This window comes from Silurus aristotelis (assembly GCF_946808225.1).
Source record: "Silurus aristotelis genome assembly, chromosome: 13".
NCBI classification, from domain to species: Eukaryota; Metazoa; Chordata; class Actinopteri; order Siluriformes; family Siluridae; genus Silurus; species Silurus aristotelis.
In genome coordinates, this window is record NC_139586.1 from 24501758 (window position 1) to 24573846 (window position 72089).

Sequence of the window (72089 nt, forward strand, 5' to 3'; positions counted from 1 at the left end):
TTTTAACCATTTCTTTATCACAACTTTATCACAGTAAACCATCAAACATAAAAGATCTCAAAGTGATTCTTATGGATATCACCACCAACAGAGTTCATGTAAAATACTGTACAGAAAAATTACTTTCTGTCAAAAATATTCAAGCCAATTTTAACCTCTTAATTTTTAACATTTTAGGTCACTGATCTGGAAAAAATATTAGATTCAACTTTGATAATTTTGTTCACACACAACAGTCCCAGACTGTTTACAATGAATGTAAATACATGGCCTCATAATGTCATTTCTGTCAACTGCTCTTTTAAATCCTGTGTGAAAATGAACAGTCTTTATAAAGGTCAATGATATTTTTACACTACATCCTCGAGACCATGCTACCCTTTTGCAAAAGTTGCTGAGGCATTGCATTACTTCTTTTTACTTGCATGAGCAAGTAGACGTTATAAAAGCACTACATGAAAGCAGACTGGGCCCAGCGAGGACCCACATTCTCAACACTCCTACTACAATGCAGGAGTAAATGCACAATGAAGGTCATCTGATCTTCGCCATACAGAGACTGAATGATTTAGCATAAAGCTCAAGAGCCTCATGGGCATGGTCAGTATCCTCTTGGCTAATAAACCTAGCAAAATGCTCACACTGTCCACAAGTAAAGCCCAGTGGTAAAGATACTTGTTTGGAAGGACAAACTGTAATACGGCAAACCCCCATAGAGAATTCCACTTCATGTAGAGTTTGGACGTTAGACTACTTTGAGCGTTTAAAGGCTCTGGCAAGGAGGAGTTGGTGTTGGTGTTGGATCTATGATGATCTAAAATGTTGAGCTATTTTATGAGTTGCTTATTAGCTCCTGGTTCCACAACGTCATCTGACTGAATAAGACTGTAGAAAGGACATCACTCATAATCACACGCTCTGGTACTCATGGTATTTTTCACTCTCCAGTGTTTTGTATTGTTTTAATGATTGATAATCACACTCTTGATGTCACCCAAATGAGGATGGGTTCCCCTTTTGAGTCTGGTTCCTCTTAAGGTTTCTTCCTCATAACGTCTAAGGTGTTTTTCCTTCCCACAATCGCCCCCAGCTGCTCATCAGGGATAAATACACACCATTTCCTTTAATTCTTAAGTTCTGTAAAGCTGCTTTGAGACATTGTCCATTGTGAAAAGCGCTATAGAAATAAACTTGGACTTGAGCTTATTTAAAAAGCAGTCTTGACTGCTAAAAGATTTCCATCCACTCTTGCAGTGTTCAAACCAATATACTATGGGAGACTGTAGCTTTTGGAATCAAACCATAAAGTGGCTATTTGCTAGCAAACCCCCAGCAACACACAATGCATGTAATCAGGGACCACACCATTGATCAGGTAAAATTGGGCAAGTCCACAATTGGAGAAGCCCTTTTATGCCCAAAAGGCTCTGTTCATTGTTTTTGGCAGTCTCACGTATTTGTACAGTTGTGTTGTGATCTCTAAGGTCTGGCATTTCCTCCAAACAAGGATACACTCACACAGTCCCATTGTCTCTTCTCACTTCAGCTACCAAATCAGACTTCAGGAGGATACAGCGGATGGTCAGGACTGCTGAGAGGATTATTGGTGCCACACTGCCCAACCTCCAAGATCTTCACTACTCCAGAGTGGAGAAAAGGGCTTAAAAACCCGGCCCAATCTCTCTTTGAACTGTTGCCTTTTGGTCAATGAACAATTAAAATACTCATAACTACACATTGTCCATCATATCTGACACATTTATACATAGAATCCGAATAGTACATTTGTAAACTGCACACTTATGAATATCATCTGTACATTAATTTGAATGATATTTTTACTTCTGTATGAAGTGAATTATTTAATTGTCTGTGTTACTTATATTTTGTTATATTATATCTGTAATTTCTCCTGCACTGGAAGCGCCTGTCACCAAGTCAACTTCCTTGTGTGTGTAAACAGACTTGGTAATAAAGCTATTTCTGATTCTGATTCTGATGAAGACAGCCCACACCCATGCTCTCCATTTAACTGTGTGAAAATTTGTAGTAAAGGTCATGCAACAGCATCACATATACTGTAGCACATAATGCATAGATCTTTGTGGTTTTGATTGAGTGATCTACTGGATCCTGCCTTTGAAGTCCCATTTGCCCAAGAATTCTGCAAGGTTTGAGGAAGCTAGTCAAGTCAAGTTAAATCTGTCATCTATCTATCTATCTATCTATCTATCTATCTATCTATCTATCTATCTATCTATCTATCTATCTATCTATCTATCTATCTATCTATCTGTCTGTCTGTCTGTCTGTCTGTCTGTCTGTCTGTCTGTCTGTCTGTCTGTCTGTCTGTCCTCGATCTATCGATCTATCGATCTATCTATCTATCTATCTATCTATCTATCTATCTATCTATCTATCTATCTATCTATCTATCTATCTATCTATCTATCTGTCTGTCTGTCTGTCCTCGATCTATCGATCTATCGATCTATCGATCTGTCTATCTGTCTGTCTGTCTGTCTGTCTGTCTGTCTGTCTGTCTGTCTGTCTGTCTGTCATCTGTCTGTCTGTCTGTCTGTCTGTCTGTCTGTCTGTCTGTCTGTCTGTCTGTCTGTCTGTCTGTCTGTCATCTCTCTATCTCTCTCTCTCTCTCTCTCTCTCTATCTATCTATCTATCTATCTATCTATCTATCTATCTATCTATCTATCTATCTATCTATCTATCTATCTATCTATCTATCTATCTATCTATCTATCTAGGGTTATCTAATTTTTTTATATTATTTATCTATATTTTACCTTTTTTCCCACCTGGTCCGTGTACTATGAGGAATCTTTTTTCTTCTTCTTGACAAATGTAAAAGCAATATGCTTTTCATTTCATTTCATTCTTAATGTTTTGTGTATATTTTTTGCTGAACACTTACATGTAAAAAGAGAATATGAAATACACCGATTGGTAGATGTCTGAACTGCTTGTTGGGATCCAATGAAAACCAGATCATTTGTTTATTTGGACGAGCAGCTGAGATCAGTAATCATACAGGATGTGCACACAGCTCTGGGTTTACAGATCGAAAGGCGACGATTTCTTCAGTAACATCACCAGGAGCCTCAGTTAGGAAGAACTTTCACTTGGTTTAATAATTACTCAGGCGCCGGTGTTGATCCAGATTTGTGCATTTACAGATTAATAAGTATTTGGTTTGTTTGAATTTGTTAATGCTAACATCAGACAACAGCTGCCAGAGTTAATTTGCTAACAGCTAGTGGCCGGAGCCTTAGTCATGAATTCTCTGCAACAACTTGACATGTATTTAGCAGGATTCATTTATTTTTTGTTTATGTTCTATTGTTCATACCAATAACATTATGCTACTTTTATTTAAAAAATTATATTGATTGTACTTATCTTCCACAAACTTTGCAGCTAACTTGCATGCAGGTGACATTTATTTAAACTAGCATAATGTCTGCATTATTATGTCAATCAAACTCACAAGACACCATGTTAATAATGAAACAGCCTTAAATGCTAAAATCTAAATTGACTAAAAGCAATACCCTCTTTTTATTCCCAAGGTGTGATGAGAAGTTTCTCAGTGGGACAGTGGGGAGGATTCTGGGATGTATAGCGAAGTGAAAACCGATGCCATACGTAAATATGATGGCACCAAGATGGATGACGATGGAGACCCACAAACTGATTATTCAGCTGCTGTGGAGTGGGAAAAAGCCAAAACATGGCTGATCAGTGTACATGTCCTCTATTAGGTTTGTGAGCAGAAAGTGGACCCAATCTAATTCACTTTTTTGTACAGAGTCAGTTCCATTAAATAATGTGAAGTTGTGGTGATGTATAATGTGATGGCAGTTGTGTAACTACTATCGACAATAATATGCACAATTTTAATTACATGCAGCAAATTAAAAAACATTTTATTTAGCAAATTTTAAATATTCTTTACTGTGAAGTGCCTTAATCTGTGCTCTCCTCCCACTTTGAACTACTTTTCAGACAACCGATTTCATACTAATGCTGAGGTGGAGTTGGAGTCTAATAAAAGGGAACAAGCCACTGCGTAAGAAAAGCCTCAGTCCTGCCATCGAGTCATACAGATTCAGATGAGACTAATGTGAAGAATACACTGCTAAATCTGTTTGTGTTCAACTGACACTGAATGAATTTCATGCACGTAATCAAACACCATATACCTAAGTACCGAGCTGAAGTGTTTGCAGACTCACAAAAGAGATCTCTGGTATTTTTAGACATTGGTCCTATTGTTAGTTAAAACAGTAAAACTGAGTGACAAAGGAAATGTGCAAGGCAAGACTTATTATATATGTGCTTGTTTTTGCACTTGCCTCTGTCCAAAATGTGAATGACATTGAGATCCTTTTTGAGATCTGCCTCCCTGCCCTTCAGATTCTCTCACATCTTATACTGTAAAGACATTTTATGTCCATCTGTTCACATTTATAGAGGTACAAAGACATAAACACTATACTTCCAAAAGTTTTGGGTCATAATTTTGGTATGAGATTTTTGAGCATTGCGTTCCACATTTAGTTCCAATTTGCTCTTATAATTTATAACGGAAGATGTTCCACTAAATTTTGGAGTGTTCTTATGGATATTTGTGTTCATCAGAAACAAGAGTATTACAAAAGGCAGGTACTAATGTAGAGTGAAGAGACCTGGAGTGCAGTCAGCATTCCAATTCATCCCAAAGGTGTTCAGTAGGGATGAGATCAGGCCACTTAAGATCTTCCTCTCAAAAACATGTAAACCAGATCTTCATGGAGCTCACTTTGTGCACAGGGGCATCGCCATTCTGGAACAGGTTTGGGTTTTCCAATTACAAGTGAATACAACATTTGTATTAAAGCGCATCTAAAAACGTCCTGTACAATTAAATGCCTCCAGATTTGTGGTAACAGTTTGGAAAAGAACCACATATAGCAGGAAATGAATCATCTCCATATCATCTCCAGGGTCATACACTTTTAATAGTATTTCTTAAAAACTGAGGTTTGAGTACAAAAGTAAGTGTCACTGTGATGATGCATCTTGACTGGTAGCTGGATATACCACATTGGTATGATGGATTTCGCCATTGGTGTTTAGTTTAGTTTTAGTAAAGAGCTCTTCAGATTTCACAAACACATTAGGAACTCTAGACCTGGAAAAGATTTTTATCCACTTGCACTGGATTCATGTTAGGTCAAGAAATCCTACACCTGTTTCTTGTTCCTTGACAGAAACAAAGAGAAAGGACAGTGATTCCCAAACCCCAAAGAAATGTTGCTTAAATGATTGTTGATGAGAGTCGAGCCACAACCTTGACAGACACACAGAAGAAGCTGAAAGATTGGAGGAGGAAAATGAAGAGCAATGACCATTAAAGGCATATATTGCACTTATTTTACACTAAAAATAAATAAATAAATAAAATAAAGTGCATTAAGTCTCTAGCACTGAATAAATCGACACTGGTACAAACTTCACCCTTCGCTTGAAGATAGCCAGTGACTCCGCTCTTCGGACATTTAGGGGACGTTTGTTCCACCACCTCGGTACCAGAATAGAGAAGAGCCTTGAGGTAAACTCACCTCTTACCCTGAGAGAAGGTGATACCAGTCCAGCAGTGCTGGAGGATCCCAGGCAGCATGGTGCAGTGTGAGGAGTGATGAGGTCTCTGAGGTAAGCTGGTGCTGGTCCATTTTTGTCTTTGCGGGCAAGGATCAGTGTTTTTAACTAAAAGACAGGAGGTGGAGCTGGAGGTAGCAGAGCTGAAGATGTTGAGGTTTTTCGTTGGGAGTGACGACGATGGACAGGATTAGAAATGAGTTTATTAGAGGGACAGGGCATTTAGGACGTTTTGGAGACAAGGTGAGGGAGGTGAGATTGAGATGGTTTGGATATGTGCAGAGGAGGGGCACAGGGTATATTGGTAGGAGAATGCTGAGGATGGAGCCGCCAGGAAGGAGGAAAAGAGGAAGGTCAATGGATGTGGTGAGGGAAGACATGCAGGCGGTTGGGTTGAAAGAGGCAGATGTAGAGGACAAGGGGGTATGGAGACAGATCATCCGCTGTGGCGACTCCTAATGGGAGCAGCCGAAAGAAGAAGAAGAAGGCAAAGATCAGTGTTTTGAATCGGATGCGTGCAGCTACCGGAAGCCAGTGGAGGGAGCGCAGCAGTGGGGTGGTGTGGAAGAACTTGGGCAGGTTGAACACAAGTCACGCAGCTGCAATTCGGATCATTTGCAGTGGACGAATAGTGTCCAGAGGACGACCAGCAGAGAGTTGCAGTCTTGAAATGACAAGCGACTGAACAAGCACCTGAGCGAGGTTTACATTGTTTTTACTGTTTTTGCACTTCATACTTTTGCATTATTATTGTCATTTTTTTTCAATAATATTATTTAAGAAAAGATAAGATATACCTTTATTCGTCCCACAGGGGGGAAAGCTCACTGTTACAGCAGCAAAGAAAAAGAAATGTGCAAATATGAACCCTAATACAGTATACTGTATAGTATATACACAACACAATGTATAAATACAAAAGAAGAAGAAAAACCCACGAGTAAGTAGTTACGCTATTGTACATATTGCACGGTTTTGAATTATTGTTATTGCACACTTGTTGCTTGAAAAACCGTTGTTGTTGTTATTATTGCACAGTTAAACATTAATAACAGTGTATATTTTGGTTCACTGGGAGCAGCTCTGATTGTACAGTCGAATAGCAGCCGGGAGGAAAGACCTAACGCTCCTTCAGACACTTAGGATATAACAGTGTGTCACTGAAGAAGCTGCTTAAAGATTAAACTGTTTTATACATGGGGTGAGAATCGTTCTTCAGCAATGATCATAGTTTTGCTAACATCCTCCTTTTATCCCACCTCCTGTACAATGTCCAAGGGACTCCCCAGGACTGAGCTGGACTTCCTGATCAGCTTGTCCAGTCTCTTCCTGTCTGCAGTAGAGATGCTGCTTCACCAGCAGACCACACAATAGAAGATGAGCTGAGGCCACCACAGAGTCAAAAAAGGTCTTCAGAAGCTCTTGCTGCACTCCAAAAGACCTCAGTCTCCTCAGCAGAAAGAGTCTGCTCTGTCCCTTCTTATAATATGTCCCTTACCTTGGTATGTAAAGTAGAACGAATTTACTAATTAGTAATGATATTAATTATTTGTAATTGCATTTTTATCAAGTATATGACAAGAAACCTGAAACCAGATATCCAACCAATGGCTTTGTAAAATGCACCACTGACATTGAATTCATCAGCTTGCATGACCAGATGTACACATAGGAGGTAGTTGAGTAGGTAAATTGGAATAGTAGTCTGATTAATGATGTAAAGATGGCCCTGAAGTCTCAGTGTTCATCTAATTCATCAGGCAGCTCTGTCTCCATTTTAGTAGTTTCAGCGATCTCCTTAGATGTTTAATTTGCTTGATGCATGCCAATAATGTGACTCTTCTGAAACAGATTAACATCTTTTCCACGACCACAGGACGCGTCTTCCGACATGAGAAGCTACTCACTGCATCAGTTAGGGATCAATAACTTGTTGCCAGCTGCAACATAATCACCCATGCAGTAATTATCCCAATAGACTCTTACTTATTTGCTCAGTTAAATCCAGGTGGTGACTTTTTTTTGTTTTTGTTTTTAGGATGGGCAGATTATATTGCACTGTTTCACTCTTATAATACGTTTATTGTTATTTGTATATTTATTTTAGAATTATTTATATACATTGCTATTTGCACTTATAGATAGACACTAACTGCATTTCATTGGCTCTGTACTTTTACTCTGCAAAATGGCAAAGTTGAATCGAATCGAATTCGAATCATTGATAACTTTGTCCTGAGAACATCACAGCGTGTATAAACGTGTGTGTGTGTGTGTGTGTGTGTGTGTGTGTGTGTGTGTGTGTGTGTGTGTGTGTGTGTGTGTGTGTGTGTGTGTGTGTGTGTGTGTGTGTGTGTGTGTGTGTGTGTGTGTGTGTGTGTGTGTGTGTGTGTGTGTACTGTCCGCTAACACCATCAACTCATCCACACCGTTTAAAACCTGGAAGTCGTCTAGTTCATTTATGTATACCGTTAAACCCCGCCTACTGCATTTTGATTGGTTCAATGGGCAGTCATTTAAGATGATTGCATGTGTTCAGCCAATCGTAATTCAAGAGCTCTGAATTAGACCCTTCTGTCCAATCCCCAAGCAGGAGGCGGGAGTTGTCGGAATGCCGCACTCAGCCCCCGCCGTTCCCGGAGCAACAGGGAAAATGGCAGCCCTCACCACCCTCACTCAGGTAAACCTCCTCTCCGAAAATATACTATTTCCTGGCGCTGAAAACGTGTTTAATGGACGCGCGTTGAGTTCGAGGGGCGAATAGTTGGTCTGTGAGCGAATATCCTGCGCGGGTTTGGGGTATTTTCTTACATTTCCGTTGGACCTTATTTATCCGGGCTAACGGTTAATTCGCTAGCATTAGCCGGCTAATCGTCAGGCGGATACGGGAACATGATTCCAGCCTGCGGTCGCTTCTTCAGGCTTTCAGCAGCTTCCACAATACACGCTTGTTCCAAATTATAATAGTTATATAAAACTGCTATAACGCACATTTATGTACTGCATTCACCATTAAACCCTAAACCCCACAACATTAGTTTATTTATTTATTTATTTTAAATACACGCCACATTTAACACTAAATAAATTCATTTATTGGCATAAAATACTGTTTCTTTCCCCCCTAACCATTAATTACACTGTCCCTCATCTTCAATTTACTGTTTCAGATTGATTCCAGACACAAATTGGATCATATACTAAAATATATTCATGTTTTATACCACAATATAATTATTTTTGCAGGGAAAAAAAAAAACAATGACTCATCTTGTACTGGGTTCAGGTTCGTCCAATGAAACACCTGGTACCACACATGTCCCGCCCACTAGGGCTCGGGCTCGCTCTACAGCAGGGACCCCAAACACCGGACTGTGGATCTTTTGGTACCGGGAGTCGAAACGTTTTTATATATATATATATATATATATATATATATATATATATATATATATATATATATATATATATAAAGGGCTGCAGCTAACGATTATTTTGATAATCAATTAATCGGACCCCCTTCCATTAATTGGATTAAAACTAAATTTTGACGTAAAACGTTTTGACTCCCGGTACTAAAATATCCACAGCCCGGTGTTTGGGGGCCCTGCTGTAGAGCGAGACCGAGCCCTAGTGGGCGGGACATGTGTGGTACCAGGTGTTTCATTGGACGAACCTGAACCCAGTACAGGATGAGTCATTGTTTTTTTATATGTGTATATAAAACAATTGTATATATGTATGTGTGTGTATTTATATTTGTGTTTGTGTTTGTGTGTGTGTGTGTGTGTGTGTGTGTGTGTGTGTGTGTGTGTGTATTTACCGTAATTTCCGGACTATTAAGCGCACCCAAATATAAGCCGCACCCACTGAATTTGACAAAGATTTTTATTTTGAACATAAATAAGCCGCAGGTGTCGACACTGAAACTAATGAAATTTACACAGGCTTTAATGAAAGACAGTGGCTGTTACACGGTGTAACGGGTGAAATACGTTGTGGCTCCTTTAAGAGCAGAGCGGTATTTTGGGAAAAGCCTGCCGCTGCATGTTTCCAGTATTACTGCATGTGTGCAAGACCGAGGAATATGTCCTTATTATTTTCTGATGCTGATTTCTAAGTTTCTTTGACTAACCCGTAACTCTGTTGCCAAGAAAAATAAAAAAGCACGAGTTTTGGAAATCTGTCTGTGCTTATATGATTTCTGTTGCAACTGGAGTTAGCGAGCTCTCCCTTCACCCAGACTCAATGCGTTACAACGGTAGCTTTTAACAGTAGCCAAACAAGAAAGTCATTGTTCACTGTCTTCCTCCTTCCTTTCACAACTATTTCTCTCGGGAGTTTATCTTTTGGCATCGTCGTGCGTTTAAAAAATCACCATCGGTGAATCTTTTCTCACGATGCCGTGCAGCTCAGAACACAGGTGAGGTGCGTTTTTTTCGTTTCCGTTCGGAAATTTCATTGGTCTAATGTTTTGTCGCTCAGTTTTTTGGCTTGAAGTTTGTGAAATCGGGAAAAACCCAGGAAATTAATAAATTAATAAATTAGTTGCTTTGTTGTTTAAGCTGCGGTGTTCAAAACGTGGGAAAAAAGTAGCGGCTTATAGTCCGAAAAATACGGTATGTAAAACCCGTGTACAAGTTTTACTAGTAAAATGCTTTGTAGGAGTACGAGAGTATTTCGGAAAGACGAGCATTTCTTTTATCGCGTTTGGTTCCAGTCACGCGTTCTGCTCGTCACCTTCGTCCCCACGCTTCATGCTCCGTCGCTTTATTGGCATTGTTCTGAGTGCGTTCTTGTCGTTCTCTTGTGTCAACATTGTGCTTTTTGTCTGGTTTTATAGTGTTTTTGTTTAATTTCACTATAAATTTAGAATCATGAGTCCCAAGAAGTGTAGTGATGGTGCTGAAGAGAAGGTTTTAAAAAGACTAACTATTAAAATAAAGCAAGAAATTGTAGAAAAAGACGAACGTGGCACACGAACACGAACGTACGCACACGAGATCTTCGTCTACAGTATGGACTGTCTGGTTCAACAGGAGGTACAATCATAAAGAACAAAAAGTTTCTTTGTGTATAATTTATTACTTTGTATGTTTATATTTTGAGCATACGGGAACACGAGCGGTTTTCAGGAATGTATTAATCTCCTACACCGGGGTTCCACTTTATATGGAATAAAACATATGCATATGATTTAAATTTATTTATTTATTTATTTATTTTTTAAATCAATACCCGTTTTTTTCTACTACTTTTCTAAATTGTGGCTTTTTGGAGATTAAAACACTGGTGTGTATTTGGACGTTGTTATTCAGAGGACGGTTTTTGAGGTGTTTCTCCATCATGACAGTATGTGTCACTCTTTTTTTATTTTTCCAAATATAAAGTGGTATAATGTATACCTGTGCTACTCAGGTGTGCCCCGACGTTTCCTGATACTGGCCTTGGTGCTCTAGTGATGCCTGATGGCAGCTCAAACACGTAGAGCATAGCTCTAGAAACCTCGCATGGACAGGAGACATTTAAACAATTTTTAAGACCCCTTTTGTTGAATGGTTTGTGTTGAATGGGCTGTCAAAATTTGTATAATGATTTAAATATGCAGAACTAAAGTGAACATTTAATTCAAATCATTCTTCGGTGTGACCATCCTTTGGCTTTCAATTCTCACACTTTGTACACCTGCACATGGATTTTGTAGGATCAGGAGTGCGCAATTAACCAGTTATACCAAGCAGGTGCTAATGATCAGCAATTTCATATGTAGGTTGAAACTCAATTATTAACTGGGACAAAAATTGCTGTGTAGAAGACAAGTTCATAAACCATGGCAAGCTTGAACACAGCAACAAGACACAGGGTAGTTCTCCTGCATCAGATTTCCAAGCAGACTGTTTCAAGTCGATTCAAGTCAAGTCAAGAAGCTTTTATTGTCATTTCAACCATATATAGCTGACGCAGTACACAGTGAAATGAAACAACGTTCCTCCTGAACCCTGGTGCTACATACAAACAACAATCACAGAAACAGAAAACACAGGGCGAAGGACTAGTAAGTGTCCTCGCCACATAAAGTGCATCGTGTGCAACCTGGTGCAAACAGTGCAAAGACAACACAGGACAGTGCAAAGACAACACAGGACAGTGCAAAGACAACACAGGACAGTGCAAAGACAACACAGGACAGTGCAGGACAAAACAAAAAATAGTTCCGCCAGTAAAACTTTAGTAACGTGACAGAGTAAACAGTAGCCAAAATGTAAACAAAATGTTGTGCAAAAGAGCAACATAGCAGCAGTATGAAAGAAAAAACGGCATGTAAACAGTTTATGGTAATGAAGTGATGTAATGTGAGTGGTACTGAAGACATGGGTGTGCAAAGTGAGTACGAGTGTGTGTTGAGTCCGGGTTGTACAGATCAGTCACCGCTTTCCTGATGGCAGGAGGCTGAAGAGTGTGTGATGGGTGTGTGTGAGACGGGTGTGTGTGGTCGTCCACAATGCTGTTGGCTTTGCGGATGCAGCGTGTGGTGTAAATGTTCATGATAGAGGGGAGAGAGACTCTGATGATCTTCTCAGCCGTCCTCACTATCCTCTGTAGGGTCTTGCAATCCGAGACGGTGCAGTTCCCAAACCAGGCAGTGATGCAGCTGCTCAGGATGCTCTCAATGGTCCCTCTGTAGAACGTGGTCAGGATGGGGGGAGGGAGATGGGCTTTCCTCAGCTTTCTCAGGAAGTAGAGACGCTGCTGGGTTTTTTTGGTGATGGAGCTGGTGTTGAGTGACCAGGTGAGGTTATCCGCTAAATGAACACCAAGGAATTTGGTGCTTTTGATGATCTCCACGGAGGATCCATCGATGATCAGTGGAGAATGGTCACTCTGTGTTCTCCTGAAGTCTCTTTAGTTTTGTCGACGTTCAGAGACAGGTTGTTCGCTCCACACCAGGCTGTTAACCGTTGCACCTCCTCTGTATGCTGACTCATCGTTCTTGCAGATGAGATCCACCACGGTCATGTCATCCGTGAACTTAATGATGGGATTTGAGCTGTGCATTGCTACACAGTCGTAAATCAGCAGAGTGAACAGCAGTGGACTAAGCACACAGCCCTGAAGTGCCCCAGTGCTTAGTGTGGTGGTGCTGGAGATGCTGCTTCAGATCCGGACTGACTGAGGTCTCCCAGTCAGGAAGGCCAGCATCCAGTTACAGAGAGAGGTGTTCAGGCCCAGTAGGTTCAGCTTCTCAATCAGGTGCTGAGGGATGATCGTGTTGAATGATGAGCTGAAGTCTAGGAACAGCATCTGTACATAAGAGTCCTTGTTGTGTAGGTGGGTGAGGGCCAGATGAAGGGTCGTGGAGATCAGCCCTCAAGACTCTGGATGTGCTGTTCAAGCTATTTATCTGGGTTCATTTATCTGGTTTTGTCATCCTTACATGCTTTTGACATCAGATGTCCAGCTGTGTCATAAGGAAAGAACTGGACGAAACCAGTAAGAGCAGGTACACCTATCTACTTTCTGAAGATGCGTGGACAGCAGAGGACTTCATGAAAGAATTGCGGCCAAACTCTGACATGGAAACCAGGCTAAACGACTCTAATATGCACGAAAACATAGGAACGTGGTTGCAGAAAAGTGGCAGCAGATGCTCTGGACTGATGAGTCAAAATATTGAAATACTGAAATATTCAGCTGTTGCAGAAGGCAAGCAGTTTGCAAAACGGATGATGGTGTAGGTTTTCTGCAAGTTTGCAGCTGCATTTCTACAAATGGAGATAGAGGTTTGGCCAGGATTAACAGTGTCCTCAATGCTGAGAAATGCAGGCAGATGCTTCTCCATCACGCAGTACCATCAGGGAGGCATCTGATTGGCCAAAGATTTATTCTGCAGCAGGACAACCATCCCAAACATCCAGCCAACATCATTAAGAACCATCTTCAGCATAGAGAAGTCCTGGTTTTGGCCAGACCTGATCTCAACATCATCGAGTCTGTCTGGGATTACAGAAGGATTTAAGGCAGACTGCACCCACAAAAAGATCTGGAACGACCTCCCTAGGGGAGTTCCTTCAAAAAGAACTGCGTGCAAGTGAACCTCGAAGAATTGACGCAGTTTTGCAGGCAAAGGGTGATCACGACAATTACTGATTTGATTAGGACAGTAACAGCACTGTGCCTTTCCCTGTTTTTTCTTCTGCTCACAACACTACGTTTCTATAGAAGGCAAAAAGGTTAAAATCACTGATCTCATTATATCCAGTCACATACACTATAATGGAAAAAACACCTGACCCTAAGATGATGTTCCACTAGGTTTTGGAGCGAGGTGGTGGAAATATGTGCTTCATAAACTCAGGTACTGATGTAAGGTGAGATCAGGAGGCCTGGGGTGATTCATTGCGTACAGCATTTGTTTATGGAGCTGGCTTTGTGCTCGGGGGAATTGTCATGCGGGAAAATTGTACAACGATATTTTGTTACGTGCAGCAGGCAAACGCAGTAGGATACTATAGAACGCTGCTGGGATGTTCACGTCTCCCACATTGTGAGATGACTCTCTTGCTTTGCTCTCGCCAGCGGGCGAGTTCAGTTGTCTGTGTTAATTTTTTGGTGTTGTAAAGACCAATTTTAGTTCTTGTCTCTCCTTTTTTTATTTTATTTTAATGGCCGTCTCCGGACACTCAAACAGCGAACTGATTAGCGTCATCAGATGCAGATGTGCTTCTTACCGCTCATTTTGTCCGGCTCCGCCCTCCACTCGCTCGATGTGGTGCTCGTCCACACACCCACTGAATGCATACATATATACTGTATAACGTTTATACATTACAATAGTGTAAAGAGCTCTGTTTCACTAAATGATGTACTGTAATTGGTTACATTATTTAAAAAAAATAAACAAAATTATAAACGCAACACATTTGTTTTTGCTCCCATTTTTCATAAACTAAACTCAAAGATCTAAGACTTTTTCTTTGTACCGTAATTTCCGGACTATTAAGCGCACCCAAATATAAGCCACACCCACTGAATTTGACAAAGATTTTTATTATGAACATAAACACGCCGCACCTGTCTATAAGCTGCAGGTGTCTACACTGAAACTAATGAACTTTACACAGGCTTTAATGAAAGACAGTGTCTGTTACACGGCGTGTATCTAAACAGTAGCCTACCAAGAAAGTCATTGTTCACCGTCTTCCTCCTTCCTTTCACAACTATTCATCTCGAGAGTTTTTCTTTTGGCATCGTCGTGCGTTTAAAAATCACCATCGGTGAAGCTTTTCTCCCGATGCCGTGCAGCTCAGAACACAGGTGAAGTGCGTTTTTTTTATGCCCGGTTATTTTCAGCGTGACGAATGATTCGCATTTCCTGTTGACAGTCCGAGTGAGCGGCTGATTTAATATAAAGAATTTCATTGGCTCACCTAAACCCGTTACGCAATTTAATTGGTCTAATTTTATGGGGCTCAGTTTTTTGGCGGCATGAAGTTTGTGAAACCGGGAAAAACCCAGGAAAAATCCATAAATTAGCCGCTTCATTGTTTAAGCCGCAGGGTTCAAAGCGTGGGAAAAAAGTAGCGGCTTATAGTCCGGAAAATACGGTGTGTATGTGTGTATGTGTGTATGTGTGTATGTGTGTGTGTGTGTGTGTGTGTGTGTGTGTATATGTATATATGTATATATGTATGTATATATATATATATATATATATATATATATATATATATATATATATATATATATATATATATACAGTGAGGAAAATAAGTATTTGAACACCCTGCTATTTTGCAAGTTCTCCCACTTAGAAATCATGGAGGGGTCTGAAAATGTCATCGTAGGTGCATGTCCACTGCGAGAGACATAATCTAAAAAATAAAATCCAGAAATCACAATATATGATTTTTTAAACTATTTATTTGTATGATACAGCTGCAAATAAGTATTTGAACACCTGTCTATCAGCTAGAATTCTGACCCTCAAAGACCTGTAAGTCTGCCTTTAAAATGTCCACCTCCACTACATTTATTATCCTAAATTAGATGCACCTGTTTGAGGTCGTTAGCTGCATAAAGACACCTGTCCACCCCATACAATCATTAAGAATCCAACTACTAACATGGCCAAGACCAAAGAGCTGTCCAAAGACACTAGAGACAAAATTGTACACCTCCACAAGGCTGGAAAGGGCTACGGGGAAATTGCCAAGCAGCTTGGTGAAAAAAGGTCCACTGTTGGAGCAATCATTAGAAAATGGAAGAAGCTAAACATGACTGTCAATCTCCCTCGGACTGGGGCTCCATGCAAGATCTCACCTCGTGGGGTCTCAATGATCCTAAGGAAGGTGAGAAATCAGCCCAGAACTACACGGGAGGAGCTGGTCAATGACCTGAAAAGTGCTGGGACCACCGTTTCCAAGGTTACTGTTGGTAATACACCAAGACGTCATGGTTTGAAATCATGCATGGCACGGAAGGTTCCCCTGCTTAAACCAGCACATGTCCAGGCACGTCTTAAGTTTGCCAATGACCATTTGGATGATCCAGAGGAATCATGGGAGAAAGTCATGTGGTCAGATGAGACCAAAATAGAACTTTTGGGTCATAATTCCACTAAACGTGTTTGGAGGAAGAAGATTGATGAGTACCATCCCAAGAACACCATCCCTACTGTGAAGCATGGGGGTGGTAGCATCATGCTTTGGGCAGTTTGCTCAAATACTTATTTTCCTCACTGTATATATATACACACACACACATATACTGAACAAAATTATAAACGCAACACTTTTTTGTTTTTGCCCCCATTTTTTCATGAGCTGAACTCAAAGATCTAAGACTTTTTCTATGTACACAAAAGGCCGATTTCTCTCAAATATTGTTCACAAATGTGCCTAAATCTGTTAGTTAGCAGTGTCAGTGTGATACTATGTGCACTTTTTAAAGTGGCCTTTTAATGTGACCAGCCTAAAGCACACCTGTGCAGTTATCACACTGTCTAATCAGCATCTTGATCTGCGACACCTGTGAGGTGGATGATTCTCTGGGCAAAGGAGAAGCGCTCACGTACACAGATTTAGGCAGATTTGTGAACAATATTTTAGAGAGCAATAGGCCTTTTGTGTACAAAGAAAAAGTCTTAAATCTTTGAGTTCAGTTTATGAAAAATGGGGGCAAAAACAAAAGTGTTGCGTTAAAAATATAGTGTATATATGTATATATGATGTCTGCATCTGCTTAGGTATGAATATGAAGAGATAGATGATGGATTGCTGGTGACCTACGTTGCGAGTATTTGATTAGTCGTGCTGATCTGAGAACATCTAAACTTGTAACATCTGAATTAAGCCATGATTAGTGTTTACTTCTAAAGCTAACTACCGTATTTTCCGGTCTATAAGCCGCTACTTTTTTCCCACGCTTCGAACAACGAAGCGGCTATTATATGGATTTTTCCTGGGTTTTCCCGGTTTCACGCACTTCATGCCGCCAAAAAACTGAGCCCCATAACATTAGACTAATGAAATTGCAGAACGGGTTCAGGTAAACCAATGAAACTCTGTATATTAAATCAGATGCGCTTCCACTGAATCGGGCCGCACCACATCATAAATATGGATGATGTTCCTCTGACGTTTGACCTGCCGCTCACTCGGACTGTCTACAGGAAAAGCGAATCATTCGTCACGGTGAAAATAACCGGGCATGAAAACACTTCACCTGTGTTCTGAGCTGCACGCCATCGGGAGAAAAGCTTCACCGATGGTGATTTTTAAACACACGACGATGCCAAAAGATAAACTCCCGAGTGAAATTGTTGTGAAAGGAAGGAGGAAGACGGTGAACAATGACTTTCTTGGTAGGCTACTGTTTAGATACACGCCGTGTAACTGACACTGTCTTTCATTAAAGCCTGTGTAAAGTTTATTAGTTTCATATATGTTATATATTAGGGTTATATATGGGTGCGCTTAATAGTCCGGAAATTACTGTAGTTAAACACAAATGAAAATAATGTATAGCTACTACCATGTCAGAACAACTAACAAAAACAGTCCACACACACAAAAGATGTGACTGGTTGCTTACTGGTGTGAACAACGAGAAGCTAAAGCTCCAGGTTTCATGAAGCAATAAAATGTATAGAGGTGACGCTCTGTCTTTACTAGTCACTTCAGTCCAGGAGGTAAAATGGGAACGATGATTAGATTCGATTCAACTTTATTTTATCATTGTACAAGGTACATGTACAGAGTCAATGAAAAGCAGTTCACATCTAACTAAGTGCATATACAATTTACAAGAAATAGCAGAATGTTAAATAAGTGTATGGGTCTATATGCACAAGAGTGAGTGATTACTGTACAGAAGGGTGAATAGTGCGTGATCGGGGTGAGACGTATCTTTGATGATGCTCGTTTCTTGTCAGTATTTCATGTAAAGTTTTATTTTTAAGCACATGGTTTTTTTCTTCTCTTGTAGCTTTCGAGTGGGAACCCAGTGTATGAAGGTTTTTACAGGCAGGTGAGTAACTGCTGCACGCATCAGCTCCTTCATTTCACTTTTCTACAGTCTTATTCATGTGACTCCTTTCAGTAAAGACTCGTTAGACCACCATTGACCGTCTGACACCAAAACCAGCGAGTGTTGACCAATTCCTCATCCTACATTAAAAATGTTTCGAACAAACGATTTGTGATGCGATTCATGCAAATGTGGTGGGCTGTAGTTTTTTTGTTGTTGTTAAGAGAAGAGGTGGAGAAGGTGGAGGAGTTCAGGTACCTGGGGTCAACAGTGCAAAGTAATGGAGAGTGTGTTAGAGAAGTGAAGAGAAGAGTGCAGGCAGGGTGGAGTGGGTGGAGAAAAGTGATAGTTGGTTAAATAATATATAAAAAAAAATGTTAAACACCCAAAACAAGTCACCACCTGGATTTAACTAAGCAAATAAGAGTCTAGGGTTATTGGGATAATTACTGCATGGGTGATTATGTTTCAGCTGGCAACAAGTTATTTAACGCTAACTGATGCAGTGAGTAGCTTCTCATGTCGGAAGATGCGTCCTGTGGTCTGGGAATTTACAAAATTGCAGTTTAGCCTATACGAGGGAATTCCAATAGAAAAAAGAGATTTTGCAGGATAATTTTGGGTAAAACAACCAGATTAAATGCAGTTTTAGTTGAGTTTCTACCTGAATATCATTTACTGAATCCTGCACACAAAATAATGAAAATAAAAAAGTAAATGACATAAATATTGCACCAATTTGTGTGTAAAACTTGTGTAACCAAATTTTAAGTATGTTATAAAATTATTTTTTTTACATCTGTTTGTAAGATTGCATGCTTATGACCAAACTAAATGTTCATATTTATCTATATCTATATATATATATCTATATCTATATCTATATCTATATATAAGCTCAAATACCACTGACTGACTCACTCACTCATCACGAAATCTCCAAAACCACTGAACGGATTGCAATGAAATTTGGAACATACCTTTCTCTTGGGTCTTAGGTGCTCACTAAGAAAGGGTTTTGAAAAATTCGGCCTGGATCGCGGCTAACTCGCGAAAAACACGATTTCTCACGCATTGTAAATTCTTCGAAATAACATTACGGATCCTAATGAAACTTAGTACATTGTTTCTTATTAGATGTTAGATGCACGATAAAAATTAATTTCAAAGTAGTTTGCCCTGTATCGGTACTTCAAAGGGGTAGTACGTTATTTGTTGACGTTACATTCTGATCTCTGATCATCCAGTCCTGCTCAGTGCTTACTGATTATTGCCATATTGCTTAGCGTTCTGCCTTCCGTAGCGAAGCACGGGTACTTTCAGCTAGTGTTTGTATATGATACAGTTTATATAAAACTCCCCCAATTGCTACTTCTTGGGTACCGATTAATGTGAAGGGCTACCAGTTTGATACACACAAGTCGAAATAACACACAAGTTCTGAAATAACAAATTTGTTATTATTAATAATTAATTTTGAATTAATTCCTGGTATTGACTTGGAATATTTCTTCAAATTCCCCAGATGAACTTCCAATGGAAACTTTCCAGAAACGTACCAGAAATATATATAATTATTAGTAGATGTGCTATATTATTTGATGTATCACAACACTATGGCAATCGAGGGGTTCTCTGAGTCAAGTAGAATATAGGTTAACATGGCAGAGGTAGAGCTGCATCATCCTGAAGACAACAGGAGAAGAACATATGGTTTGATTTCATTTTCTCATGTCGGAAGACGTGTCCTGTGGTCGTGGAAAAGATGATAATCTGTTTCAAAAGGGTCAAATTATTGGCATGCATCAAGCAAAGTAAACATCTAAGGCAGGGGTCACCAACCTTTTGAAACTGAGAGCTACTTCTTGGGTACCGATTAATGTGAAGGGCTACCAGTTTGATACACACAAGTTCTGAAATAACAAATTTGCTCAAGTTACCTTTAATTATGTTATTATTAATAATTAATGATATTCATGTATATCTACTCCTCTATATTTTAAGTCATTTTCAAATTCACACCAATGCAAGTGTGACTTAAAAAAAGAATAATTTTTTTTTTTTAGAAAAGGCCATGTTGGATCTAGGGAGATTGCTGAAACTAATGAAATTGGGTTTTAGAACTGTCCAACGCATTATTAAAAACTGGAAGGATAGTGAGGAACCATCATCTTAGAGGAAGAAATGTGGTCGCCAAAAAATCTTCAATGCTCGCGATCACCAATCGCTTTAACGTTTGGTGAAATCAGATGTCCTTCGTTGCTTTAAATGGGAATGAGTGGAGAGGAATGTGTAGTGTGTCCACTGCTTTAATGATACAAAACTGTCACATAAATGAGCAATGCATTAGCATCACTGTGGTCTTTTGGTTTTCATCTCTGATAGGTTGATCCAGGAAACACTGGGCGGGTCGGACCTACAGAGGCTGCTTTGTTTCTGAAGAAATCGGGCTTGCCGGATGTCACTCTGGGAAAGGTGAAGGGGAGAATAAAAAAAGTGTCTCTGTGATTTTTTTAGAATCCTAAAAAATATACATCGCGACTCATCGGGGTTTTCTCAGATGTTTTCGTTTTTCTTCCGCAGATCTGGGACCTCGCTGATCCTGACGGAAAAGGTTTCCTGGACAAGCAGGTTAAACCCACGTTTCCTCTTCTGTTAGGCTTCCGATAAATCCTCCCTCGCTGATCAGAGTTCCTCTGACGTTTCTCCGTTTACGTTGACAGGGATTTTACGTGGCGTTGCGGCTCGTGGCCTGCGCGCAGAGCGGTCAGGATGTGTCGATCACAAGTTTTAACCTCACCGCCCCGCCTCCTAAATTTGTAAGTGTTCAATATGGCAGATGATGGAGACAGGTTCTCGGGGTGCTTTTAATTTAGGGTGTCACTCGGATTTTTTTTTTGCTGTTTGGCTTCACATCGATACATTTGTATAACAAATAAACATATTTGCATTGGTAAAAAACTTTATTTATATATACTAGGTTAGAAAATTCCAGGAATTTTCAAGTCTGGAAACTTCCCATGGGAATCAATGAGTTAATGGGAATAAAATGGGAATTTACAAAATTGCAGTTTAGCCTATACGAGGGAATTCTAATAAAAAAAAAGATTTTGCAGGATAATTTTGGGTAAAACAACCAGATTAAATGCAGTTTTAGTTGAGTTTCTACCTGCACATCATTTACTGAATCCTGCACACAAAATAATGAAAATAAAAGACGTAAATTACATAAATATTGCATTAATTTGTGTGTAAAACCAAATTTTAAGTATTTTATAAAATTATTTTTTTTACATCTGTTTGTATGCTTGCATGCGTCAGCTTATGGACCATACTAAATGTTCATATTTATGTTTGTATATGATACAGTTTATATAAAACTCCCCCAATTTTGAATGAATTCCTGGTATTGACTTGGAATATTTCCTCAAATTCCCCAGATGAACTTCCAATGGAAACTTTCCAGAAACGTACCAGAAATATATATAATTATTAGTAGATGTGCTATATTATTTGATGTATCACAACACTTCGGAGATCAAGGTGTTCTCTGAGTCAAGTAGAATGTAGATTAACATGGCAGAGGTAGAGCTGCATCATCCTGAAGACAACAGGAGAAGAACATATGGTTTGATTTCATTTTCTTTCGAAATGCGAATCGTTTCAGGCCTCAGTTATGGAGATGCACAAACATACATACAACACATACATGTGTACTGGACGGCCCATCACAAAAGAGGTTTATTCAGGGCTGAGAACATCCCTGTAAAACTCTTTTCATCATTAAGTACAGAACATGCAGACCTGAAGTTTAATCGCTTTCTGAATCCCCCTGAAAGCAATCCATGAGGACCTCGAAGGTCTCTGTAGGTTTTGTTTTGCACCCCAGTGTAATTGCCACGTTCTCACCTGCCAAATAGACAAATAGGATTCGGTCCAAACACATTTAACACTGTATATATGAAATCACCCTGAGGAATCTAAACCAGATATGAGCTGAGCATCTTGGCATGACACACACCGTGATTTTATTCATTTTTATTTCTTTCTTTAACCACAGAAGGACCCCAGTAGCCCATCATTAAGTGGCGCTTCATCAACAGACAGCCATTGGGCCGTTAGGGTAAGTCTTTAAAACATTAGCCAAGGAAAAATGCTCTAATGTTATAATGTATAAATGTAAACACATCCCTATAACCAAAGTCTAGCACTTTGCATTGCATGCTGGTTTTGAGTATCCTAACATCTATAAAAAATAAATAAAGAAACGTGAACTTGCGGGTTTCAGGCCACGTTTAATTATTATAAACTGCACAATTAATGCACCTCAAGTAAATCAAATCACATCAGTTCCAATAGATTCGTTCGAAGTTATTTCCACGCCGGATTTGCAACAAACCCGCGTCTGAAAGCAGCCGTTTCTTTTATTAATACACCAGAGGTGTAACGCCACCAGCCGAGCGCAGGCTCGAGTGCGCCGCGTATCGAATAACCCGCTGTTTGTTGATTTCGAGGTCACACTGTTTTTTGCAGCCTGAAGAGAAAAGCAAGTTCGATGGTATTTTCGACAGTCTGGCTCCAGTAAACGGTTTACTCTCCGGAGAAAAGGTCAAGCCAGTTCTCATGAACTCAAAGCTCCCTGTGGATGTGCTCGGAAAGGTAAACCCGTTTCTTCAACCAGGTCCAAAACGCCGTTTGTCATCATTACATTTACTGCGATGGGATTTCATTGTAAGTTTTAACTTTAACCAGGTTTGGGATTTGAGCGATATTGATAAAGATGGGCATCTGGACAAGGACGAGTTTGCAGTGGTGAGTTAAATTCTCTATTAGGATTAGTGAATCGCAGGTTTATATCAGTGCAACTGTAGAAAAAAGGGTTTTGTAGGTACACGTTTATGGAGGGAGACTTCAGTGTTTATGGAGGGAGACTTCAGTGAAGGTCTACGTTTTCAGACATCTACAGGACAGGTTTTTTTATTTTAAGATTTTAAGATTTTTTTTTTTATTAATTTTAAATATATTTTTTCTTTATATTATATAATATTCTATTCATATTAATAATAATTTATATTATATTAAAGAATGAGGAAAATATTTGGCTGTATAGTTCCGACTGATGTAAATTGTAAATTAATAAAAAATTGACAATTATTTGAAGTTAAACCCATTCTGACACGCTCTAATAGGGAAAACAGCCAATTATGGAGTTGTAACAATGCTGTTGATTAACAGCAATTAACACTGTGGTATAAGTATTAGGACACCTGAATTTTCTAGCCACATGTATTTCTTTCCCGAATTGATGGAGACTGAATGCAGATGAAATCATTGAGTTGAAAACAATCAGATTTAATGCAATTTCAGTAGAGGCTTAATTTTTTCACATATACATTAGAGCACAGTGAAATTCTTCTCTTCACATATCACAGTTTGTTCAGAACTTGGGGTCAGAGCGCATGGTCAGCCACAATACAGCATCCCTGGAGCACAGAGGGTTAAGGGCCTTGCTCAAGGGCCCAAGAGTGGCAGTTTGGCGATAACGGGGCTTGAACCCCTGACCTTCTGATCAGTAACCCAGATCCTTAACCACTGAGCTCCCACCTCCCCTCTACCCTGCACATCAATCACATGCACACAGCACGCCCCCTACATGCACAGTGCATTTCTCCATAACCGTCCATTCACGTAAATTGCATAAATATTTTATACATTTGTATGTCTGCATTAGTTTGCATGCATGTAAGCTTATGAACAAACAAACTATTTGTAAATGTTGCACTGTTATATACATTTTAACCAAATTTCTCCTTAATTCCTATAAATCCCTGACAATTTTCCAACTTTTTTCATAAAGTTTCTGGAAATTGATCAGAAATTTTCCACCCCTTTCCACAACCCTACCAATGCCCCTGTGCCAGAAGCCAGCTTCATGAATATATGCTTTACATAAGCTGCTATAGAGCTCTGACCTCGACCCTATTGAACATCTTCGGGATACTGCACCCCAGACCTCCTCACATCACCTACATCAGTACCTGACTTTACCAACAGCCTTGTAGCTGAATCAGCTCAAATCTCCACTAAATCTTGTGGAACATCTTCCCAGAAGAGTGGAGATTATCGCAGCAAATAGCTATTACACGTGAAAAAGGATGTTCAGAAAGCACATACAGATGTTATTGGGTATGATCGCACAGTTTGATCGTACAGTGTATGATTGTGGAGATGGCCGAATGTGCTATTATAAACAGAACCGGTTTCTTCTTCAGGCCATGCACCTGGTGTACCGTGCTCTGGAGAAAGAGCCTGTTCCCTCTATTCTACCCTCCTCCCTCATCCCTCCTTCCAAACGCAAGAAATGTGTCTCCTTATCGAGCATGACACCCGTGCTGCCAGGAAGCCCACCTCCTCCGAAAGACAGCCTGCGTTCCACGCCGTCACACGGCAGCATGAACTCGCTGAACAGCGCCGGGAGTCTGTCACCTAAACACACACTGAAATCCACACAGGTACGTACACACACACTCCTACATGCACAGACACGTGTGTGTTTGTTTGTGTGTGTGTGTGTGAAAATAAGTATTTGACACATCAGCATTTTTATCAGTGAGGGGATTTCTAAGTGGGCTATTGACACAAAATTTCCACCAGATGTAGCCACCAAGCCAAATAGTGAATACATACAAAGAAATCAGAACATTTAAGTATACAAGTTGAGTCATGATAAATAAAGTAAAACGACACAGGGAATAAGTATTAAACACATGAAGATAACAAGGTGCAAAATGGCATAGAAAGCCAGGAGATCACCTGAAATCTGTCAGTGTTGAGAGAGAAACCCCGCCCCCTTTCAGTACTAATTGATATCAGCTGCTTTAGTCCTAATTGATGGCTGATAAAGGCTTCTCATTACCCGGGAGGCACACAGGAAAGAGAGGCATTTCACATATGGAGGGTGAAAACCATTTTACTAAAGCAAGAAACCCAGTTAAGCCTCCAAACCTCTACTCTACTCTACAACTTCAACTGTGCACCAACATCATCTGGAGCAGTTCAGAATCAATATTTGTCCAATAACATGACAAAAACATTAAAAATTTAAATAAAATCCAACCTACTCACCCGAGTTGCAGGCTCATAATGTACACCGCAAGAATTCACAGTGCTAGCGTTAGCCGCTAAGCAGCAAGCGGCTGAAAACTACTGACAATTCCACATATCGAGGGAGTGAATGAATGAAGGATGGAAGGAATGAAGACATTTGTTACAGTATGCTAAAATAAGTAGAACAGTTAAGTAGATCATATCTTTTAGAAAAATTTATATAACATGTAAAACACACACACACACACACACACCTGTATTACCCAAATAGGCTCTAACAAATGCAAACTATAGAATTTTTCCATTTATTTAGTTTTATTTAACCAATTTAATTTGTGTCAATTTAAGTGATTACTCGGTGTAATCAATATAATAAAAAGTGTATTGCATTAATTTGATTTGTTTTATTTTTTATAAAATATTATAAAATATTAGGCATTTTATTTTATATATCAGCCTGGTGGTATGTGTCAATGCTTCCTTTAATGTGTGTTACAAACATGAAAGCATTGCGTATCAGAGAGTTTGTAGAAAACACTGGTGTAAAGAGGAAACCGATGGTTCCACTTAAATGCCATTCCATTTTCCACCCCATTTATTTTTATCGATCATCTGTAAGGAAAAGGTATGAATTATTGATGCCATTCTGCTCAAGCGCGTGAGGTAAGGCGCGTGTAGCGCGAAAGTGTTTTACATCATTTCTAAGCTTCCTGTGTGTTTATTTCCTTGCTTTTCTGCATCTTCAGCACTCTGTGAACTGGGTGGTGCCCGCAGCTGACCGAGGACGATACGACGACATCTTCCTCAAAACGGACGCCGACCTCGACGGCTTTGTGAGCGGCCATGAAGTGAAGGATATCTTCATGCAGTCCGGCCTTCCACAGAACATTCTGGCACATATATGGTAAGAAGCAGTGTACCGATAAAGATGTAACACACAGCTAGACCCCCAATTAACCCCCTCCCCCCCTCCCCACCCGACAGCCCCCTCTTTCTGCTACCCCTCTCATATTAGTGATCCAACTATGTGGACACCTAAAAGAGCTGAGCAGGTATGTAGGGGTGTGGCCAAGTAGAGCTTTGGGGAGTTAAGGGTAGATGAAAGTTTTGGGGAGCTGAAGGGGTGTGGACGACAAGTAATTGTTCTGGCACCAGGTGAGCATTTTCGGGAGCTGAAGATGCAGGGTAGGGGGTAAATGCTACGAGGTGGAATCAAAAAGTTTCAAAACTTGCTCTGTAGAGTACTTTTTTTTTAAATCTATGTTTTTAAAACAGTCCCCTTGCACAAAGATACAGCACCCCCGGCATTCCTGCCACTTCTGCCATGTGTCCTGGAGGTCTTCTTTTTTCTAAGCGTGTCAAGCACCTTCTGCGCTTCACGGCCGATCTCCACAACGGCATTAAAACGAAGACCTTCAAACCGGATCTTCATCTGAAGAGGAAGTCTGCTGGAGTCAACTCTGGAGGGTAGGGTGAATGTGGAAGTGAGGTGCTGTTTCCAGGCCAGAAACTCAGGTGTGGGGAGAGCACTGTGACTGGGTGCGCACGGGGTAAGAATAGCAGACGTTGTAAAGCACTTGGTCAGTATAACAGATGTAGTAAATCACATGGTCAGAACAGCAAATGTGGTAACGCACGTGGTCAGATTAGCAGACGTGGTAACGCATGTGGTCAGATTAGCAGACGTGGTAACGCACGTGGTCAGAATAGCAGTGCAATGTCTTTTGGCACAATGACTTATAAAGGTCGGTGCTCCCTGTGACTGTTCATGCAGCTATGTGCTGCAATCTGTTGGTGTGTTACAAAACCAGACATATCTGGCGAGTAGGGTGGGTGCTCTTCGTTCTAACTTTCTTTTCGTGCTGAAAACGCAGACGTGGTAAAGAAGGTCAGAATAGCACCATTCGTCGCGTAACTTTTGGATACCATCTTGCAATTGTACTGTGCATCGTGCAACTTCCACCCCGTTCTCTATCCAGGGCTTTGTCAGACACGCGGCAGATTGGCAAGCTGACACGCGAGCAGTTCGCCCTGGCCATGTACTTCATTCAGCTGAAAGTGACCAAAGGAGTGGATCCTCCCCAGACCCTGACCCCTGACATGATCCCTCCATCTGAGAGAGGGACCCCTGTGAGTAAATAAACTTAATTGCTTGTAAAATAAATTGATAACTTTTAGACACGATAAATAACTTTTTTCTGTTTCTTTTTTAAACTTTAACTGAACTGATGATATGGATCTTTATTTTTCTTTGGCAGAACATGTCGGGGTACATGGCTCCTGTGGGCTCGGAGATGGTAGCCATGTCTGAAATGCGCAGAGTGAGTCCATGCTGCTGGTGTTACTGGCAGTCAGTTAGTTAGAGGTAAAAAACATCAAAGAAAATGAAATGTCTTTCCTGGGAAAGTAGACAATCAGCCAAGACATGGTGAGAATAAAAACACACCAAATTTTAAAACTTTAAAAGCTAAACACACATTACATCATCAACATTTTTCAATCATGAAAACATGCTGTGACAGAATCTTTTGGAATTCAGAGATGCCCAAAATGGGGCCTGTGGATTAAAGGTGACCTTTGATATGGTCTGTCATGCATGTATATGAGAAGCCATCCCCCCCTGCCGTTCACTACAACGGAGCAGTGGCGCGGTGCGTGACGAGCGTTCACTGTAAAGCCTTGTATTTGAGTGGTGATTCCAAAAAAAGGGATTTTGGGGGTCATTACCAATTCAGGACCGTGTCCCGTCTGCTCTCGCCATTACAACACGGGTGCGTCTTTTCGGAGAAACTGCTCGACACAGCGGATGTTTCTAGTTGCACTAGAACTTTCAAAAATAGAACCGCATTAGTTAAGATTACAAAGTAATATTTGCTGTATATATTTTTTAATATTATGAAATCATACATTAATTTGAATGTAACGTTTGGTAGAACGTACCAGTTATATTTAGCCCACGGCCCTCAATCAAGTTTGATTTTTGGCACTTTGTAGGAAAAAGTTTGGGCAGCTCTGATGTAGATTCAAGTTTGTTCTTGATGACTTGATGACATTCTTGATAATTTCAACGAGAAAACAGTAAACTGTCGTGAAACTGTTCCAAACAGTCGTCGTCCGAGACTCCTTCCGTAAAACGGTTCCCTCCAGAAAATGCTGTCAGATCAATTATTTTGTATTTTTTGTTTACTCTGTATGTTATAAACTGTAGAAATTATACCCTGATCTGAGCCTGTGATGTCAGAGCTGCTGTTTTAAATCTAATACCTTTTGACCAATCAGAATTCAGCACGCCAGTGTTCAGAATTGTCCCGATACAGTGATGGTCGTAGACGTTTTTATAGAATCGAAAAGGAAAAAAAAAATTCTGCTGATCAGGCGTTTTTCTTTTTCACATTTAATGCTGCTGATGTGTGCGATTCTAATATCAGACAATAATGTACAACTCCTGGGTATGTGAAAAGCACTGCTGTGTTAAAAAGCATTTGTGCTCCGAGTGGTGATGTGTGTTGTAGAAACTATGAAGGTGAACCCTAAGCACCTTGTCTGTTCTCTTCTCATGTCCTGGTGGTGTACTGTGTGGTGTCTTGGCCTCCTGCTTGCTTGGTGCTGTAGTGTAAACCTTAATTATGGAGAGTGTAAGGCTAAATGTGTGTGTGTGTGTGTGTGTGTGTGTGTGTGTGTGTGTGTGTGTGTGTGTGTGTGTGTGTGCCTTTGTAGGACAGCTCCAGCTCTGTGGGTTCTGGCGAATTTACAGGAATCAAAGAGCTGGATGATCTGAGTCAGGAAATCGCTCAGCTGCAGAGGTATGTTCCCGTTATGAGACACCTGCATCCTGTGGAATCCCCAAATCCCTTACAAAGCGCTTTAAACGATTTCATATGAAATGGTCATGACTATGAAATCGTGATCCAACCCTCAGTTCAAAAATACTCAAGCGCACCATTTCCACCAATCTGCTGATCAGATGGATGCAGGCAACGGAGAACACACATGCTTGGATTCCCACACTGAGGGGTTGCTTTATTTACAAAATATGATCGTGAGAGAAAGTTCGAATCTCTTCTTTTGTTTTATTTATATGCACTATATGTAAAAAAAAAAAAAGTGGCGGATGCCTGTGTATTTTTTTTTTTTTTTTTTAAACGCTCCATTCCGCTGTTTTAATGAGCCACTCTTCTCTAAAGATCTTCCTTTCCAACCCATGTAAAGCATATCTTCATTGTCATGCCGGAACAGGTTTGGGTCTCCTAGTTCATGTGAAGGGGAAATGTCATGCTACTGCATCTCTTCCAACTTTGCGGTAACAGTTCGAAGAAGCACCACATGTGACTGGAAAAAGTCTGGTGTCCCAACATGTTTGTTAAAAAAATTTAAAATATCAAATTTAATTTGTTTCCGCCGAAATTAAAACACAACTGTACCCACGTGAAGCATCCGTGACGGTATAAACAATTCTCAAGGCTGGTTTTGCAACACAGCACAAGGCTGCACGCACAGTCACAGGGAGCACCGGATTTAGAAAGTCAGTGTGCCAAAAGATATACGCTATGTGAGTGTCTGATCCGGAACACCGGTGGTAAACACAGGTTGTAAAGGCTCGGGGTAAAAAACCCCAGCTCCAAAAAGTATGGAAATCCCTGCATTAGATTTAAAGGAAGAGGTAAGAGGTGTTTACTTGAATATAAATTTCAGGACAGTGATATTATTTTCTTTGCATATCCGGCTTGTTAGGAAGTTAGGAATCAACCATGATACAGAAAGGGCCAAGGGCCTTGCTCAGGGGCCCCAGTGGCAGAAAAGGCAATGACTTTTCAATCAGTAAACCACTGAGCTATATCTTCCCTATTCAAATTCAACAAAGCTTCTTTTATATATTGTTTTATAGTGGTTTTATCTGTAAAAAAATCTTTGCCTCCATTAAAAGCAAAGCCTCCTCGTGTCCTCTGCGTCTCAGCATCCTGCTCCTTAAGCTCCCAGTGAGAGTGTCCCTGATGCTCTGTAGATCAAATAAAGCGATCATGCTGGATGTAAAACAGCAGCGAGCTGTGAAGGAGTTCCTTCTCCCCTCTGCCACGTCTTTACTCTTTACTTTTAATGTTTTATGGAATCATGCTGCCACAGCACATTTGCTTTCACTCACTGGCACATGCTCAGGTAAACCTCTTCCTCTTTCTGCTCGTTGGCTTTGAATTTCACCCTTTTTTTTCTGCTTCTCCTACTCTTTTTTTTTTTTTTTATTAATTTTGTATTTTTTTTTAAATGACTTTTGTCCTTTTTTGTGCTACCAGGGAGAAATACACACTGGAGCAAGATATCAGGGAGGCGGAGGAAGCCATCAGACACAAAAGTACTGAGGTTCAGGTGTGTATGGATTCAGAATGTGATGTGCATTACTCTTTAAATATACTCTTTTTTTATATATATATATATATATATATATATATATATATATATATATATATATATATATATATATATATATACAGTGGGTACGGAAAGTATTCAGACCCCCTTAAATTTTTCACTTTTTGTTATATTGCAGCCATTTGCTAAAATCATTTAAGTTCATTTCTTTTACTCATGAATGTACACATAGCACCCTATACTGACAAAAAAACACAGAATTGTTGACCTTTTTGCAGATTTATTAAAAAAGAAAAACTGAAATATCACTTGGTCCTAAGTATTCAGACCCTTTGCTGTGACACTCATATATTTAACTCAGGTCCTCTCCATTTCTTCTGATCATCCTTGAGATGGTTCTACACCTTCATTTGAGTCCAGAAATTTTTGATTATACTGATTGGACTTGATTAGGAAAGCCACACACCTGTTTATATAAGACCTTACAGATCACAATGCATGTCAGAGCAAATGAGAATCATTAAGGTCAAAGGAACTGCCTGAAGAGCTCAGAGACAGAATTGTGGCAAGGGACAGATCTGGCCAAGGTTCCAAAAATTTTTTTGCTGCACTTAAGGTTCCTAAGAGCACAGTGGCCTCCATAATCCTCAAATGGAAGACGTTTGGGACGACCAGAACCATTCCTAGAGCTGGCCGACCGGCCAAACTGAGCTATCGGGGGAGAAGAGCCTTGGTGAGAGAGGTAAAGAAGAACCCAAAGATCACTGTGGCTGAGCTCCAGAGATGCAGTTGGGAGATGGGAGAAAGTTGTTGAAAGTCAACCATCACTGCAGCCCTCCACCAGTGGGGCTTTATAGCAGAGTGGCCCGACGGAAGCCTCTCCTCAGTGCAGGACACATGAAAACCCGCATGGAGTTCTCCAAGATGGTGAGAAATAAGATTCTCTGGTCTGATGAGACCAAGATAGAACTTTTTGGCCTTAATTCTAAGCGGTATGTGTGGAGAAAACCAGGCACTGCTCATCACCTGTCCAGTACAGTCTCAACAGTGAAGCATGGTGGTGGCAGCATCATGCTGTGGGGGTGTTTTTCAGCTGCAGGGACAGGACGACTGGTTGCAATCAAGGGAAAGATGAATGCGGCCAAGCACAGGGATATCCTGGACGAAAACCTTCTCCAGAGTGCTTTGGACCTCAGACTGGGCTGAAGGTTTACCTTCCAACAAGACAATGACCCTAAGCACACAGCTAAAATAAAGATGGAGTGGCTTCACAACAACTCTGTGACTGTTCTTGAATGGCCCAGCCAGAGCAATGACTTAAACCCAATTGAGCATCTCTGGAGAGACCTAAAAATAGCTGTCCACCAACGTTTACCATCCAACCTGACAGAACTGGAGAGGATCTGCAAGGAGGAATGGCAGAGGATCCCTGAATCCAGGTGTGAAAAACTTGTTGCATCCTTTCCAAAAAGACTCCTGGCTGAATTAGATCAAAAGGGGGCTTCTACTAAATACTGAGCAAAGGGTCTGAATACTTAGGACCATGTGATATTTTAGTTTTTCTTTTTTAATAAATCTGCAACAGTGTCAACAATTCTGTGTTTTTCTGTCAATATAGGGTGCTATGTGTACATTCATGAGGAAAAGAAATGAACTTAAATAATTTTAGCAAATGGCTGCAAAATAAAAAAGAGTGAAAAATTTAAGGGGGTCTGAATACTTTCCGTACCCACTGTATATATATATATATACAGTACAGACCAAAAGTTTGGGCACACCTTCTCATTCAAAGAGTTTTCTTTATTGTCATGACTATGAAAATTGTAGCTTCACACTGAAGGCATCAAAACTATGAATTAACACATGTGGAATTATATATGGAATTATATACATAACAAAAAAGTGTGAAACAACTGAAAATGTCATATTGTAGGTTCTTCAAAGTAGCTACCTTTTTGATTACTGCTTTGCACACTCTTGGCATTCTCTTGATGAGCTTCAAGAGGTAGTCACCTGAAATGGTCTTCCAACAGTCTTGAAGGAGTTCCCTGAGAGATGCTTGGCACTTTTGCCTTCACTCACTTTGTCCAGCTCACCACTAAACCATCTCGATTGGGTTCAGGTCCGGTGACTGTGGAGGCCAGGTCATCTGGCGCAGCACCCCATCACTCTCCTTCTTGGTCAAATAGCCCTTGATGCCTTCAGTGTGACTCTACAATTTTCATAGTCATGAAAATAAAGAAGACTCTTTGAATGAGAAGGTGTGTCCAAACTTTTGGTCTGTACTGTATGTATATATGTGTATATATACGTGTATATATATATATATATATATATATATATATATATATATATATATATATATATATATATATATATATATATAATATAATATATATATATATATATATATATATATATATATATATATATATATATAGTGAGGAAAATAAGTATTTGAACACCCTGCTATTTTGCAAGTTCTCCCACTTAGAAATCATGGAGGGGTCTGAAATTGTCATCGTAGGTGCATGTCCACTGTGAGAGACATAATCTAAAAAATAAAATCCAGAAATCACAATATATGATTTTAAAACTATTTATTTGTATGATACAGCTCCAAATAAGTATTTGAACACCTGTCTATCAGCTGGAATTCTGACCCTCAAAGACCTGTTAGTCTGCCTTTAAAATGTCCACCTCCACTACATTTATTATCCTAAATTAGATGCACCTGTTTGAGGTCGTTAGCTGCATAAATACACCTGTCCACCCCATACAATCAGTAAGAATCCAACTACTAACATGGCCAAGACCAAAGAGCTGTCCAAAGACACTAGAGACAAAATTGTACACCTCCACAAGACTGAAAAGGGCTACAGGGAAATTGCCAAGCAGCTTGGTGAAAAAAGGTCCACTGTTGGAGCAATCATTAGAAAATGGAAGAAGCTAAACATGACTGTCAATCTCCCTTGGACTGGGGCTCCATGCAAGATCTCACCTCGTGGGGTCTCAATGATTCTAAGGAAGGTGAGAAATCAGCCCAGAACTACACGGGAAGAGCTGGTCAATGACCTGAAAAGAGCTGGGACCACCGTTTCCAAGGTTACTGTTGGTAATACACCAAGACGTCATGGTTTGAAATCATGCATGGCACGGAAGGTTCCCCTGCTTAAACCAGCACATGTCCAGGCACGTCTTAAGTTTGCCAATGACCATTTGGATGATCCAGAGGAATCATGGGAGAAAGTCATGTGGTCAGATGAGACCAAAATAGAACTTATAATAAATATAATTCCACTAAACGTGTTTGGAGGAAGAAGAATGATGAGTACCATCCCAAGAACACCATCCCTACTGTGAAGCATGGGGGTGGTAGCATCATGCTTTGGGGGTGTTCTTCTGCACATGGGACAGGGCGACTGCACTGTATTTAGGAGAGGATGACCGGGGCCATGTATTGTGAGATTTTGGGGAACAACCTCCTTTCCTCAGTTAGAGCATTGAAGATGGGTCGAGGCTGGGTCTTCCAACATGACAATGACCCGAAGCACACAGCCAGAATAACCAAGGAGTGGCTCTGTAAGAAGCATATCAAGGTTCTGGCGTGGCCTAGCCAGTCTCCAGACCTAAACCCAATAGAGAATCTTTGGAGGGAGCTCAAACTCCGTGTTTCTAAGCAACAGGCCAGAAACCTGACTGATCTAGAGAAGATCTGTGTGGAGGAGTGGGCCAAAATCCCTCCTGCAGTATGAGCAAAACTACAGGAAATGTTTGACCTCTGTAATTGCAAACAAAGTTGCTACTGTACAGAATATTAACATTGACTTTCTCAGGTGTTCAAATACTTATTTGCAGCTGTATCATACAAATAAATAGTTAAAAAATCATATATTGTGATTTCTGGATTTTTTTTTAGATTATGTCTCTCACAGTGGACATGCACCTACGATGACAATTTCAGACCCCTCCATGATTTCTAAGTGGGAGAACTTGCAAAATAGCAGGGTGTTCAAATACTTATTTTCCTCACTGTATATATATATATATATATATATATATATATATATATATATATATATATATATATATATATATATATATATATATATATATATATACTGCTTTCTTTTCACACCACCAGGTTTATTTATATATATATATATATATATATATATATATATATATATATATATATATATATATATATATATATATATATATATATATATATATATATATATATATTATACCTACCATAATCCTGCTATAAAAATAGCCACTGATGCTGACATGGCAATAAAAGAACAATAAGATTTTCTGCTTTTTACCTTGTTTTTTAAAATGATGTGAATTGATTGAAGAAGTAGTGCTTTTTGTACGAAAGTAAATGGATTTTGACCAATATTTCGACCAATTTATAGACCAATAACCATCATGTTTATCTATTAACTGTTGTAATATTTGTGCCTTGATGTACTAATTTTGGACACGAGGCACTGATTAAAGTGCAATAATAGCTTAGTTTTTATTTTGGGTTTTAACACACAGGAAATGCAGAACGATCTGGACAGAGAAACATGCAGCCTGCAGGAGCTGGAGGCTCAGAAGCAGGACTCTCAGGACAGACTGGACGAGATGGACCAACAGAAAGCCAAGCTGGAGGACATGCTCAATGAAGTGCGACACAAGTGCCAGGAGGAGTCGCAAATGGTGAAGCAACTTCGTCACAAGGTTTCAGCTTTTTTTGATCTCTCTGACATTGGAAGATTATTCTGATTGTGAAGTGTGTGTGTGTTTGTGTGTGTGTGTGTGTGTGTGTGGGGGGGGGGGCTCAGATCTCATCCCTCCAGAGTCAGATCCATTCTCAGGAGTCGGACCTGCTGAACCAGGAGGAGGAGCTGAGTCGGGCTAAAGCGGACCTGAGCCGTCTCCAGCAGGAGGAGAGCCAGCTGGAGCAGAGCCTGCAGGCTGGCAAGATTCAGCTCGAGACCATCATCAAGTCTCTGAAGGCAACGCAGGATGAGATCAACCAGGTACCGGCTGTGGAGCTGAAATAGATTCGACTCCCTGGTAGGGGTGTGCGATGTTGACAGAAAACTCGATATTTTGGGGTTATAACGATATTGATATTTTGCTGAGTGTGTTATTGTGCTGGAACCTTAAGGACCACTGCAGACTCCTTGTGATATTCTTCATATTCTGTGTGGTGGTCAGTTCACAGCAGTGAAATCATAAATCATTATTTCCTACAAGGTTTAATTGATTTTTTAGAGAAACAAAAACATTTTCTTTTCCTTTATAAAGCTATTTTTCCCCTAATAGTTTGCATCATCTTTTGAGTCTCACGTTTAATCAGTCAATTAGAATAATAAGAAAAAATGCATGTACGCAATGCAGAGGAAACAGAAGCAGTATCTAAAGTGGTGTTTTGTGTATTTACACTGTTTCATGCTGCTCAGAGGGACATGTAATGTTTTAACCTACAGTTACAAATGCATAAATAATGTTTTCAGATTTAAAACCTAAAACCTTTTTATATACTAGGATGCCGTTTGTCACCTTAAAATCTCGTAGTGCTACGACTTTATTCTTGTAATTTCAACTTTATTCTCATAATTTCAACTTTACACTCATTGTGCTATGCCTTTATTATCGTAATATTAACTTTATTCTGATAGTTCTACAACTTTATTCTCGTAATTTCAACTTTATTCTCGTAATTTCAACTTTATTCTCGTAATTTCAATTTTACTCTCATTGTGCTACGACTTTCTTCTCGTAATTTCAACTTTATTCTCATAGTGCTACGACTTTATTCTCGTAATTTTAATTTATTCTCGTAGTTCTACGACTTTATTCTCGTAATTTAAATTTTACTCTCATTGTGCTACGACTTTATTCTCGTAATTTCAACTTTATTCTCGTAATTTCAACTTTATTCTCGTAATTTCAACTTTACTCTTATTGTGCTACGACTTTATTCTCGTAATTTCAACTTTATTCTCATAGTGCTACGACTTTATTTTCGTAATTACAATTTATTCTCGTAGTGTTACGACTTTATTCTTGTAATCTAAGATTTTTAAAAAGATTTTTAAGGTCACTAAAATTAAAAGCGCCAACAGTAGGTCACTGTTAAAAAGTGAGTCATTGTGAATGAACAGAATCATTTAAACGAGTGAATCTTTCAGGAACAAGACGCCATCATGTCGCTCAGAGACCTAAAACAGTGCTCTGGATTTGTTTGGAATTATTTTTTGTTGGTGAAATCAAGCTAAAGCATGCAATGTGGTGCCAAAAATGCAAGTCTTTTAATATTAACTTCTTGTTTGTTGAACCGTTGCATTAAATTTATCACATTTTTTATCGTGCTGATTTATGAAAAAAATATTAAATAAAAATGGCACCCCTGCATGTAAGTGTTGCATGTTGTAGTGCAGTCCACCAGAGGGCGATGAGTTCATACGCAGGCATCAGGAATGTTCGTGGTTGAAAAGAATACAATGTGAAATGTGAACATTTTTATATATTTAAATGAGCCGACAAAATGCACAAATAAGTGATCTTGGTGTGTTTATTGTGTTTTCTATATTTTTAGGTGTAATGCTGGGTTTGTGTGTGTTTGTGTGTGCGTGGTTTGCGCTGTAGGCTCGTAGCAAGCTCTCTCAGATCCAGGACAATCAGCATGAGATCAGCAAAAGCATCGAGCAGTACAGCAGTGCTCTAAACGGCACACACGGAGGCAGCATGACCAACCTGGCCGACATGAGCGAGGGGTTTCCTGACAAGGAGAACGGGGGCTTCGGGGTCATGGTAAAACCTTCATACTGTTTCCTCCATTGTTTTTCCTGATATTTCTCATTATAGTGCGATGATGTGCACTGTACAACCCTGTCTAGTCTTCTGGGTTTAATCTCTCTCTCTCTCTCTCTCTCTCTCTCTCTCTCTCTCTCTCTCCGTGTGTGTGCAGGATGATCCCTTCAAAGTGAAGTCCAGTGTGTTCATCACAAACTCTCAGGAGATGCACACAGACCCCTTTCAGTCAGAAGACCCTTTCAAATCCGACCCTTTTAAAGGTTCTGTCTGTCTGTCTGTCTGTCTGTCTGTCTGTCTGTCTGTCTGTCTGTCTGTCTGTCTGTCTATCTATCTATCTATCTATCTATCTATCTATCTATCTATCTATCTATCTATCTATCTATCTATCTATCTATCTATCTATCTATTTCTTTCTCTTTCTTTCTCCCCCCACTCTCTCTCTCTCTCTCTCTCTCTCTCTCTCTCTCTCTCTCTCTCTCTCTCTCTCTCTCTCTCTCTCTTTCTCCCCCCACTCAATCTCTCTCTCTCTCTCTCTCTCTCTCTCTCTCTTTCTTCTCTTTCTCTCTTTCTCCCCCCACTCAATCTCTCTCTCTCTCTCTCTCTCTCTCTCTCTCTCTCTCTCTCTCTCTCTCTCTCTCTCTCTCTCTCTTTCTCCCCCCACTCAATCTCTCTCTCTCTCTCTCTCTCTCTCTCTCTCTCTTTCTTTCTCTTTCTCTCTTTCTCCCCCCACTCAATCTCTCTCTCTCTCTCTCTCTCTCTCTCTCTCTCTCTCTCTCTCTCTCTCTCTCTCTCTCTCTCTCTCTCTCTCTCTCTCTCTCTCTTCTCCCCCCACTCAATCTCTCTCTCTCTCTCTCTCTCTCTCTCTCTCTCTCTCTCTTTCTTTCTCTTTCTCTCTTTCTCCCCCCACTCAATCTCTCTCTCTCTCTCTCTCTCTCTCTCTCTCTCTCTCTCTCTCTCTCTCTCTCTCTCTCTCTCTTTTTCTCTCTCTTTCTTTCTCTTTCTCTCTTTCTCCCCCCACTCAATCTCTCTCTCTCTCTCTCTCTCTCTCTCTCTCTCTCTCTCTCTCTCTCTCTCTCTCTCTCTCTTTCTCTTTCTCTCTTTCTCCCCCCACTCAATCTCTCTCTCTCTCTTTTTTTGTTCTTTTCTGTTGCTCTTTGTGTTTTCCTCTACTTTTTTATACATCTCTGGTTTCTGTTTCTCTCCCTCTTTTGTGTCATCTTCTTGCTCACTTGTTGAAATAAGCCCTCACCCTACACTTTAAGAAACACACACACACACACACACACACACACACACACACACACACACACACACACACACACAGTCTGTCTCTCAGCTGAAGGCTTGACTCCAGGCTGAAATGTTTGTTTTCTTTACTTGGATGCGAGGCATCATGTGAGTGCTGTTTGAGGTCTGGCATGTGCTGGGGTATGAATTCCTCCTCCTTATTTGTTTTTTCTTTCTCTTTGCGTTCACTTTGGTCGTGTAGGTGATCCCTTCCAGAACGATCCTTTCGCCAAGCAGCCTCCCACAGTAACAGGTATTCCACCGTGTCCTAATGCATGCTGGGAAACAGTTTTGGGTTTCGCTCCGAGATTTGCATGGATTGCATCATCACGCAGGGTTGCAGTGGCACACTTCTCTCTTTCTCATATTCAGCTTTCAGTTCTCCAACTCTCATACTAAATCGAGGTCATTCGGAAAGTGTCCATCAGGCTTCTTTTTCAAGGTGTGGCAGCGTAACCAGGTTGCGTAACAAATGTACGTGCACACGGTGAAGAGTCGATGCTTTTTTACAGTTATACAGTTTTATATGTCTGCGTTCATTCTGGAGCCACAGCAGCGCATTAAACAGTTAAATAAGAGGCGCATTTCTTAAAGACTAATTAAAATGCGACAGCAGCATGGGGTCATTTATATTTCAGTAAACATGCAACCTAATGGCAAGCATGTAGTTTTTATTTTTATTTTTCTTATTATTGGGAACCTGCCCAATCCAAGCTCACGCACAATTGAATCTACAACTAACATATTGGCAAAAATAATTAAAAAGTTAATTAATTATATTGGCACATTATAGACACATATATTGTGTGTGTGTGTGTGTGTGTGTGTGTGTGTGTGTGTGTGTATGTATATATATATATATATGACAAAAGTAAGTACCCCCCTCACATTTCAGCAACCATTATATTATATCTTCTCAAGGGACACTATAGAAACTATACAGTAATAGAATACAACTATAGAAATTTTACAGTAGTCAATGTGCAGTTTGTACAGCAGTACAGATTTACTGTCCTCTGAAAAGAACTCAACATACAGCCATTATTGTCTAAATAGTTTTCAACAAAAGTTTGTACACCCTAAGTGATAACAGCTGTATGTCGTGTAACCATGTAAAGCCACACGTCCTATTCATCATGATCATGTTTTTGTCTGCTTGACACGATCATATACATTTGTGTATCTTGTATTAGAGCAGTTACGATTTGGTGCAATTTAGAATATTGTTTGCATATATAGTTTAAGGAAATAAAAATTTGCCACCCATAAATTATTATTCTTTCATTCTTACTTAAATTTTTTTCAAGGGATTTATTATAGTGTTATTTCATTTTAGTTAGAGATTGAGATGGTTTGGACATGTGCAGAGGAGGGACATGGGGTATATCAGTAGGAGAATGCTGAGGATGAAGCCACCAGGAAGGAGGAAAGAGGAAGGTCAAGGAGGAGGTTTATGGATGTGGTGAGGGAAGACATGCAGGTAGTTGGTGTGAAAGATGCAGATATAGAGGGGAAGGGGGGTAATGGAGACGGATGGTCCGCTGTGGCGACCCCTAATGGGAGAGTTTGTACTAATAAATTACACAAAAATGTTTGAAAAACTATTTTATTATTGTATTATTCACTTCAAGTAGTAAATAAAACATAAGTAATTTCTCATTTTTGTTGAGTTTACAGTACAGTAGAATTTTACATATAAACTGAATTAAATATCCCATTGAACATATTGTCTCATATCTTTATCTACATTTCTATAGAGATGAAACAGAATCTGTGGTAGTTGAAGGATAAATGTCCGACACTGTGTCTCTTTATGAAATCTTTCCTCTCTGCCCTCACACAGATCCGTTCGGCGCAGATCCGTTTAAAGAGACAGACCCGTTCAAGACCACTTCAGAAGATTTCTTTAAGAGGCCGACTAAGGCTGATCCCTTCACCAGCTCAGACCCTTTCAGTAAAAGTGCTACTCTTCCAGTGAAGGTAACGGAGCGGCTGTAGAAATACAATGAACCAAAATATCAGTGTTTTTGTAGAATAAAACGCTTCCTGATACACAACATGTTATTTAAGGGTCAGATTAGACTTGTGTGATGGCTGTTTAATTGTTCTTACACTGGCATTATTCCGGAGTGATTTCTACTTTTATTATAATATTAATTATAAATATAAATTTCTATTCAAAATATAAATGTAATTGTGTTTGACAGTTAATCTTGAACGTATGCTTCGTTTTTTTTTTAAATGGTAAAATCCATATAATTATACAGTAATTAGTATTTTCTCTTTCTGTTTTTGCATTTACATTTATGCAGTTTAGGTGTGTAGCTTTTAGTTTAGTCTAATTGGATAAAATTAATTTTATGAATGATATAAAAACCTACTTCGGACACTTAGTAGTTAATCGTAACAGTTTGCATTGCGGAAAACAAAAACTAATCTAAGCAGGAAGAAAATAACGTGCCTGTAAACATCATCGAAACTTCTAGTATCTCTCCGAGTTTTTGTAATTGCCTCTGCCAATAAGCAGTTCCAAACCTCAACCCTTAATCTTAACCCTCTCTCGTCACTATAAGGGTTTTAAAAAAAATTTTTTTATCCGTTTCTGGATGATATTCAGGATTTGGATTAATAGTCAATTGTAATCAGGGAAAATTCAGTATTGCACAAACCTCCTTTTAATACTGTGGCAGGAAATAAGTGTTTAAAAGCCTATGGAAATTTTACTCTCTGCATACATTTTTTAATTTTTTGATATTCTTTTTTAAATTTATATAATTGATGTATATTTGAGACACACTTGTGTAGATTTCATTATTTCATGCTATTTGGCATAATTACATTTTTAATGTAATGCTGCACCGTACAGCAATCGCATTAACAGTGCGCTACCATAATGATTTTTTTTTTATATTTATTGCTTATGAAATCAAAACATTTGTTATATTAATGTTGGCCGGTGGGTGAATCGAACAAATAATTAGGCTACTTTAATAACTAAGGGAATTGTTTAGTTTGAAAGTAGGAGTAGGAGTAAAACCTATATTTAAAATACAATTTTTAAAGTATGTCTCTTTGGCATTGTTCGGGGAGCTGTTTCAAGAAAACGCTTGGGCGGGCTGTAGATTGAGGCCCCCTGATGTATGTAATCGTTGCTTTGCAATCTCTGACTCATTGCTTGGATTTTGTTGTTAAATAATGTACGTGCAAGCAATGTCTTCATAGCAGGTGGGTATTGACCTGACCTTTTAACATCTTAATGCTGTAATAACAAGTGCACTCGGTCATGTGATTCATTCTTTTCCCTTCACTCTCTCTTTTTATAGTCTCATCACTTCTCGAGCAGTGACCCCTTTGCCTCTACCAGCCCTAAACACAAAGGCTCAGGTACATCGCATCTGCAGGATCATGTCACATTTTTTTCACACGCCCGCGCACACAACCGCTTTAATAGGTTTCGAGGTTCAAATGGAAGATGATATTAGATAATTAAAAGTTGCAGCCTAAGCTTAACCCTTGCGGCTCTGCTCTGACAGCCTTAGCAGCAAACGGGTAGCTACTTTCACACATATTACCATCGGAGTCACTTCTGGTACCCCTCGCAGGCCTCCGAAAAGCTGTGAAGCGAGAAGATGCTGTTAAACAAGTTCCCATGCTTAGCATCCTGACCGCCCGCCCGCCTGCTCGCTTGCTAGTACTCTGCCAATCTTAAAAAGGATGTGACATTCCTCTGCTGTTTCAGTTAACATGTTCTGTTACAGGGTTTTTTTTTTCTTTTCTTTTCTTTTCTTTTCTTTTTTCTTTTTTTTTTCTTTTTTCTTTTTTTTTTTTTTTTTTTTTTTTTTTACAGCGATGCCAGGAAGTGCATGAGTGCCTTTTTTTATACTTGTAGTGGTTAGAGGAGAAAAAAACAACAAAACACACACAAAGAACATGGTTATAAGCAAGAGAAGAATGGCACACAAATATCTGAGGTAGATGCAGAATTGTTTTGCTCAGCAACGAGGCTCGTGTTTTTGTTTTTTTTCTTTTTGTTTTTTTTTCCCTGGAGGCTGTTTGTCACGTGACAATTTCTAACTGCAGTTTTTTTTTTAAATTTCTGTCAAGTAAAGAAGGAGAGAGCTGGATTAGTTGTATATGTATAGAGTTATGCAGTGCGCGTGTGTGGGCGTCTGTGTGTTTTAGTGTGCGTATACATATATATATTTATATATTATATTATATATAAACAATGATCTGATCAGGCATAACATTATGACCACCTGCCTAATATTGTGTTGGTCCTCCTTTTGGTGCCAAAACCATTCTGACACTAAGCATTAACAGCATGAACAGCATGAACATCTTCAGCAGTTTGAGCTACAGGAGCTCGTCTGTTGGATCGGACCACACGGTCCAGCCTTCGCTCAACACGTGCATCAATGAGCCTCCGCCGCCCATGACCCTGTCGCAGGTTTACCACTGTTCCTTCCTCGGAGCACTTCTAATAGATACTGACCACTGCAGACCAGGAACATCCCACAAGAGCTGTAGTTTTGGTGATGCTCAGACCCAGTCGTCTAGAAAGCACAATTTGTCCGTAGTCAAACCCAAATCCTTACACTTGCCCATTTTTCCTGCTTCTAACACGTCACTTTTGAGAACAAAGCTGCCTAATAAATATATCCACACACTAACAGGTGCCATGATGAAGAGATAATCAGTGATATTGACTTCTAAATAAGGTTATGCCTGATGTGTGTGTGTTTATATTATATATTTAGAAAATGTATGCAGCTCTGGAAAAAAAAAATCAGACCACTGCAAAATAATCAGTTTGTTTTTTTCCTTACAGGTGCATGTTTTCGTGAGATGAACAGTTTTGTTGAATTTTTTTGTGAACTGCTGACAATATTTCTCCTAAATTCTAAATATAACTTATTTCGTGTCTATTTAAAGGAAATGGCAACACATCAGAATAACCCAAGATCATGCAGTATTTGCAGAGCTTTAATAACTCGAATAAAACAAAATCCAAATCATTTGAAAAACAAATTTGTGTTAATGCTTTGGCTAAATAACATTATGAGATCAGTATTTGGTGGAATAACGTCGATTTGCAATTACAGCTTTGGTGCACTTTGGCATGATCTCCAGCGGTTTTTAACATTGCTGGTAAATTTATACCATTCTTTTTTGCAACAAAGCAAACAGCTCAGCTTTGCTCAATGGTTTGTGACGATCCATCTTCCTCTCCTTGACATTCCAGAGCTTTTCAATAGGGTTTAAATCTGGAGATTGGGCTGGCCATGACAGGGTCTTTATCTGGTGATCCTCCATCCAGACTCTGATTGCTCTGGATGTATGGAATGCTGCATTGTCCTATTGGAAAATCCAATCCTCTGAGTTGGGAAACATTGACTTAGAAGAGGGAAGCAAATTCTTCTAGAACAACCCTAGCTTGATTCATGCAACCTTCACGAATACAAATCTGTCCAATTTCCTTGCTGAAGCACCCCCAGATCATCACTGACCCTCCTCCATATTTTACAGTTGGTGCAGGACACTGTGGGTTTTAAGCCTTTTCAGGTCTCCTTTCAACCAGAACAGGACCTGGAGATGAAAATTGGACTCATCAGAAAAGATTAGCTTACTGCAGTCCACTACAGTCTAATTCCAGTGGTCTTTTGCAAACTTCAGCCTGGCCTTTGTATGACTTGAGTCTTTTTTTCTTCTTCTTCTTCTTCCTCAATCCAAACTTTTCTTTTCACTGTTTTTTTTTAGCATGTTCAATGGTTATTTTTAAATTTCCACTTACCTTTGAAAGACTTCTAGCACTTTTTTTTTTACCATCCACTTGGTCACATTGCAGGAGGAGAGTGTTAATTACAGCAGTGGTTTTTTTTATACATTCCCATTAACCAGTATTGGATTCGGGTGATCAAATCAGTACCTCATTAAGCAGAATGAGGAGTGTTTGAGTAGAAAGCTGTATGTGTACACACTTATACACACGACACATCTTTCACGTTCATATATTTACATTTATTAATCTGATATCTGATTGCAGACCCATTTGGAACACTGGAGCCTTTTGGAAGCAGCTCATTTGGCAGCAACAGTGGCTTTGCCGATTTTAGTCAGATGTCAAAGGTATGCTCAAGGATTGAATTCTCGATTCTGATTGGTCAGCAGGTGTGGCCACCAAATTTCTAATAATGTAATAGGAAGGTAATGTAAAGTCGTGCGAGCTGCCAGTCACAGGCTTACAAGAGTGCACTTTTTCTACTAAGTAAACATTCCTCTGCTAAACTACAGCTCAGTCTCACTCTCAAACCTTCCCATTGTGTGAAATATTTTTTCTTTCTCAGTTAAACTTTTGAACTTTACACGTGTCAGTCAAAGTGTTGTTTTTTATTATTTTTTTTTTTGTCTTCGTTTTTTTCGTACAGCAAAGCTTCACTGAGGACCCCTTTAACCAAAACCAGGACACTCCAGCTCTCCCGCCCAAGAAGACCATCCCGCCTCGGCCCAAGCCTCCCAGCGGTAGGTTTACAAGTTAACGCTGAAATCCAGGTCAAAGGTCACACCTCTGTGTTTTCAAATAATTTTATTTTAGACACTGTTTATTCCAAACGTCTGTGTTTTTCAGGTGCTTCTCAACCCCCCCCCCCCTTTTTTTTTTTCTCCTTCTCTCCGTCAACAGTTGTACCTGCAAAATAAAAAATACAAAAAACACCTACCCACATGTTTCACACACAGTTTCACAGTTTAATACGGCGGAGATTAATCGCAGTGATATGCAGCCCTTTTTTCTTTTCTTCCTTCAGGTAAACAGGAACTGGAGGGTTAGAATAGATTCATATTGGGTTTTTGTTTCAGTCACATGATTTCCCATTTCCTTATCAAATCATTTGAATAGTAATATTCTATAGAAATTCAAAACAGTTCGGAACACACACAAAACAAAAAAAGGCTTGAAAGGATTTTTTAAAAATTGTTTATTTATTTATTTACCTTTTTTTTTTTTTTTTTTTTTTTTTTTTTTTAGTTTGTCTCTGTTTTTAGTGATCAGTAGGTGGTGTTTGGATTTATAGACATTTTATAGACATTTACACTATAGTGATAAAATGTGTTATGACTAAAAAAAAAAAAAAACACCCCAATACACACACACACACACACACACACTTTTATTTTTGTTTTTTTGTTTTTGGAATAAAAGAAAACAGCAGAGCCAGTCAAAGGATCTGGATGGTCCTTCACCCGACCCCTTTACTCTCACATGAGATGTAGACAAATTCAAATTGCACTTCAGTCAATTTATCAAAAGGGTAAAGGGTGTGGAATTTTTTTTTTTTTTTTTTTTTTTTTTATAGCAGTCAAATTTTTTATTTGACATATCCCATCTCTCATGACCTTCTTCTCATTATCCCAGATCTTTAACCACTGAGCTTTTACTTTCCCTCAGTAGTCAGAAAATTTAGTAATAATACAATAATTAAATGAAATCGAGCTACAAAGCATCACATTCGACACCATTTTAAAAACACTTTTTGCATTTTTTCAATGCATTTAGTCAGAGGCAGGGCAAACCCATTGAACCTGCAGTGTAAACCTTTAGTGTGTAGTGTGTAGGGTGTCTGTGTGTGTGTGTGTGTGTGTGTGTGTGTGTTGTTCAGGTTTTTACAATTAGCTTTATGTAGTTTACTCATTTTAGTTGAGATGTAGGAATATTGTAATGTTTCCATTTATTATGTTTTATTATTAATTGCATTTTTGTTCTTCTTTGTTTTATATATATATATACACACACACACACACACACACACACACACAATGCTTTGTTCATCGGGTCTGGATATATATAACAAATGAACACGTTGTGTGTATATATATATATATATATATATATATATATATATATAATATGAAATATTTTCTTCTTCGTCTTGCAGAATCAGTGTCGCTCACTCGAGTAGCGAAAGCTTCATTTCCTTATAATGACCTACTTTGGTTTCTTCCTACAGAAGTGTCTTTATTTGTTCCTAGATATTCAAACATATCGTTGTGTTTAAGAGGTTAGAGCTGGAGGTTTAGTTGGTATATTAAAGGGGGTACGGTGACGACTCAAGCGCTTCAAGTCATCTGCGGTTTGCCTTGCACTGGCAACATTATACTGATCTCCACGCCCTTCCTCACTTCCTCTGTGCACTATCGTGTGTGTGTGTGTGTGTGAGAGAGCACCCGTTTGGTTGTTGTGTTGAATTTTTTTTCCCCTTTTTTTTTTTGTTTGTTTTGTTTTAAACCTCTGGCTGATAAACTCTCACAAAGTTCATTTTCCACACTATCGGTTGTAATTTTAATATAGAAATATTACATTATTTTCTCCAAATTATAACTGGTTCAGCTGGATTTCTTTGTTTCTTAGGTTTTGACCCTATTCTATACAATAATATATATTATAGACATGGTGTATGGTGTAGACATGGTTTATTTTATATGTATATATACCATACCATACCATCTTCTCCCGCTTATCCGATATATATATATAAATTAATTAATTTGTATTTTTTTTGCATTTGTGTCTAGATTGATAAAGTGCTTAACAAAACTTTCACGTCAAGTGTTTCTTATGTTTGACTGAGCACTGCATTCGCAGGCTCTTGTATTGTAGGTGTGAATGGAGCAATGATGAGCTGTGCTTGGCTTGTGTTTTTTTTTTTTTTTTTTTTTTGCTGGTTTAGAGTTGTCAGGGTGGAGCTCAGCCTTGTGGTTTGCCATTCCGTTTACTGAAAGAGAGAAACTGATTGCTGGTCTAATATAAATAACAGCCCAGATCACATTGCGGTTAACACCTTGAAGGGGAACCAAGAACCAGTTTAAAGTTCTCATGAGAGATGCCGTGCCATTTGTGTACACTCACATGAAAAACGTATGCGTAAGCATGTTTTTTTTTTTTTTTTTTTTTTTCCCGTATGCTTGGTTCTGTTTCGTGGAACTGCCCAACATTAAATTTATTATGAAAACTTGCTTAATAAAATGCTAGTGTATGGCTTATCTCTTGGATATCAATTCAAAATGATGAATTGCTTTAGAATAAATTGTGGATGCTTTTCTATGCCATGCCATTATACTGCAAGTTCAAGTGGCATCACTGGCACACCACAAGTGTGACTGAAACAGCTGCGGTTTCTTTTTTTTTTTTTGGATTGCGGGGTAATCTTTCGAGGATGCCTCATGTTAATCGTACATGCCAGCAGGCTTTGTCATCAGTATATTTCTTTAATTTTCATGTAATTTTGCCTTTTCTTTCTTTTTTTATTTTTTTTTTTACCCCCCCCCCCCACCTCTTGCTTCAGTGTAAGAGAATCAGCAACGTCCTGTGACTTGAAAACAAGCTCAGGGTGTGGCACAGTTCTGATTCACTCACTCAGTTCAAAAAGGAAATGCGAATAACATGCAGCTCGCGAACGCCGCAACATCTCCAGGATCATCATATGCACACGCAAATATTAATCACAGAGTTCGGTTTAATAACGGCAGGAGGAAGCGGAGATTTGCGGGAAAGTGGACCGTGGGGTTGGTTTTATGTTTCTGTTTAAGCACAATGCAACGCCGACGCTCCAACTTTCCAGAGGAACTGGCCACATGCCTGATGGGTTACACCTTTTCTCACCTCCTCTCATTTAGAAAGCACTTTGAAACCGCAACGTCAGAGTGCAGAGAACAAAACGGACAGGCAGAACGTTGCAGGCATCCTTTAAAAAAAAACAACATAAAATCAACATGTGAAATGTTTTGAATTGAAATTGATGACAGTTGAAGTAGACATGATGTTGCTCAATTTTTGGGTTGTGGCAATATTCTCAGAAAAAGCTTCATAGTCTTACACACATCTTTTTATATATTTATATATATATATAGTTAAAGTAGAGATACACTCAGTAAAATATGACTCCAGTAAAAGTGTCCCTTTAAACTTTCACTTGACTAACAATACTAAAGTATTTGCCTTCAAAATCACTAAAGTATCCAAAGTACTATGCTTTTATTATGGCTATAATGTTCCTATTATCATGTCACAAGACTCTTTGCTTAATCAACTCAGTTTATGTGAAAAGTCTCTTACACTTAACACACCGATCTATTAATCAGGGTTTCTGTGGGGTCTGAAAAAGTCTAAAGGTAAACATTCAAATTTTAGTCCTTAAAAAGACTTAAATTCACTGTTCTGGATCTTAAATCATTTTTAACGGGTCTTAATTTTCCGATGTCCGTGTGACGCTACCTATAGTGTTCACTGAAATGTTTCCGTAGTTTCTTTTTCGCTCGTACAAATTTATTTCGAGACCAACAGCCAATCAGCTTTCTGTTATTGGAGTGACTTTCTCTCGGATTGAACCACAGACGTAAAACGGATTTTCTTTTCCACCTACGGGGAAGTGCGTGTGTAGCGGCTTGAAAAAAATCTATTTACCGCTCGGTTCAAGTCGGTCGCTAACAACGTATTTGTGTGCGCGTGTGTGTTTTTGTTGTTCTGATATAGATCTTAAATTTCATTCTTAATGGTCTTAAAAAGTCTTCAATTCGACTTTGTGAAACCTGCAGAAATACTGACTGATAGAATGATATTAATGAGTCACTGATTGATATCTGATAACATTCTTATGAGCCTCAAACCTTCTTTTCAACTACTTTTACAAAAGAAATCAAATAAGGTCGCGGGTGTTGTGGGCGAGTTCGAGTCAGGAGTTTCTTCCATCGTTTATTCTTCTCAAAATGTTCGGCTTGCTGTTGAATCCCGTGTTCGTGCACCGAGCGACGATCGAAACCAGTTGAAAACGGCTTGTGCGCTACACTGGTTTGTGGCCTGCTGCGTGCTTATTATTCACTCGTAAACAAACGCCTGAAACTGAAACGCCTGAAAATGTGGTCGAGGGAAGAAAAAAAAAGGTCGATATTCGATTTTGAATGGAAATAATTCAGTAAAGTGCAGATTAGCGAAAAAGCGTAAACAAATTACGATATACAAATTTGAAAATATTAAATAAGATATACCTTTATTCATCCCACAGTGGGGAAATTTCTTACAGCAGCAAAGACAAAGAAATGTGCAAATATATAAAAAAGTAGAGACATATTACAAGTATATAAATACAAAAGAAAAATATATCGCACATACATATCTCACGCTTTTAAAGAAGTGTGTTGTTGTACATTTATTGCATAAATATAGAGACCAGCTCGGGTGAAATAAACGGTTGGGAACATGCTAGGTGGCAACAGTTAACGTTTGCGTTGCAGCACGTTTAGAACAGTAACGGACGGAACGCAGCCGAAGCACGTAGTGGGACGGCGGTGAAATTTGTCTGGAGTCGCACGTCAGGCACCGTCCGCTCACGCACCGTGACGAGCCGGGAAAAATCACACCTATTCACGATCAAACCAACAAACGAACAAACCAAGCGTTCCGGCGTAACGCCCACAATACCCCTGACCACTGTTTTGTGGATGTGACTAACGTTTTTGACTTGGAAATGAAAAAAAAAGTCTCCTTCTTTCTGACCTCTTCCAGGTAAAAGCACTCCGACGAACATCTCCGGATCAGCGGATTTATCCAAACCGAGCGATCCGTTCCAGCCCTTCGGTTCCGACGCCAACGACCCTTTTCAGAGTAAAAAGGGGCTTGGGGATCCGTTTAGTGGCAAAGATCCGTTCGCTCCATCTGCTTCAAGTAAAGCCACTAAAGATTCTTCCTTGGGTTTTGCAGACTTCAGCTCTGTAAGTTGAGCGTAGTGATACTACTCTTCTTGTCCAGTCCACCTTTTATTTCTTTGGTGTTTTTTTTTTTTTGTTTGTTTTTTTTTTTCCGTTGTTCCCTCAAACATTCTCTCTGCTTTCTAGTGAGGTTTCTGGAACAGACCACACCATTTGGCTTGTATAGCTTTCAGTCTATGCTCTTGCCTCATGCTGGCTACTCTCCATCTCTACTGCCATTACTCTTTGAGATGAACCAAATCTGCGAAATGATGAAACGATAGAGGGGGAGAAATGTAGTGGGTTCAATCATCTGCACTGATTCATGGGGCACTTTGACAGGAAAGTTTGTTACTTCCACCCCTTCCTAAGGCTAAAAAATTCTCTGTTTTTAGTGAAAAAGCGGTTATTTATCGTAACGAGTTCAAATGTAACGAGATTCAGCTGGAGGAATGGAGTTTTCCATTTATATGTTGGAAATTACCCTCGTGACTTATAAAAATTTTTTTTATATTATTATAATTTTTTTAAATCATAAAACCTGATCGTTTTTTGCTCATTCTTAAAATCCCCCCCCCCTTGTACCTTGTACTGGAGACTCCTTCCAGTGTCTTCTCCCGTTCTTATATTTGTACTTAAAAGTCAGAGCTACTCTTTCGCAAAAAAACGAGCTCATACCTTCTGTCCAATCAGAATCCAGGAGCTCCCTGTGGTATCAATCGAATAGACAAAAGATTTACTGTATGGTGAGCTGGCACATGATGGTCAGCGTAGCTTTACCAGTTTGTTTTAATGATTACACTCTGTGGACAAACTTAAATTTTTTTTTCAGCCGTTCGTGGTTCTTCCCCAAGTTGTTATCACAAAGTTGTAGGCATGCAGTTGAATTGGATGCTATTGGATGGGGTGGCGTTAAACTTTCTCTTCACTTGGTTGAGACCCAAACCTGCTCCAGAATGGCTGCAAAGCGAGCTCGGTGGAGATACAGGTGACATGGGTTGAAGGCACCTGTTATTGATCTCAACCCTATTGGACATCTTTGGGATGAATTGGTGACTTCACTCACACTCTTGTGGCTGAATGAATTCCCACCAATCTCCACAAGCATACTCCGAAATCCAGTGGAACATCTTCCCAGAGGGGTGGAGGTTATTGTGACGCTGTATTGAGACTCAAATTGCACACATCTTATATTCAGGTTTGTCCACAGAGCGTAATTTTAAAACAAACGTCCGTTTGTGGACCCATGGCATGCTGACAGTAAACCATCGTTCAACCCTTTAGCATGGGCTTTTTCCCCCCGCTCACGTTTAAGTTGCTCTGGAAGGGTGTGTCTTCCCCACATTTCTTTCCCTCAGAACCAAGTCTATGGTCATAATCTCATTTTTCTGTGATTTTAAAAAATATTTTATTTACACACACACACACGCACAGTTCAGCATGAAGGTTATGAGACACAGGGCCTTGACGAGGCTAAAAAGGCAGTCAGCGTGTTTATCCTGTACATACCCAAAGGTCCTGGAGGGTTTGGGTTATTGGCAGTAGGGGGCATTTTGGAGACGTGTCCATGGTGACTGGTTTACAGGAAGGAGCAGTATCACTACTCAGCTCTCAGCCTGGAGATTTCTCAGCATGAGATTTGTTTGTGCACTCATTATTTATAACTCTTCCTCCTCATCTACACTTAGCTGTCATTCTTCTGTCAGTCTTTGTGCATGCAACACTGTCTCCTAAACTCTTTCTTTGTCCATCAGCCCAATATTCGCTATTTATTTGTAAAAAAACAAAAAAAACAAAAAAAACCCCAAAAAGAATTTAAAGACTTTTTGATCTTACTAATAATAATACTTATATAATAATAAATAATAATGACTTAATAATAATAATTAAAATGGGGGTCACCTCTGACTAAAATGTTCCTTTTAGTCAATATTTCATTTATTTATTTATTTGTTTGTTTGTTTCTTAACGTTCTGTACCAAAAAAAAAAAAGCACTACATTTTGTGCCGTTGTGGGAAATGTGTCAGGCACAAGATGGTGTGTTGATTAGCACGATGATTTCCTATAACAGCACATCACCAAGTGTACCGTTTCCCTCTTATACCCCAGCAAGCTGCCAATCTTAAAAATATATATACATGTTAAATGACATCATGTGATTACTTTAGAATCATTTACGGTTACATTGAACATGAAACAGTCGAGTCCCTGTTGCCGTTCACCCTTCAGTCGTTCCCCCTCTCTGGACTCTCTGTTTAATTTCTGTCTTGTGCTAATAAGATCGGAAAAATACAGCTTGTCATGTTCCTCCTTACTAGAAAGTTTAGCTAGATCTTACTATAGCAACAACATCTGACGATCAGAATCCAGATTTCAGCAGCTGTGTGGTAGAATATTGTGTAATATGTATACCATATTTATACTCTATATATATATATATATATATATATATATATATATATATATATATATATATATATATATATACATATATATACACACACACACACACACGCACACACAGTGGTAACTTGACCTACGAGTGCATTAATGTACGAGTTTTCCGAGATACGAGCGGTCACTTGGTCGAATTTTTGCTTTGTTACGCGAGCAAAGAATTGAGGCACGAGCTCGAGACGCCGCTGCTAGAAGATTGTGACGAAAATTAAGATAAGCAAAGAAGAAAAAGTAAAACATTTTAAAGTTTAGGGATACGTAGTGTTCAGGAGATTAATGCCATTTTAAATATTTTCAATATGGAAAACTGATTTGATGTGCGAGCAAATTGAGATACGAGCTCGTCCATGGAACGAATTAAACTCGTAGGTCAAGGTACCACTGTATATATATAACATGTATGTATGTATGTACAGACGCTCCACACGAAAATTCACTTTATGAGCATTCACTTTACGAACTTTTGCGGAAACGAACAAACCTGTCCTCAAAAAGAAATTTGTTCGGAGTCGAAAGAAGAGACCCCGGGAGCGAGTGATCGACTGTAACAAGTCTACATTTAAAAGTTATTTCTCTTTTTACATGGCAATATTAGTTTGAATAATTTGATTAATTAATCAGCACATCTTTTAATAAAAAATACAAAAATTAATTACTTCACAGCTTGAATAAAGAATCCATTTATATATATATATGTGTGTACAGAGGTGACCTTGTTCTCCTTAGTGTCACTCCTTCCATTCTGTAGTTATTCTGATCTGCATGTTCTCCTCACGTCCATCCTGTTTTTTTGTTTGTTTGTTTTTTCAGTTTCTGTTCTCAAAGGAAATTGAGTTTTGCACGTTTCGGAGCCTCCCATTTTAAAAAAAAAATCAGTGCATGTTTCATTTTCCTGTTTGGTTTTATTGCTTTCAGAAAGCCTAATTTAAAGATTTTTCATGTGTTCATGGTGTTCATGGTCTGTTCAGTGTCCGTCCTGCCCTTTGTTTGCGCTCAGTTCACCCAGTCCCACGTCACCATGTTTCCTCAAGCGTTCTTTTGAGAATGTTGGTTTTTTTTGTGTTTGTGCGCGAGTGATCTAATTTTCTTTTACAGGAAGTGGGAAACTGAAGGTAAGATTGTCTGGAATTTTGCTAAACTGACATGTCAGTGACTTGTATCACACTATATTTTAAAAAGTGCTGCAGGCTGGAGGTATAACACTTACATGGGATTATGTCATGAATCTACATTAAATTAGATATTATCCATATTATATACACTAAAGATTGGAATATGCTTTTTAAACATCTCAATTCAATTCATTTTTATTTGTATAGCACTCTTAACAATGAACATTGTCTCAAAGCAGATTTACACAATAGATCTCCATGCGCTGTTATAATAATCTCCCGTCTTTTGGAAAGATGTTCCACTAGATGTTGGAGTGTGCTGGTACAGATTTGTGCTCATTCAGCAATAGTTAGCTGCATTTAGTAAAGTCAGGTACTGATGTAGGTGAGGTGAGGAGGTCTGGGGTGCAGTCAGGGTTTACTACTTCTTCTTTCGGCTTCTCCCATTAGGGGTCGCCACAGCGGATCATCCGTCTCCATACCCCCCTGTCCTCTATATCTGCCTCTTTCACCCCAACTACCTACATGTCTTCCCTCACCACATCCATAAACCTCCTCCTTGGTCTTCCTCTTTTCCTCCTTCCTTGCGGCTCCATCTTTAGCATTCTTCTACTGATATACCCCATGCATATGTCCAAACCATCTCAATCTCGCCTCCCTCACCTTGTCTCCAAAACGTCCTACATGCGCTGTCCCTCAAATAAACTCATTTCTAATTCTGTCCATCGTCGTCACTCCCAACGAAAACCTCAACATCTTCAGCTCTGCTACCTCCAGCTCCGCCTCCTGTCTTTTATTCAGTGCCACTGTCTCTAAACCATACAACATCGCAGGTCTCACCACAGTCCTATAAACTTTCCCTTTCACTCTCACAGATACTCTTCTATCACAAATCACAAATCGCTATCACTCTTCTCCACCCACTCCACCCTGCCTGAACTCTTTTCTTCACTTTTCTAACACACTCTCCATTACTTTGCACTGTTGACCCCAGGTACCTGAACTCCTCCACCTTCTCCACATCTTCTCCCTGCAACCGCATCACTCCACTGCCCTCCATCTCATTCACACACATGTACTCTGTCTTGCTCCTACTGACTTTCATTCTCCTTCTCTCCAGCACGTACCTCCACCTTTCCAGGCTCTTCTCAACCTGCTCCCTACTCTCACCACAAATCACAATATCGTCCACAGACATCATAGTCCATGGAGACTCTTGTCTTACCTCGTCCATCAACCTGTCAATTACCACAGTAAACAGGAAAAGGCTTAGAGCCAATCCATTGTCAGATGCCCCTCGTCCAGTGCGACTCGTCCAGTGCGACAATCTGTAAATATTATGTAGATTCATGATAGAAATCCAATCAAGTCCATTTCAGTGGCAGCTTGTCACGTTAGAAACAATATAGGCGGTTGAATACTTGCACAAGTCAAGTCACAAGTCTTTAGTCACAAGTTTTGATGTAGTGGCGATTTTTCCGGTCTGGGGTTTGGTTTTCTGCGGATTTAAAGCTAAAACAGTCGTTCCAAACATCTGCTAGTCTCAAACTCTATTCGTGTGATAACGCGAGATTTAGAGATCAGCTGTGGCATTTACATTATTGTTATTGCTATGGCGATAAAGTAATGATTCCATACGTAGCAGTCAAGTCAGGACCTTAGGACTGCTCTAGTTTGTTTGTCAAAAAAGAAATGAAGGACCTGTTTATTATTATGTAGCATCACTCCGGATTCAAGCCTCGCTGTTTTCTTCCTGTTGCTCGCCGCACATCTGGAGGAAAAAAAAACAAAAAAACAGGCGTCTTTGTCCACTGATATACGCCAGAGGTTTCACGTTCTGTTTCGAAAGGAATTGCTCTTTGGCAGCATCATCGCATTAAAGGAAAGATTTCCGAAGGGGTTTATTTTTCCGGTGGTCGCCGTAGACAGAAGGCTTAACTGGAGAAATATTCAAATTTTTTTTATATTTTGTGTTTTTTTATTTTTTGCATCTTAGCTTTATTTCCAATTCTGCATATTCTAAAGCAAATGATACCAAATCAGTTGTACTTTTTCATGTGCTAACTTGAAACTTGTGTCAGCACTGACCACATGCTTCATTGTGTTGTGTTCTTTTTGTTTTTTTTTGTTTGTTCCTCTCTCTCCTTCTCCAGTTTGGGAATGAGGCGCAGCAAATGGAGTGGGCCAAGCGCGAGAGCGAGCGAGCCGAGCGCGAGAGGCTGAAGAGACTCAGGCAGCAGGAGCAGGAAGATCTGGAACTGGCCATCGCACTCAGCAAAGCCGAGATGAATAGCACCTGAACGCCGGTTCCTCCCCCTCACAAACCATCTTTACACCACTGCAGGAGAGGAAAGCGTGTGTGTGTGTGTGTGTGTGTGTGTGTGTGTGAATGAAAGCGTGAGCGAGTTTTTGTTTTTAATGTATTAAACCTCTTATTTTATTTAAACTTAACGATGGGGGGCAGCCCACGTGTTACGGGAACGAGCTCATTCATTTTACATGCACTGCTCTTACCTGCACTACTCTGACTGTTTATTTCAGGTGTGTGTGTGTGTGTGTGTGTGTGTGTGAGAGAGAACCTGTGAACAGTCATCTGCTTGGATTTGTATTTGGAAAAATTATTTATTCAAACATCCCCATTGCACCCAAAAGACATGTTTGGTGTCTCTTGTTTGCATCATATTTTATTTTTATTTTTTTTTTTTTAAACATAATGAACTTTTTCATTTTCCTTTGTGTCTTTCAGGACCAAGTAGCTCAGTAATAGTGGTCATATTTCATATATATATATATATATATATATATACACACACACACACACACATGTATTTATGTATGTTTGTGTGTGTGTGTGTGTGTGTATATATATATATATATATATATATATATATATATATATATATATATATATATATATATATGACATGCAAACATCAGATACCAAACATTTCTGGACTACATATTGGGTGAAGAGGCAAACTAAGACTAATGCCCGTAACGCTGTAAAATGCGAATGCTCTCAGTTTCTTCAGAAGGTTCTCGATTTCCTGTTCACAGACTCTGCTTGACTGTATGGTACGTGAATGGGATGTAATATAACATATGCATACAACAAGGAATTGTGCAAGAGTAACAGCGCTGCTCATGCCAAGTATAAAAGACTGACCTGTACAAATCGACTGCTTTAATGTACTGTACTGGTTCTGGGTCTGGCTGATTTGTAGAGATGAGTCTTGAAGGTTGGTAGTTTTATGTTTTTTTTTTTTTTTTTTAAAGTGAGCAGTGCTGTTTTTGTGGCTTTGGCGCACACACGTGCACATACAGATGCACATTAAATCTCCTATCCCCGAACAGGTTTGAATTTCCATTGTCGGTTCAGTTCTGCGAAATCTTCACAAGCTCATGACGTGTAAAACCTGAACCTGCGCTGAGAACTAACTCGCTTCTAACGATTTTTAATTTCGCTGTCGATCACGGAAACACTGTTTAGTCCCCGCCCGCAAAATGTAACCTTCTATGTTCTCCATAAGCACAATCCACTAAAAATGTTGTACTGGTAGTCCTGATCCTCTTCCAGACTGTGATTTGGAACAAACTTGGCCAGCTTCTGTTCTGCTGTTTAACCCTACCAGTATTAATCCTGAGATCCTTTACTAAAAAAAACATTTCCTGTATTTTACTTGAACCGTGTGCTGCCTGCCATGTGATTTTTAAACCTGTGATTTTTTTATATTTTGGGTCATTGAAGTGAACTTGTTCTTGTTTCCAACTTTCTTACCACGGACTCATGGGCTTCTTCGAGCTAAGAAGGTTAACCATTCACCCTTCAGCTGTGGTCCCATATATGGGTCTACCTGGACTACCGGAGTTTGACTAAAGGTGCCACTGATATTCAGTGTACTGTTTAGAATCGCTCTTTCGCTGACTGTAATGTAGCCTGCTGAAGGACACACATATTTGTTCCAGTAATATTCTTACTTTCATCAATAACATGTGCAGAATATTATTCATGTTACACTAAAGGTGTGTGGATCACGGTTTTTGTTTTTTCCTCTCACCATTTTGCCACCAATTCCAATTTATCGTTTTTGAACAGTGGCATTTTAGAATGCCAGTTAATGATGTGGTTACGTCCATGAAAAGAGGTCCTGTACTACTTTATTTGCAGCTCTAGTCATCATTTCCTTACCCCTTTCCCTTTTTTCTCAGACCTTGTCCAATTCCTGAGAAACATCCCAACATAAACATGCTACAGGGGAAAAAAGTTACAGCTTTACCACTGACTGCTGAAAACTTTCCCATTAATGTCTCCTTTACAAAATATATATAAGTAGGTAAATAAACTACTGTATTATAAACTACAGTGTATATGTATATGTATATATATGTGTATATGTATGTATGTGTATATATACAGTATACACACATTATATGGACAAAAGTTTGTGGACACCTGACTTTAAGATCCATATGTACCATAGGAGTCCCATTTCACATTTAGACCCTATTTACTGTTATAATCACATCCATAATCATGTCCACACTTCTGGTAAGATTTTGGAGTGTTCTTGTGGAGATTTGTACCCATTCAGCCACATGGGTGTTAGTAAAGTCTGGTACTGATGTAAGTGAGGTGCAGTCAGCAGTCTAATTCTTCCCGAATGTGCTCAATGGGGTTGAGGTCTATAGGAGGCCACTCCAGATGTTTCACTCTAACACATGTAAAGCACATCATGGCACTGGCTTTTTGCACATAGGCATTGTCCTGCTGGGACAGGTTTGGGCCCCCTAGTTTAAGTGAATGGAAAATCCTACTGCATCCAATGACATCTTTTAAAATCCAACGTTGTGGTAACAGTTTGGGGAAGAACCACATATGGCTGAAAAGCTCAGGTGTCCCAATACTTTTGTCTATATAGTGTATGTGTTTGTGTGTATATGTATATGTACATATATATATGTAGATGATCGCTATATGAGGAAATTGGGAAAATATCAGAAGTCACGTGGCAGGCAAACGTAACACTTCGGATTTCAGCACACGGCTACTTACGTGCAGCAGCGTCATGCTTTTCGTTTCAGTGTTACTGTATTATTTTGTTGTTACAAATCCAGATGAACCTCCTCTGAAATATTTTAAACTCTATTATTAGTTAAATTTTTATACAGAAAATTGTTTTTTAGTTTTTGTGTGTTTTGTATTTCCATGTCTATTCTCTAATTTCATTTGGGAGCTAAATAACACGATGCCTCATTTCACTAGACGCCAACTCATGCTGTATTGGTCTCCGTTACCTCCATCGTGCAATAGTTTGTATATTTTTTATTTGTGTACCGAATTTACCTGTAAACTCCTTTTAACTCTTTTTTTATTTTATTTTTTATTTCTTTACGGAATTGTGAGTATTTTAAGAACGCCTGTTCACATCGAAGCAAACGATCCACCGATCTCAGCTGGCTGCGCTCGTTTTCTCGGCTCGCCTAATCCCCCTCACCTCTAGACAACGAACACACCAAATGATTAACCATCATACTGAAATGCATTTAATTTAAAATAAAAAAACAACAAAAAAAAAAACTTAAGTACATAATGTATATCACATGTTATATTTGTCTTATAAAAAATACAACGAATAACTCCAAATGTGTAACTGGAAGCATTTAAAAAGATTTCAGAACTTATTAGTCTCTAGAAAAGCTTGGGTTTATTCGAAGATGCCGACGCTTGCTATATGGTCCTTTGTTTCACAGAATAAACTATACGCCATTTCAGACACATCGTCTCGTCTTTGATTATTTCACGATGATAAGATTCGGATGTGCTTCTTAAACATATTATTCCACATTTGGTCTCCGTTCGCTGTTATGATAACATCTTTTTTGAAGATGTTCCACTGGATTACAGAGTGTAGAGATTTTAGATCTTTCAGCTACAAGAGCATTAGTAAAGACAGGGACTGATGTAGGTGAGGTTCTATCTTCATATACTAGAGCTGGGAACTATATACTGGGAAGCTGGCAGCAGAGTGCAGAGTCAGCCATGATACAGTGCCCACTGATATATAAGGGCCTTGTTCAAGGGCCCCAAAAAGTGGCAGCTTGGCGATAACGGCGCTTGAACCCTGACCTGCATACCAAGAGGGTAACCATTAAGCTACCACTTCCCCATGAGGTCTGGGGTGCATTTAGAGTTGTGCGAAGTTCAATAGGGTTGGGTTCGGGTTAGGGAGCAGACCTTCTTCTTCAAATCTTCTTCTCCAACCCATGTAAAGCACATCATCATGGCGCTGGCTTTGCGCATGGGGACATTGTGATACTGGAGCAGGTTTGGGTCTCCTAGTTCAAGTAAAGAGAACATTTTATGCAACAGGATCCATAGACCAGTTTGTGGAAGAAGCACATGTGGCTGAAAAGCTCAGGTGTCCCAATACTTTTGTTAGCATTAATCTACAGCAGGGATGTTCCTTTGAGTGTCCGCTGTCTACGTTTTATTGCTCTCATGTCAACTAATTGGGTTGCGCTTTAGCTTCATGAGAGTTACGACTCTGAGAAAATGAAAACGAAGAGCAGCTGCAGTATGAACCTGTGCCGACTTTGGCTAACGCAAGCCGTGTGAACTAACAGGAAATTCCAGGCGTTTTTTTTTTTTTTTTTTTTTTTTTTTTTTTAAACTCGACATGTTTGCATTGGTGCAATAAAAATGGAGAAACAGGGAGTCGGATGGATTCGAATTACCTGCCAAATCCTCTGTCTGATGTTTACTTGTGCTGCGTTCCTCTCTGCTTATTTATCTCCTTTTTTCCCCCCTGGAAGGCTCCAGAGTTTTGGAGAATAAATAATACAAATTAAGAAAGTGCCAAATAGCTTTTAGGATGTATACTGCAATTTTGTGTGTATTTCGTATTGCACACTGAAATTTCGAAACTTCCTGCAAGTCCCGGCTGAGTATTCAAGCCATTCTTCATCTTCAAGTTCAATCTTTAGAATCCACAGCGGTGCTGATAATGTCTGCGAGCCTGTACCAGAATGATCTGATTTGCTACTGAATGGGAAAAGCGCGATTACGTGTGTGGATCTTTTTGCACTGTAGGGTTTCAGCTTGTGATAGAGTTCCAGTATGATGGCATACTATAAAGACAATCAAAATACACGACTGACCATCTCATCTATATGTCGTCTTCTGTAAACTATTCCCAAGAAATAGATGTTCCTCTTCAACATCACTGCTTCGATAAAGCCGAATGAACACTAATGTAATTCATTAGTCACGTGTTTGATATCTACACCAATCAGCCATAACATAGTGACCACCTGCCTAATATTGTGTTGGTCCCCCTTTTGCTGCCAAAAACAGTCCTGACACTTTGAGCATTAACAGCATGAACTTGAGTTTGAGCTACAGGAGCTCGTCTGTAGGATCGTATCGCGCGGACCAGCCTTCGCTCCTTACGTGCATCAACGACCCTGTCGCCGGTTCGCCACTGTTCCCTCATTGGAGCACTTTTGATAGATACAGACCACTGCAGACCAGGAACAGCCCTCAAGAGCTGCAGTTTTGGAGATGCTCAGACCCAGTCGTCTAGATGTCACAATTTGGTCCTTGTTGAACTCGCTCAAATCCTTACTCTTGCCCATTTTTTCTGCTTCTAAGACGTCAACTTTGAGTACACAAAGTGTTTCTTACCGCCTAATGGATTGGATCTGTGTAGACTGTGCATGTAATGCTGATTTTTTAAAAATATTGAGGGTAGTTGTCAAGATCTTAAAATGGCCCAAAGAACACTTAATCCACATACTCAACTCCAGATTTATTGTGTGCTTTAAATACATATATATATATATATATATATATATATATATATATATATATATATATATATATATATATATATATATATATATATATATATATACACACAGTGAGGAAAATAAGTATTTGAACACCCTGCTATTTTGCAAGTTCTCCCACTTGGAAATCATGGAGGGGTCTGAAATTGTCATCGTAGGTGCATGTCCACTGTGAGAGATATAATCTAAAAAAAAAAAATTTGAGAAATAAAAATTTATGATTTTTTAACTATTTATTTGTATGATACAGCTGCAAATAAGTATTTGCACAACTGAGAAAGTCAATGTTAATGTTTGGTACAGTAGCCTTTGATTGCAATTACAGAGGTCAAACGTTTCCTGTAGTTTTTCACCAGGTTTGCACACACTGCAGGAGGGATTTTGGCCCACTCCTCCACACAGATCTTCTCTAGATCAGTCAGGTTTCTGGCCTGTCGCTGAGAAACATGGAGTTTGAGCTTCCTCCAAAGATTCTCTATTGGGTTTAGGTCTGGAGACTGGCTAGGCCACGCCAGAACCTTGATATGCTTCTTACAGAGCCACTCCTTGGTTATCCTGGGTCATTGTCATGTTGGAAGACCCAGCCTCGACCCATCTTCAATGCTCTAACTGAGGGAAGGAGGTTGTTCCCCAAAATCTCGCAATACATGGCCCCGGTCATCCTCTCCTTAATACAGTGCAGTCGCCCTGTCCCTTGTGCAGAAAAACACCCCCAAAGCATGGTGCTACCACCCCCATGCTTCACAGTAGGGATGGTGTTTTTGGGATGGTACTCATCATTCTTCTTCCTCCAAACACGTTTAGTGGAATTATGACCCAAAAGTTCTATTTTGGTCTCAGCTGACCACATGACTTTCTCCCATGACTCCTCTGGATCATCCAAATGGTCATTGGCAAAGTTAAGACGTGCCTGGACATGTGCTGGTTTAAGCAGGGGAACCTTCCGTGCCATGCATGATTTCAAACCATGATGTCTTGGTGTATTACCAACAGTAACCTTGGCAACGGTGGTCCCAGCTCTTTTCAGGTCATTATCCAGCTCCTCCCGTGTAGTTCTGGGCTGATTTCTCACCTTCCTTAGGATCATTGAGACCCCACGAGGTGAGATCTTGCATGGAGCCCCAGTCCGAGGGAGATTGACAGTCATGTTTAGCTTCTTCCATTTTCTAATGATTGCTCCAACAGTGGACCTTTTTTCACCAAGCTGCTTGGCAATTTCCCCGTAGCCCTTTCCAGCCTTGTGGAGGTGTACAATTTTGTCTCTAGTGTCTTTAGACAGCTCTTTGGTCTTGGCCATGTTAGTAGTTGGATTCTTACTGATTGTATGGGGTGGACAGGTGTCTTTATGCAGCTAACGACCTCAAACAGGTGCATCTAATTTAGGATAATAAATGTAGTGGAGGTGGACATTTTAAAGGCAGACTAACAGGTCTTTGAGGGTCAGAATTCTAGCAGATAGACAGGTGTTCAAATACTTATTTGCAGCTGTATCATACAAATAAATAGTTTAAAAATCATATATTGTGATTTCTGGATTTTCTTTTTTAGATTATGTCTCTCACAGTGGACATGCACCTACGATGACAATTTCAGACCCCTCCATGATTTCTAAGTGGGAGAACTTGCAAAATAGCAGGGTGTTCAAATATTTATTTTCCTCACTGTGTGTGTATATATATATATATATATATATATATATATATATATATATATATATATATATATATATATATATATAAATATATATATATATATATATATATATATATATATATATATATATATATATATATATATATATATATATATATTGGCAAAAGTATTGGGGCACCTGGTCATAAGTGTGTTTTTTGAGCAACACGTTCCACATTTAGTCCCAATTTTCTCTTCTAAGTGCCTCCACTTTTCTAGGAAGATGTTCCACTACATTTTGGAGTGTGCTTATGGTGTTCATCAGACACAAGGGTGTTACGAAAGGCAGGTACTGATGTAGGTGAGGTGAGGAGACTTGGGGTGCAGTCAGTGTTCACGTTCATCCCAAAGATGTTCAGTAGGGATGAGATCAGAGCTCTATAGCATTGTGTTTTGGTTTTGGTTTTTAACAAACAATCCAGTTTTATGGGTGAATTGGTTCAAAGGAGAAATCCTCCATACACTCCTCAACAAGCAGCTACTATTAGCTTTAAAATGTCTAAATTAAAGATAGTTTAACTCAATATGTGCATTTTTTAAGTACACTTTTATACATAAATACCCTCAATTAGGGTTTCATATAGTTATAATAAAACATCTAATAAAAAAATCAGATAAAAAAAAAAAAATCTAATTAATCGAAGAAGAGAAATGAATCGTCTGATTATTCGATTATCAAATAATTGTTAGTTGCAGCCCTAGCTAATTAAAGGTTTACTAATCAGTAGGTTGGGGGATTAAACCCGGGGATTGCAAAGCTGCCACTCTTGTGGCCCTTGAGCAAGGCCCTTAACTCCATGTTCTCCAAGGTTGCTGTAAAATGGCTGAGCCCTGCTTCCTATCATATAACAATTTTTGAAACGTATTTCAACAATTTCTCTGTAAGATCCAAAAAGGGATTAAAAAAATGAATTTATTTTTCATCTCTGTAAAGTTGCTTCGCTACAATGCTTATTGTAAAACACGCTATACAAATACAACTGAATTAAATTCTTAACATTGTAAGATCTTTGAGATGTACCAGAGAGCCGACACGATCTGCTGTCTCCTGGTAGACTTAGCAAACTAGCTAAGAGAGAACTAGCACAGCCCTAGAATTAAACTCCCATCGAGAGGCTCAAATATATAAACGTGATGACAACCAGGTCTAAACCAGATGAAAACCGATGCCTGACGTCCGAACGAATTGGCCTGCGAATAAAATACGCTTGTCGTTTTTGCGACGACATAATGAAACCCTCGTGATCTTCTGAGACTTTGCGTTATCGCAACGTTTTCTCGTGGAGCTGCGATTTTTCTCACGCTAAATTAACGAATGATTAATCTACTGTTGCGGACTTTTCAGCATCGGAGAGGCGAGATTAATCCTTCTCTGTAGGATACGGTTGGAAAATAATGATCTGCAGGTGTTCTCTGAGCGGGACGATATTATTTTGGGAAAATGGGAATGTTGTTCTTTCGACACGTGTGTAGAGCGGTCCGGGGAGAGCTCTGGATGTCAGCGCAGCACATATCGGAGTGGTAATACAATCCCTTGTGCGTGGTCGAAAAACGCGAGTGTCCGAGACATAAACATGGAGTTCGTTGGCTTGGCGAGGATTCGGGGGAGTTTTTTAAGATCGCTCTCTAATGCAGTTCATGTTCCTGAAGCCGTGCTGATTTAAAGCCGAGATCTAATCGGAGATCGGGCCGCTCTTGAGGTGTTCCAGATACAGCAGGAATGGAGTGGGTTTAATCAGCTGCTGTTAGGACTGAAAGCTCTTTGTGGAGTCATGCTGCCCTGGGGGATGCAGTGGTACTGATACAAACAACCGGATTGTCAAGCAAATTCTACTAGCTAACGGAAGCCAGATGGATTCGGCTTCTCTCTCTCTTCCGCCCTCTCTCTCGCTCGCTGCTCAGGTGTATGTGGTAATGGTATTCAGAACGGGCGATACCAGATCCTGATCGTTTTGTCAGCATCTCGTATCTCAGCATTTCATAGCTCGGGTCTCTCTGGACCATACTGCATTGCAGTGCTGGTTCGGTAATAAAAAGGGGGGATTTTTCTCAGGCTTGAACAAATTACCCAAGATTTAAAGTCACGGAGGTTGGAGTTGGGTCCGATTCAATTCCTCCTTATAATCCAGTTTACACTTTCCAGCTTGAGTTGTATGCAACAGGTACACAAGCACTAATGCAATTCTACATACAGTAAATATAGTCCAAAACTAGGCTTGAAATTGGGGGGGTGGGGGCTGAGGGGTGGCTCAGTCTCAAAGAACAGGGTCAAGCTGGAGAGTTTGGACATGTTCATGAAGGGGCTGCCAGAGTTTGACGAAAAAAGTGCTAGCCCGGTGAAGAGAGTACCTCTGCTTATTCAACTTTTACTTTTGACGGTTAAGGGCCTTGCTCAAGGGCCCAGAAGTGGCAGTTTGAAGCAATTAGAGTGGTGCCATTTGAACTAACTACCTTCAGTGATAACCACTGAGCTTTTATCTCCCTGGCTCAGGACGGAAGAGTGCAGTCAGGTCCAGAGATTTTGGTTCCAGATTTGAATCTTCCCCCTGGAATTATGGTTTAACTTGTCCAGGGTATCAGCAGTTGGATCCAATCCAACCATTGAAACTTCTGATTCAACTTCACTTGGGTATTCACCTAGATTTCAAAAGGATCAGGTCCACACTTTTGGTTCTGCAGCATGAGGGAACTTGTAACTATTCCCTATCCGCTCCTTCTGAAGGATTTGCAGCGGCGTTCCAGCAGGTGGCAAACTCATCCTGTGGCATTCCAACATTCACAAGCGCCTTATATCTGTGTACACAGCTCATTCCATCCATTCCAAGAATTCCCATGTAGAAACCCACACCGAACTCTTCCATAAATTCCAGAATAAGAAACTCCTCTTTCACAGTACTGATTAAACCTTTAAGAATTTTATCACTTGGTAAATGGCGTTCCACCACTGCCAGACCTACACTGGTTCAGAATTGATGCATCTGTACCAGAATGTTTGAGATCTCCAGTACACAACATGTAGATTAATAGGATCCAGAATTGGACTTGTCATCATACAGCTTGTGCAGTACTTGATTTGTATTCTTTACAAACATTTTTCAGACTAACATCTACAGAGTTTTTAAATACAAGGGTCTCCAGCCTTTGTGGCTTTTAAAGGACAAAATGTACAATAAACAGATTTTCCCCAGAACGTTCTTGCAACCAGGCAGCAGCTCTTTTCCACGGCGTTCTGTCCGCAATGAGACGCCGCTTTTCCATCCAACAAAATCTTTGCTTTTTAAAAACGCTCTTAAAGTGGAGAAAATTGAAAATGCTGATTTTAATCATTTCCAAAAAGTTGAGCAAAACGTAAGACGCTTCAACCTGCGTAATTTTCCCCTGCCGTTTATTTGCTTTCTGCCTCTTTGGAACCTCACGGCAATGAGGAAAATACATCGCTTGCGGAAGCGACGCGTAAAACGTCGTTTTCGTTTTTATCCTCTTAGAAGAGCGTTTTTTAGAAGCAACGCTTAAAAGCAACGTTTTTGTTGACTGAAAACGTCACCTGGGTGTGGATGAAAGGCCAGAACGGAGAGAAAAAGATGCTTTTTCAAACAAAAACGTATTAGTGTGGACATGGCCTTAGTCACGTGACGGCGGCTTTCCTCGACATTGCCGCAACGTTACCAAGAGCCGAAAAGTAATTAACCGGTGGGTGGAAATAACGCAGGTCGAAGCGTCTTACGTTTTGCTCTTGCGCAGTACAGGGACGTGAGCGTTTTCAGATCTTTTAGTGTGGATAAGCAACTTTTGGGATTATTTGAAAAAGGATAAGGTGATCGTGGAGCGTTTTATGACGAAAACGCCGTTTTTAAATGTATCCGGAGTAGGCATAGACGTAGGAGTAGGCGTAGACACATCCTGATGGTTTGGGACCTCTGGTTTAACATGTCACTGACTTTATAAAAATTATTGTCCGAGAAACATCAGTGCTGCTTAAGACTGGCGTCAGTCTCTTTGTTGAACATTATACTCTCAATCAGACTTCTTACCTCGCTGTGGAATTTAAAAATGTTTTTTTACAGTGTCCTGACGATAGGAACAGATGCTTCGAACGACGTATGCTCGCGCAAGACCTTGAGAGTCAAATCGGTTTTATTCCCAAGCCGAAAAAAAAGTGATCTGAAAACCCAAAAGTGATATGAGAACGTTTTTCTGTTTTGCCTTTTTGAATGTACCAAGTCTCAATTCCTTTTTTATGTCAAAATAACATCTCAAGTCTGATATCTCGGCTTATCTCATAGTCATGGTCATGGTGGTGCATATGGGGTGTGTAAATAAAGTGAGATTATCAATAATCCTTATTATAAAATTCAGTGTTTGTGCAGGATTTTTGGAAATTATTTGGTTATTTTTTTGACACATTTTTGTGTTCATATTGACGACTTCTACAAGCTAGTCTGAATCCAGTTCAGATTAAAGCCTGAGATTAAGGGCTTAATGGGCATGAACTGAACCTCTGAATTAGATCAGTCTTGAATCTAGTCTCAAAACCACAATCTCGCCTTCCTCAAAGCTTCCTCACGTTTCACAACGGCTTTCCGATCTTCCGAGACTTTACCATTCACCAGTGATACCAGAGAAAAAGAAGCCGAAGCATGTCAGGAGTCATCTCTCCGCTAAAGTCACGAGACCCGACACAGCGTTAAGAATCTCAGTTCTTTTTAATATGTACAAGAAATACAATATTTACAATCACATAAATTATGTACAAGTCAAAAGACTTTGTCCCAAAACATTGAAAAAGTGTAGCCCTTGTCATGTCATGTTAAACATGGGGACAGTTTGTACTGAAATTACAAATACTTATAAATTGTTCCAAAAAATACAAATAAAAGACCCTGATTTAACAGTTAATACACAAATATACTGTCCAAAACATTCAGTTTCTTTTTTTCTTCTTCGTCTTTGGCTTGAGTGGCAGTTTTAAAAAAGAAAAACATTGTCTGAAAGCTTATTGATTTTTTTTTTTTTTACATATAAGAACATCGTATGGCACTTGAGATGTATAGTGTAGATGTCGTCGATTTTTCAAATAGAATAATATTAATATCAATAATAAAAGGCACGATCGTGACGTGGGAGGCACATCATGTTTGCGTAAGGATTCTACTGATTCCAGTTGCGTCAGTGTTGTGCAGGTCCAGCCTACTCGTTCTTACAAGTGGTTCGTATTTTTTTCAAGAATATCACAAAAAAAAACAAAGTAGTACCAGCTACAATACATCACGAGAAAAACAAAATAGATTGCGAAGCATTCAGTATAATGTCCAGTCTATTGATTGGATTGGAGCTTCTCGTGATTGAGAACCTCCTGCTGCCTGGAGTCACGCCAATAGAAAAGATGCATTACGAGAAAAAAAAATAAACAACACTGTCTCGATTGTCCATGTTCGGTGCGGTTTCTACATGTGGCGCTTCATGTGCAGGGCGAGATGGTCGGACCTGGAAAAGGCGCGCTCGCAGAGGTGGCACTGGAAGGGCCGGTGGCCGGTGTGCTTACGGAAATGGCGTGTCAGCTCGTCAGAGCGGGCGAACTTCCAACCGCAACCTTCCCAGCTGCAGTGGTACGGTTTCTCACCTGCGAAAGCACATCGTACATCATTTAGATCTTCTCAAGACTTTGTTTCAAATATGCAAATACGAGGCATGTTTGCAGTCTTACCTGTGTGTGTCCTCTGGTGCGCCTTCAGGTGTGAGCTCTTGGTGTAGGTTTTGCCACAGCCGGCGTAAGTGCAGGTGTGAGTCGCCGTTCTCTTCCTCGGCCACGTGCGCCTGCCCCTCTTTGGTTTGGCGTCCAGCTCTAACGGGGATGAAGGTGGTGTAAGGAGAACTCTCTGGCCGGCGTTGGGCACGGGCATGCCGTCGAAGCGAGTCGGTGCGCTTTGATAAGAGAGCTGTACGTGCGAGGGGGCGTGGCACGCATAGCTCTGAGGGTACGCCACCGAGTGGCACAGCTGACTCTGAGCGTCCGTGTTAAGCGCGTTGATCTCAGCCGGGCTCAGAGGCGGCGTCATGCTCCCTGAACCCTGAGGTGAATGAGCGAGCAGAGGCTGTTCGTATGCCCTCATGCAAGAACTGTCGCTCTCTCGTTTGATTTTGGGCACCATGCCCACCACAGGTCCGTAACCCTCCATACACGGCTCCACTTTGATGTGATCCGTCACATCCTGATTGGAGAACGCTGAGCGCACCAGGAACCTTCCCTGCACAATGCTGTTGTTGGGAGTAGAAGAATGAGGATGAGGGTGAGGAGGAGGTGGAGGAGGTGCGCAGTAATTATCCACCTCGGGACGCAGCAGCTCAGCCATCAGGCTGACGCCGTACGCTGGCGGAGAGGTGTTCAGCTCGGGCACAGGGTACACTGAAGGGGGAGGTGATGTGTACACGTTTCTGCACTCCTGCATCCTGTAATCGTTCGCGGAGCTCAGGCTTTGCGCAGAGAGGCTCTCCGAGCCCGCCGTGTTGGCCAGGATAAACTCCAGGTCTAGGTACTTGTCAAGATCCTCGTCGTCACCTCTCACAAACACGTCCATGCTCTGAGACAAATCAGCCAAGCAGCTGGACAGCACGGACCTGTCGAAATCATCCTTCCATCTCTGCAACAATAAAAGCAGGAATTTTTAGTGGGATTTCACAATTTCTGTTTCACACTTTCTATTGCCCCATAACTTTATAAGCAATTAATGCTTGTTATATATAAATAAACAAGCATTAAAAGATAGAAACTTGTTCATTAAAAAGTAATCTATAATGCATATGAATGAATAGCGAACAGATCACAGATCTCTTGAAACTTGAAACACTTTTAGAAAGTTTGTCTGAATCATAGAATTGCTCTAAAACAAAAAAAAAAAAACCCCAATGTAATCCATCATGTCCTACGTTGTTTTTTTTTTACAACTCTTCCCCAACACGTGTATGAATTCAAAACGCACATCTGGATGATGAAAGATTTTTTTTTTTGCGCGTGTGTGCCATGGATCACGCACGAATTACGCACGAATCCCGTTTGGCACCAGTGCGTTGACATTCCCTCACGTGTTCCCTCCAAAGCTACAAATCACACGTGTCCACTCATCTCAAGAAAGAAATACAATTCTAAAAATGCTTTAAAAAAATCCATACTCACGTTTTCCCAGCATTTTTCCTTCTGCGCGGAGAAAGTAGAAATGGATGGCAAAATGGTCCCGCTTAAAGCCATCTCCAGTCAAATCAGGAAAACAAAAAAACGAATAGAAGAACTCGTTCTCAGGGCTGCTCGAGCTTCACGAGTGAGCAGCCGTGATCCGTGCACCAAGACTCAGAGCGTGTCTGTGTGTGTGTGTGTGTGTGTGTGTGTTAAACACTCCAGCTCTGTGCTCCGTCTGTCTCGCTTTATGTATCTCTGCGAAGCTGCTTTGCGCATAAATACCGCTGTGCGCATTGAGCGCTGACCAATTGCGCGCGTCGGAGCAAGCAACGCTGCGCCGGCCCTAATTTTAGCTCCGGTATATATACAGTAGGCGGACTTCTCTCTCAGAGCTGCTCTAGAACCTCTGTAGTGCAGCAACCAGGTCGATTTATTCATCATTTTTGTCCAATTTCTACTTTTATCAAAGATTATCATGAAGTTTCCTCTCTAATACATTTAGGACTCTTTATATTTACATTTACATTTCTACGATCCACAGAGGTCGTCCTTTTTTAGGATTTAGTTTCTCTTTCGTTTCTCTTTCTCATTTTCCCGTGATCTCGACTTAATTTTCTCGTGATCTTGACATAAAAATGGTTTCCTTCTTCATTTTTCCTTGATCAGAAACCTGCTAATATTAATATGCTAATGGCCGAAACACTTAAATTAGCACTTTCCCAGTTTGCTTTGTAGAATTCAAGAGTTATATTTATATTAAGTTTGTAATCTTGTGTACCAGTGTAGATTTATATATAGCTAGAGACTCAGCACTTTTGTACGTCGCTCTGGATAAGGGCGTCTGCTAAATGGCGTAAATGTAAATTGAAAGTTAGGAAGTAAATGTCATTCGTTAGCTTTTCCACGCATCTGCATATCTTGTTCGTGTTTCCATTACATTTCAAAGTCGAATATTCTTTTTTCGCTCAAATACATTTTGCGAAACCAGTCGTTCTTTTTTTATTTGAGTGGATAAAAACTTCAGCGGTCAAACACGAAGCGTCCACCAATCAGAATCGAGCGCTCGGTTTTTAACTTGTTTTGATTTCTTGTAAGAACAAATCGTTTGCAGTACTTTTACTCCTCTACATGATTTGTGTACTTCGTCCATCACTGGATTTTAGACGCCAACGCATAGTCCATGATGCACACCAGAAACATTCCCAAGGCGCGGGATTTTCACATGATACAATTACATAGTTTTTTTTACATTGAGATCACAAGAAAACTAAGTTGCGATAGCGTTAACTCTTGTTAAGTCGTAATCAC

General features: G+C 39.8%; 2 protein-coding genes across 6 annotated transcripts; one reads left to right on the forward strand and one right to left on the reverse strand.

The window, feature by feature from the left end:
* Positions 1-8257: 8257 nt before the first annotated feature.
* On the forward strand, positions 8258-59846 carry eps15l1a (epidermal growth factor receptor pathway substrate 15-like 1a). Of its 5 annotated transcripts, none has more exons than XR_014536394.1 (26): positions 8258-8336; positions 18143-18184; positions 20570-20659; positions 20768-20815; positions 20908-21003; positions 22245-22307; positions 22718-22843; positions 22937-22996; positions 24457-24696; positions 26038-26195; positions 27271-27421; positions 27550-27612; positions 29009-29094; positions 30580-30652; positions 35207-35368; positions 35494-35691; positions 37307-37471; positions 37629-37734; positions 38964-39014; positions 40605-40741; positions 42085-42145; positions 44808-44890; positions 45190-45283; positions 50319-50524; positions 56224-56425; positions 59035-59846. XR_014536394.1 is itself a non-coding variant. In XM_083559089.1 (25 exons), the coding sequence occupies exons 1-25, from the start codon at positions 8268-8270 to the stop codon at positions 56368-56370; spliced, it is 2775 nt and encodes a 924-aa protein (XP_083415215.1). In that variant the 5' UTR covers positions 8258-8267; the 3' UTR covers positions 56371-56884. The 5 variants fall into 5 exon arrangements, 2 of the variants coding, with proteins under 2 accessions (XP_083415215.1, XP_083415216.1); XR_014536395.1 differs by having other exon boundaries at positions 50319-50477; XR_014536396.1 differs by lacking the exons at positions 56224-56425; positions 59035-59846 and adding an exon at positions 51284-51680 and having other exon boundaries at positions 50319-51047.
* An 8448-nt stretch (positions 59847-68294) lies between these two features.
* Positions 68295-71035, reverse strand: klf2a (Kruppel like factor 2a). Its single transcript, XM_083559535.1, has 3 exons — positions 70782-71035; positions 69315-70248; positions 68295-69230 (listed from the first exon to the last, which is right to left on the reverse strand). The coding sequence occupies exons 1-3, from the start codon at positions 70851-70853 to the stop codon at positions 69055-69057; spliced, it is 1182 nt and encodes a 393-aa protein (XP_083415661.1). The 5' UTR covers positions 70854-71035; the 3' UTR covers positions 68295-69054.
* Positions 71036-72089: the final 1054 nt, after the last annotated feature.

Excerpts from the sequence above, each read along its gene's own strand:
- klf2a (XM_083559535.1), bottom strand. The coding sequence starts at position 70,853 with ATGGCTTTAAGCGGGACCATTTTGCCATCCATTTCTACTTTCTCCGCG. Across the intron at positions 70,249-70,781 it reads AGGAAAAATGCTGGGAAAAC|AGATGGAAGGATGATTTCGA; the intron begins GTGAGTATGGAT and ends TTATTGTTGCAG. Across the intron at positions 69,231-69,314 it reads GCACCAGAGGACACACACAG|GTGAGAAACCGTACCACTGC; the intron begins GTAAGACTGCAA and ends GTGCTTTCGCAG.
- eps15l1a (XM_083559089.1), top strand. The coding sequence starts at position 8,268 with ATGCCGCACTCAGCCCCCGCCGTTCCCGGAGCAACAGGGAAAATGGCA. Across the intron at positions 20,816-20,907 it reads AAGGTTTCCTGGACAAGCAG|GGATTTTACGTGGCGTTGCG; the intron begins GTTAAACCCACG and ends TTACGTTGACAG. Across the intron at positions 44,891-45,189 it reads ATTTTAGTCAGATGTCAAAG|CAAAGCTTCACTGAGGACCC; the intron begins GTATGCTCAAGG and ends TTTTTCGTACAG.